Source organism: Peromyscus maniculatus, chromosome 4 (assembly GCF_049852395.1).
Source record: "Peromyscus maniculatus bairdii isolate BWxNUB_F1_BW_parent chromosome 4, HU_Pman_BW_mat_3.1, whole genome shotgun sequence".
Classification (NCBI taxonomy): Eukaryota; Metazoa; Chordata; class Mammalia; order Rodentia; family Cricetidae; genus Peromyscus; species Peromyscus maniculatus.
The window spans coordinates 70,922,448-70,980,205 of record NC_134855.1 but is presented as its reverse complement, the minus strand read 5'-3'; the positions used below and the strand labels follow the sequence as shown (position 1 = coordinate 70,980,205).

At 47.5% G+C, this 57,758-nt stretch overlaps 2 protein-coding genes across 9 annotated transcripts; both read left to right on the top strand.

Moving 5' to 3' along the window:
* Positions 1-8,648: 8,648 nt before the first annotated feature.
* On the top strand, positions 8,649-26,830 carry LOC102903521 (putative inactive 1-aminocyclopropane-1-carboxylate synthase-like protein 2). The gene is given in 14 exon segments (XM_076568412.1): positions 8,649-8,759; positions 8,863-9,039; positions 19,808-19,837; positions 19,840-19,878; positions 20,142-20,208; positions 21,158-21,261; positions 21,494-21,571; positions 21,922-22,022; positions 23,870-23,959; positions 25,106-25,151; positions 25,252-25,304; positions 25,306-25,376; positions 26,299-26,427; positions 26,760-26,830. Coding segments are annotated over 14 exon segments (1,167 nt in total).
* A 6,568-nt stretch (positions 26,831-33,398) lies between these two features.
* Accs (1-aminocyclopropane-1-carboxylate synthase homolog (inactive)) lies at positions 33,399-57,307 on the top strand. Of its 8 annotated transcripts, none has more exons than XM_042275767.2 (16): positions 33,399-33,580; positions 34,301-34,395; positions 35,148-35,438; positions 45,978-46,037; positions 47,588-47,658; positions 48,671-48,740; positions 49,059-49,125; positions 50,896-50,993; positions 51,496-51,573; positions 52,747-52,847; positions 53,632-53,721; positions 54,402-54,447; positions 54,536-54,677; positions 56,390-56,532; positions 56,642-56,795; positions 56,897-57,307. In XM_042275767.2, exons 3-16 carry the CDS (start codon positions 35,148-35,150, stop codon positions 56,992-56,994), a joined length of 1,509 nt encoding a protein of 502 aa, XP_042131701.1. In that variant the 5' UTR covers positions 33,399-33,580; positions 34,301-34,395; the 3' UTR covers positions 56,995-57,307. The 8 variants fall into 8 exon arrangements, with proteins under 8 accessions (XP_042131701.1, XP_042131703.1, XP_042131700.1 ...); XM_042275769.2 differs by having other exon boundaries at positions 33,399-33,584; XM_076570122.1 differs by lacking the exon at positions 33,399-33,580 and adding an exon at positions 33,593-33,991.
* The last annotated feature ends 451 nt before the right edge of the window (positions 57,308-57,758 follow it).

The window sequence follows — 57,758 nt, the reverse complement described above, 5'->3', positions numbered from 1 at the left end:
GTAAGCCACTCCAGTTAAATATTTTTCCTTCATAAGAGTTGTCTGATCATGGTGTCTCTTCACAGCAATAGAAACCCTAACTAAGACAATGTCTAAGCATATATTTCCATGAGTGGGAAGGAGTATGGAAAGTTCTTCATGTTGTAGGCTTCTGAACTGTTCTAACTGGTTCTTTAGAACCATCCTCACCACAAACCCAATTTAACAATAAAACAGAAACCTCACTGAGCATGCTGGTTCATACCTGCAATCCCAGCACCCAGGAGACAGCCCAGCCCAGCCCAGCCTATATAGTGGGATCCTGTTTCAAACAAATCAAAACAAATAAGCAAGTTTAAAAAAAAAGCAAACCAACCCAAGCCAGGGCTGCGTGGTTTACCCTGGCTGCCCCAGGACACAGAGGTAAGAATCAGTGTCTGCAGCCATGTGGATCAGTCTTCTTGGAAACAAACTGTGGGTTTTCGTGACTGCAAACATCCCTCCTGCCCCATAGCCCACAGCTGGCTCTGAATCATCCAGTGGCCTTGATGTTGGACCTGAGCAAGGCTCTCAGGCACCACTTTTTCTGCTGGACCAACTAAGGCTTGAGGAAACACAGTCCTTTCCTAAGGGAGACAGAACTGAAGGTTCTGAGGCCCTGGGTGCAGGAGTGGACGAGTGCTATTAGGTGAAGTGTCCCAAACCGAGTCTCTAGAACAGCTTAGATGGGGATCCAGCTCTGCTTTCTCAGTTCTATGTTCAGCCATGGCCAGGCCTGTGCTTGCAATGGCTGGTGTGGAGCAGGGTCCATTTCTGGGCCCACTCTAACTCATTGACGGGTCCGAATTGTTTCCCAGCCTTCAGCTAGCGACCCCAGTCCTTCAGCACATGAGCCACAGGTTGCCTGCATATCCTGAGGACATGGGGTGGCGTCCCTAGAGCCATGAGCTGAGAGAGAGAAGGAAGTGCTATAGCCTCTTATCTCAGATGAACGGTCTATTCAGTTCTTGGTAGGGGGCAGAGCCCAGACCCAAAGCCTCTTAAAAGCTGGACCCATGGTCCCCCACTTCTACCCCGAGGCCCAGTCAGAGAGCAGTTGTGCTAACACAGTCTGCCATAAGAAAAGGCTGGTTCATCTTCGGTGGACAATTGAAGACAAACCTTAGCAGGCTGGTACGCTGGGCAGAGTCTGGAGACTTGCATGGACCTGCATTCAAATGCCATTTCTGTGACCTTGAGCCAGTATTTGCTGTTTCTGAGCCTCAGTTTCCATCTATGTAAAGAAGGACGATGATGCCAATTTCTAATTAATTCTGAGGAATCAGTAAAAAGGCCTCCCAGGCAGTAAGCACTATGCCCCATGCGTTTCTCTGTTTCCTTCATCCTTTTAACTCCAGCTCTTCCTCTGTTAAAACTCATCTTCGTGGGCTGAGAAATGGATCCTCCCTCCAGCAGGTCAGGCTGCTCCCCATGTGGCCCTAACATTCCCCATACACTTCTTACAGTCCACGAAGACCATCCCAACACTCAGTGCCGCGTGCCTTGATAAGAGCAGATCTGAAGCTCCCGGGGAAACGAGACCCCCAAGCGACCCTCTTATTTTCTGCCCATTGCTGGTTTGATGAGCAGGGGCAGGGCACATCCTGCCAGTCATTTTCCAGAGTGGAAAAAACCCAGGTTTCTGGGTGGTGGCTGCTGCAGTACTGCTGTTCGGCTTAGTCACCGCGTGCAGGCCAGGGATGCCGCTGGCTTCGAACCAAGGGTCCCTTTGGGAGCTGCCGTTTCTGTGCTGGCAGGGCTGGGGCAGTGGGGTGGGGCACCAGAGCTGGAGAGGATCCCAAGTCCCCTCTGAGGTCTCTCATCTGAGTCATTTTGGGGGAGAAATCGGACCTGTGTAACCTGATCACTCAAAACAGTTGGTTTAAGAGACGCCAAGAAAGATCAGATCGATCTAGGTTGGAGGCCGGTTCAGACGAGCTCCCAGCAAAGGGTGGGTGGTCCTCACAAGAACATTGGGGTCAGTTGTGAAGCACCTTTCCAAACCCAAATTATAGCACCCTGTGACGGGGGACCTTCCCAGCAATCAAGTAGACATGACTGGGTGCTCTATCTATCTGGGGGGAAAGCAGGGCCGGAAGCCAAGGCCTAGGGTGGTTGATGGTAAGAGCTCTTACATTGTGATGTTGGGCAAGGCAGGCCCCTCCCCATGCCTCAGTTTACCTACTTACCAAATAGAGAGACACACTCTTTTCGAGACCCTTCTGGCTCTGGAAGTCTGATTTACTTCTGAGGTTCTGCCTCATCTCCTACCGCCTGGAGGTCGGCCAACGAACAAATATTTATAGAGCCCTTGGCATCTTGACAGGTGAAGCAGGAGAAAAAAAGTAATTTCCAGGCCAGCCCCTGCCCTCTTAGAGCTTGTCTAGAACATCCAGATGTACACAGGCAAACTGCACAGATGTGACCACCAGCATCACTGGGAGCCACTGAACTCTGGGGATCCGGAGAGCTAGGGCAGACCTTGAGCCAGACCTTGCAACCCATGTGGGACTCAGAGAGCAGGGTCCTCATGTGAGGCCTGGTGAGGAATCAGAGCTCACACATACAATGTGCAGGGTCTGCCCTGCACAACTCCGGGGGGCACCACTCACATGTGGGGATGGGTGGTGGCAATTGATATAGCACTCCATGCCTCAGTTTCCTCCTTGAATCATGCGAGTTCCTGTCCCATTGTGTGGGGAAAAGGATGGAAGCAGACATGTAGACCATTTAGCTCCTGGCTGGGTAAAGGACACATGTTGGGATGGCTGGCGTCAGGGGATGCATGGAGGAGGTGGATGGAGGACTTCCTGGGAGATTCTGGGTTCTAGGACAGTACAGCTCGTGGACGAGCTTGGGATTAGCCACCAGCAGATTGCAATGATTTTCCCATAAACTGTATGATGAGATGGTTCTGGCTCATCAGCAGGGTCTCCTGGGAGAACTGTTTTAGGAAAATGTTTTTGAAACACAGGAGCAAGGGCCCCAGGAGACCAGAGTTTTCTCCCTCACCCTGCAGGGATCTTGGACCATTCCCTATATTTGGTGTGTCTGACCTTCTGTACCCCCTGCCTCACCCCATGTCCCCACTGGAGAAGGAGCTTCATGGTGGCGGGTCCCTTGGCTTAAGCTTCTGTTCAGGAGGTTTGAAGATGCAGGTTCTTGGGAGAGGTTTGGCTTCTCAGAGACCAGTATGACCCCGAGCAGGAGGCTCAGTCAGGTTGGGATGGATTTGGGCCTGGGGGATCTACCCATCCTTAAGCCTGGCATGTCCACACTAGCTGTGCCAACATTGAGCTGAGTAGCAGAGGCCTCCACTCACTGCAGGGCTGACGCGTGACATCTTAGCCTGCCTGAGCCTCCGGACTGCAGCTGGCCTTCAAGACTTGAATGCAGCCAGCGTTCTACTCCTTCTTCCCTTGGCATGTGCAGCCAGAAGCTGAGAGTCCTTTTTTGCCTTGGGCCTGGACCCAGTAGCACCCTCGGGATTAATACTAGAGGGGTTTCTAGGCTCAGGACCAAGAAAAAATAATTTCTCATTAAAACTCTAAAAAACAAGCCGGCGGTGGTGGCGCACGCCTTTAATCCCAGCACTCGGGAGGCAGAGCCAGGCAGATCTCTGTGAGTTCGAGGCCAGCCTGGTCTACAGAGTGAGATCCAGGAAAGGCACAAAGCTACACAGAGAAACCCTGTCTCAAAAAAACAAACAAACAAACAAACAAACAAAAAACCAAAAAACAAAAACAAAAAAAACCCCATAAAATATAAAGTTCACCCTTCTGTCTCTGCCATGCTTGATGTAGGCTTTGCAGGGTACTAAAGCAACTTGGTTTTTTTTTTTCCTTAAAAAAAAAAAAAAAGGAAGTGTGTGTTCAATTGGTAGTGCACGCCTGTAAACCACGGCAGTTGAGGGGTAAGAGCAGGTGAGTCGGCATTTCAGGGCAGATCTGGGTGTGGGGCCCATTAAATGCATGCATATAAAATGGAGTCTTCTGTAAGTGGTGTCTGCATCTAGCATAACAACGTCCGTGTTTCCATGCTGTTCTCTGTGTCAGCGCTTTACTCTCTTTTTACTGTTGAGGAAGGTTCCATTGAACAGCAAGGGCACAGCTTACTGCTCACTACCCGACAGACTGGGTTGTTTCCGCTTGGTCTGTTACAAGCAGTGTTGTGAACACTTGGCGTGCCTGTTTTCGGTCTGCACATTTGTCTTACGTTCTCTCGGGTGGAGATCCAGGAGTGGAGTTCCTGGGTAATAATGTAAATCTCCGTTCAGCTTTTTGAAGTCTACCAAATTGTTTTCCAAAGTGGCCGCACCATTTTACAGTAGAGGCAGCAGCGTGTGATGGTTCCTGTTCTTGTCAATGCCTTGATATTGTGTGTGTGTGTGTGTGTGTGTGTGTGTGTGTGTGTGTGTGTGTGTTGGGGGGGCGGGTAGCTCCACAGCAAAGGGTGACCACATGGCCAGACCACATCTGCCTGGAGAGAGGGTGTGGGAGCAGCTGAGAAAGGCTGGCAAGAGGTGAGGGGAGAATGAATGGACCAGAAAGCACCATTGGCCCACATTATAGGCTCTTTCCTCTCTCCTTCCTTCCTTCCTTCCTTCCTTCCTTCCTTCCTTCCTTCCTTCCTTCCTTCCTTCCTTCCTTCCTCCCTCCCTCCCTCCCTCCCTCCCTTTCTTCCTTTTAACAAAGCATGGGAGGGAGTCTTGCGATGTAGCTCAGTTGGCCTCAAACTTGAAATCCTCCTGCCTCAGCCTCTGGAGTGGCTGGGATTACGAGCCCAGGCCCCCCAACCCAGCTTGTCTGTCACTTCCACTCTAGCTGTTCCGGTGAGTGAAATGGTGTCTCTGGTGGTCTTGTGAGCTTTGTTTTTTTAACTTTAAAAACATTTGTTTTGCGTCTGTGGGTAGGGTAGAGCACACATGCTATGGCTCCCCTGTGGAGGTCAGAAGACAACGTGACCCCGAGAGAGTCACTTTGTCCCTTCTACTTTGCGGGTCTCAAGGATCAAACTGAGGTCACCAGGCTCAGCAGCAAGCTGCTTCACCCACTGAGCCGTCTCACTCCCCCCGACTCCGGGGGTTTTGATGAGTGTGCGTTTCCCTAACTAACAGTGTTAAGCAGGTGCATGGCCATCACTGATGAGTGATAAGATCCCTGGCGAGACTCAACTGCAGCATCCCTGCATGAGGGTCCGGGACACTTGCTGGGAGACCCGGGCTCACTACTGTCCCTCCTTGGTCCTAGATCCTTCACTAGCACATAGGCCTTGGCTGGGGACAGGACACTCTAGAAGGTTCCTTTGCATTTCAGAGCCCACAGCCCCAAGTTCCTTAGAAGTCCTGGTTCTGCGTGTCTGATTGTCCGAGGGCTCACTCAGGTGCCCCCCCCCCCCCATGAGCAATTTAATCTTGAGACTGGCCAAGAGGTCACTTAGCAAAGAGAAAGGTGAAGTCTAAACTGGATCCCCTGGGGGGTGGGACAGTCTCCATAAAAGGAGGGCTTCCGGGAAATGACTGCTTTGGCTACGATTCTTTTCAGCAGTCAGACTGTATTGTCCCCTGGGCCTTGTAAAAGTTGTTTGTTGTTTTTTATTTTATTTTTTTTTAATTTTTTTTTTTTGCAGTCAATGTCTTCCTTCTCTTCTCTGGGATGCTCTCCACCCTCTGTCTCCTCAGACTCTTTGGGCTTGGCCCTCAGACCCTGGGTTATGGAGCCCTGCTCTTATTCCCGTTTCTCAGGGACAGAGCTCTGCAGAGCCGGCCCCCTCCCCTCACTCCTCCAGGCCCCAGAAGGGCCGCCTGCTGCCTGGCTATTTTTATCCCAGGAGCTTTCTCAAGGAGCAGGCACGTGAGTCCCCGCCAAGCCTGGTCCCTGTGGAAAACCTCCCCTCATGGGGAAAGAATCCGGGGGATTTTTTTGGGTCCTGGATTAGAGCCTTCGATTTTTGTGTTCCTCACTGATTTATGGGGGTTTTAGTTGTTGACATGTTGTTTTGTTGGAATAAAGGCAATATGGAGCTATGAATCGGGTCTGTTCATCACCTCTCGAGTAGCTGGTGGTCAGCCTGGGGTCTGAATACATCTAAAGTGGGAAGAAAACAACTCCACGTGGGAACGGAGGTCAGGGCTAATGTGGACTGAGCTGGGTAGACAGTGCCTGTTGTGTGCACAAGTATGAGAACTTGAGTTCAGATCCCAAGCACATGCATAAAAAGCCAGCGTGGCAATGTGTGCCTGCAACCTCAGTGCTGGGGAGGCAGAGGCAGGAGGATCCCAGGGTTGAGGTGGAGAAAGAGAGCTGTGGTGATGTATTGTGTCCCCCAATATATTGTGCACCCTAATAAAGCTTATCTGAGGATCAGAGGGAAAAGCCAGCCACTATATTAAACATAAAAGTCAGGCAATGGTAGCCCACACCTTTAATCCTAGCATTTGGGAGGCAGAGAGATCCTTCTGGATCTCTGTGAGTTCAAGTCCACACTGGGGAACAGAGCTAGGCATGGTGACACATGCCTTTAATCCCAGGAAGTGATGGCAGGAAGCAGAAAGGTATATAAGGCATGAGGACCAGGAACTAGAGGCTTTTAAGTTTTTAGGTTTTTGAGCAGCAGTTCAGCTGAGATCCCTTCCTGCTGAGGACTCAGAGGTTTTCAGTCTGAGGATTCATGGAAACAGGATCAGCTGAGGAGTTGGCAAGGTGGGGTAGGCTGTGGCTTGTTCTGTCTCTCTGATCTCTCAGCTATCACCCCAATGTCTGACTCCGTTTTTTGTTTTTTTTTGTTTTTTAATTAATAAGACTTTTTAAGATTCGTGTTACAGAGAACTATCAGAGATTCAACAGCCCTCACGAGACTCCTTACTCACACTTACAAGGCCCCTAGGAGGATGACATAGGGAGGGTCTCCCAGTTTTACATGTGACAAAATTGAGGCTGGGGGACCACCCTGGCAATGTCTCCAAGGTCTCCCAGGAGCAATGTGTTGCAAGAATTTTCTCCTTGTGTGCATGTGAGGGAAGGATAAGCAAAGTCTATACCCTTCTTATAAGGTCCCGGTGACAAACTAGAGTTTGATTCTACCAGAGTTCGCCCTGGGGACCAATGAGTTTGGCATGGGCAAAGGGGCAGGAGTGTGAGGAAAAGCAGCCATTCTAGAGGGTCTACACCCAGCATGGGTGATGGCATCCCCATGGCCGTGCAGACCGACCCTTCCACTCGTCTTCCTCAGCCCTCTACTTTAGCCCAGTGCCATGTGCTATCAGGGTAGAACTGCAAACGCATGGTGGGGTGGGAGCTCCATGACCCCCACCCCAACCTCCTTCTGCAAAGGACCATCAGCCAGGGTGATGGTCTCCTGCAAGCAGACACATGCGGTTTTATGGAGACGGCAGGTGCTTTGCTCAGGGGACAGTGCGGTGTAACACCATGAAGGGCTCTGCAGAGCACCCACGGGCCCATAAGTCTCAGCTCCGCCACATAGTAACCATGACAACCATGACACAGGACCAGCTGCTTCACCTTGTGAAGACTCGTGTCCTTAGCATGGGGTTGTAAACCTTGGTTCCAGGATAGGAGAGGATCCCATGGAATGGTGCGTGCACCGTCTGGTCACCGGCCGTTCCTTCCTCGGCTCTCTTGGATGGCACCAGTTCCTGAGAGCCAGCTGTCCTGTGAAGTCCCTGCACCCCATCGCCCCCACATGTCTGTTGGGGGGAACCTGGGACTTTTTTTTTTCTTCATCTGGGAGGTTTCCTTTACGTCTGCCTTAGGTTGGAGTCTGGATGGGATGATGTCTGAAGATGTCAGTTCTTTCTGAGAGGAGAAACATCTGAAGGGAAGCCCAGGCATGGCCCAGCCTGCCCGCCATGGGCTTAGAAATGCAATGTCTTTATTGGAGGAAACACCCATGGAGGAGGAAGGTGATGGAACAGACAGGGTGGCGAGAGTCCCTAGGCTGGGATCCCTGGAGAGAAGGGAGAAGCCTGAGCTAGCTGAGGAGGACCTTCCTACACAACCCCAGGTTCAGTCCAGCTGGCAGGGTCACACCTTGCTGTCCACCACCTGAGGCTGCTGGTGGTCGGGCAGCAATAGTGAACCCAAGTAACTGGGCTGTCGATCAATCATCCTCTCTCTAGCAGGACATCCACAGCCACCACATGGGCCCACCAGGCAACCCTGGCAAATGCGCTCCAGCTCCTTGAACCTCAGCCTTGGCATCTGGAAATGGCGGTGATAAAAATGACACTTGTGTCTGGGATGAGGAACTTGTTTCAGCTTCTACAGTTGTGTGGCGGAGCAGCCCTGAACTTGAGACCGCGTCAACTTACTATTCCGCACAGTTCTACGGGCTGAGGGGGCTCAGCTGGCTGCTGCTTCCACTTCCTCGGGTAGAGCCGGGATTACTCATGCTGAAGTGGCCAAAGGGGCTCCCCCAGGGCTAGTACTTGTAAGATGCCTCTACCCTCTCAGTAGAGAGCCACATGGGTCGTCACACCCCCTGGGCTCTCACGCCCTGTAGATTGCACCGAGGCTGAGCCTTCTTCCATCCAGTAAGGGCCAGCATTCAGGAGGGCATCCCTGTCCTGTGCAGCTCCTGCTTCTGTGGTGTTAACTAATGTTGCCTTGGCCATGGCAGGTCCCTTGGCCAAGTCCAAAGCCAGTGCCCAAGGGCACAAACCGAGCATTGCTCACTACAGGCCGTTGGTGTTTCAGGCTATGGGGGATGAAGCTGTAACACTGGTAAGTTCTCCAAGGCTGAACAGAAAGTGCATCATGTGCAGGCCTCTGGGAAGTGAAAGAGTGCGGCCATCTGTCCATCCGTCCTCCTTCTGGCTCTGAAAAGCTGGAGCAACGAGCAGGGGACACATGGGCCCAGGAAGAAGGGGGAAGTGGAGGCAGTTTCAGAGTCGGGTCTGGGGCAGATCCTGGTCAACAGAAGCGGATGGCCCGAGGAGGCGTCTCTGGACACCGAGAGGAGACATTTTGCCAGGAAAGCACTGGGAAGGCACTCACAGGCATGGTGGGAGAGAAAGTCCCACGGAAAGTCACAAGTCCTTCACGGAAAGAGGCCCCTTGGGGGAGAGGGGAGGTGGAGACTTCGCTGTGGAGACAGAGCTGGGGTGGGATGTGACAGCAGGAACAGTCAGCAAGGCTCCCTTTGGAATGCTCCCTGTGACAGCTGCGGTCTCCGGGGACAGGCAAGCCTACACTTAAGTAGGGCTCAAAGAGAAAAGACAGAAACAATGGAAGCGTGAGCTACGGGGTGGGGGAGGGGCATTTTACACTCCCAGCCCCTCCTCCTGACCTGCCTTTGTAATGGAGAAAAATACTGTCCAGAGACGCCTAGTGACTTACCCAGAGCCACACAGTATCTACAAGTCTGAGTTGAGAATCGAACACAAGTCTTGACAATAACCTGCCAGAGCTCAACATTCCATATCACACCCCACAGAGAGACCATCTCCAGGATCCCTGACCAGTGGGCCTAGACAATGACCCAGTTTCAGTGTCTGCCTAACCAGACATCCCCCCCACACCCCACCCCTCCCAGGGACCCAGGGCACAGTCTCCCACTGCTCCTGGCTCCTCACTCTAGTGTACCCCAAGGATTGGGGGTCACTTGACTTCCCTGGGAGGAGGCTTGGCTTTGACACATGGGTGCCCAGTAGATAGCATCTATTGAAAATAAAACACCTCTGTGCCCAAGCAGGGTGCCAGCCTCAGATGGGGGGGATGGGAATTTGCTAGCTAGGGTAGGAAGACCTTGGGGGAAGCAAATGGAGAGAGAGCCCAGGGAAGACGGCTCGAGGCCCGGCAGAACTGAGCTCTGGCCAGAACAGACTTATTCATATCTGAAGAGGGATTGGAGGCTGGGTCATGCTAAGAGCTGGGAGGGTGGCCGGAGCCACCCTCAGAATCTCTCAGTAGCCTAATGAGAAAAGACAGGGAGGTGGGCAGGGAGCAGAGGAGGGAGGAGGGCCAGGGAGCACTCAGAGGCTCCCCTGTACGTGTACAGGTGGAGGACCCACTGATTTTGCATTGGAATATGATTCTCAGCCTTCTGGCATGTCTGAGGAAAGTGTGGCTTCTCTAACACCACGTGCACATGAAGATAAAGGTTAGGGTGGGGCGAGAGGCCACTGAGACCCATCCACTATCCCTCTAGCACAGGGGTCCACCTCAGGGGTTGGGGCATTAAGCCTGGGTGAGGTGTGGCCTCCACAGTAACTCCAGCAGGGCCAGGGCTGAGAATACAGCCCTGGGGTTCGCAGAAGCCCGGGTGATAACCTCTTAGTAAAGGCATTCTCCAAGTGGCTCAAAACTGAGGTGTACCCCCGACCTGGCCCTAGGCTGCCTGCTCTCAACCCCACAGGGCAGTGAGTAACTCATGACAGACAGGTCCAGGAAACCTGGGCTGTTTTGAGCACATTCAGAATACAAGCAGAAAGTCCTAGCTTGGTTTGCTAATTAAGAAACCCATTTCTCAAGTAGCAGCCCCGGGGCCATTCCTACCCCAGGGCCTTTGAAGTTGTTGCTGCCCTACCTGGAAGACCACCCCACATGCAGGCTGCTCCTTAGGTTCCTGCTAAGGTCTTTGTCTAGCACCCTCTCTTGCTTTCGGTCGGTCCTGAGGTACATGTGGCCCATGGGCTGTTTGACAATTGCCGAATGAGTGGAAATCAATAACAAAACAAGGCTGATTTGCTCCTGCTGCTGTCCAGTAGTGCCAGATGTCATTGTTCCCTGGAAAGAGAGAGCAGCTTTGGGGGTCTGACTTCCCATGCCAATACTAGACAAGTAAACAAAAAGCATTGACTTGGCACCTACTGCATGTTTGGTCCCCATCGGCTAAGGGGATGAACATGTAAAGTAGAGGGTTAGTCCTTCTCTGGGTCTTCAACTGAAGTGGTGACATCTGAGTGCTGAGACCCAAGTCACTCGGAATCATGGGGGACAGTTGAAGCCTGGGGGATGGACAGGGGCTGCAGGCAGCGGGAACTTTCTGAAGATAAGGGACCACTCTGAAGGACAGGCCCCAGAGGGTGAGTGGTTTGAGGAAGCTGCTGTGTGGCACCCAACTGGGTGACTGGTAAGCCAAGGCCATTGTGGCCCCTCCTCTTCAGCCACACACTCCAGATCATCTCAAACAGCCCAAGGCCGCACTACAGGGGGACTCTTCAGGGACTGTTTCTGCAACCCAGGAATCTGGGAAGAGGCCCATGCTGGTCCTGGCTTCAGACTGGCCCACACACACCCTAATGCAAGTAGCGTGAACTTGGATGAGGTTAAAGAACCTTGCTGGGCCCCGTGTGGCTACTTGTAAATTGAACCCTTTCTTTATTAAACTTTTGGGGAGTCTCTTATGTGAGACTCTGGTGCTGTGACAGAAAAGAGAGCCCCATTACAGACTCCAGGTTGTAGCCACAGCTCCGGCAAGCCAAGTCCTTTCAGGGAGACCTTGCTGCTTCTCTCTGGGCCTCTGATCATCACGGCCTTTCTCTGAGGTGTGTCGTGGTTCTTGGCAGGCTTTGGCCCCTGCCTTAATCTCCAGGCCCACCAGGTTCCCCTCTGGAGGACGCTGAGAGTGGGGGCGACTGGGAGAAGAAATCTGCCCTCCTCAGCCACTGTGGCCTGCCTCTGCTGTCCTTACCTTCAAACCCAGGGCCTGAGCTGGCCCATCAGATGCTGGTCATGGATTCTTGGTGAGACGAGGGAACAGTGATTGATGGCCTGGTTTCTAATCGCACCAGAGGTGTTTTCTATGTATGAGACACCAGCCAAGGCACCCACCCTATCCCAACTCCCTTCTTCAAAATGCAGACTCTGAGTCACCAGGGGGTGCAGGGAGACAGCAGTTGGCATAGTGTGCCAGGCCTGGCATATGGCAGTAGGGCCTAAGCACCTCAAATTCCCAGCCCTTCTGCAGTCACCTACTATGCCCTGGGGACTGAAGGGTGGTGCCTATGGACGTCACCTGGCCTTTCCTTTATTCCTCCACGGCCTTTCTAGGCCTGCACAGTGACGGCCTTATTAAGTTCCACGTGCAGCAGGAAAATAAGGATTTAGCGCCCCCTGTTGGCAAAGTCAGGTTATGTCTGGGTGGTTAGAGGTCGTGCCCAAAAGAGGAGGCTCCCAGTCAGCAGTTTGTACACAAGGGATTTTTCTCTAAGAAACTCTTCTTTGTGCTGTGAACATTCATCAAGACCATACAATCGTTTGATTTTAAAGTTATCATCTTCACTCATTAGTCAATACAATACAATACAATATAATATGATATGATATGATATAATAATCAAGTGTTAGACAAACATAACCAAGATCCTCTTGTGCCTTGGAACCACAGAGCAGAGAAGCCTACAGCTCAGACCTCAGATGATTGCCATAGGGCATCCACTCGTCCACCTACCCTCTCACCCATCCATTTACTCCCAAGGTACTAGCTTCCATTACCAGAATGAACCTTGAGACAATCAACTTTGGAAAAAGACAAGGTTTATTTCCATGCCTAGTTTTGAAGGTTTCAGTCCATGGTGCTTGGCCCTGTTTAATATTGGGCCAGTGACCAAGCAGCATTTCACACGGGGGGGGGGGGAGGTGTGGAGAGCTGGTGGAGAGGAAAAACAGAGACAAAGTTCCCAGTGCATGCACGCACGTACGCACGCACACACGCACGGCCAACAGCACTGCTTTAGGAAGCAGCCATCAAGGCCAATCTTCTTCAGACTAAGAGCAATGACTGAAACAATCGAAGGTGTCTCTCCTTGTGCAGTTTTTATTCCAGATAGGGGGGCTGCAAAGAAATTACACACAGGGGTGTTTATAGTGTGGAAGAAAGTAATGCTACTTTGAAAAAAAAAAAAGGAAGTCAGAACAAGGCAGGAAAGCTATTGTGTAGTGGAAGGAAGTGGGGGGGGGCTGTAGCAGCCCAGAGTCCTGAGCCCCTCACTGTAGCCGACATATATGTTTTTGAGATGGGGGTCTCACTGTGTAAACCAGGCTGCACTTGAACTCAAGGGGACCCACCTGCCTCTGCTTCCCAAGTGCTGGGATTAAATGTGTGTGCCACCACACCTGGCTCGTTTTAATTTTAAAGTTTGAGAACAGGGCCCTGGGTGTTCTGGGAGGATAGGCTACTCTGGGTCCACATCTGTTCCTGGACTGTCAAGGCTAGCTCAGGCACAGCTGAGAAGCCTTTACACATCCCTATCTGCCCTGTGGTATCAGCACCGGTGTATCTCCTATTCCGTCTCCACACCACCTGGGAGGTAGATTTCCTGACCTCTCTCTTTAACAAGAAGAACAGGAGGCTTGCCAAAGCCACACAAGCAGGAGGGCCTAGGCCCTGGGGGGATGGTGCCTGAGGTTCCCGGACACCCTCCCCGGCTTCCTTATACAGTGGTCCTCCTGTCCTGGTTAACTCCACGTCAGCCTGCACCCACATTATGACCTCCATAGAAATGGGGAGGAACCACGGGCTCATTGCTGTTTTGAACAGGCCCCATTTGTTCTGGTGATTCTCAATTAATTGGTAAGTACTCCATTTGCCCAGGGTTTTGCCTGTGCACACAGGCCCTGGCTCTAGCCTCCTTCAGTGGTCCTCACGGCTTGCCAACACTTCAGGTGATGCCAATCCTCTTTAGATTTGCTTCAGCCTGACACTCCACGGAGCCAGTTCTCTGTAATGATGCCAAGGTCATTTTAAGTAATAGGAAGCTCCTGGGAAGAGTTTTCTAGAAGGGGAGAGATGGATCGTATTCCTCTTGAATGCTTAAAAGGGAGAGAGAAGGGGGCTGGAGCAGACTGTCCCCAAATAGCAAGGGCACTTCCAGAAGGCGTCAAGATTTCAGACTGCACCAAGATGAGTGAAAGGAGAGCCGGTGAGCTGGTGGGGTGAGGCAAGCTTTGGCATGTGGGGAGGGGAGGGACTTCAGGCCATAGACCCCTGGAGCTTAAAAGGCAATGGGGTTTATGGTCAGCCAGCTTCGACCTAACATTGTAACACAACGTTATCTATAAAGTTGGGGCTTGAGAACTGGGCAACCAAGTTACAGAAGAAAAGCAACAGCTATGGCGTCGTCTTTCAAGTTTTGGCCTTGTGTTGGGTTACATTCACAGCTGTGCTGGGGCAGGTTGACACAGCCGGTACCTTCCATGACAAATGCACCCTACTTGTGTGGTCTGGTAGCATCAGTTCACGCCTTTGCGTCTCTGGCTTCTAATCTATAAAGTGAGACTTATGGAACCAACTCAAAGGGGAGACCAGGAGAAGCCTAGGAGGCCCCTACACTAGCACTGAGCCGATTCCTGTCCAGCTTCCCACGGCCCCTTCTTTCCCTATTTCCTCTGCTCAGGACTGCTCTGCCCTGGAACTCACGGAGGAGGGCTGTCCTCTTGGCAGAGCTTGTCTGAGCCTGACATTGATTTTAGCCAACATGGGAGAGGAGTGTGGATTGGAAGGTAGGTGAGGGCAGGCTAGGGACATTGAAGCCAAAATATAGCTGAGGGGTGCTGTGGATGTCGCTCTGTATGCGGTGAATGTGTTGCTCCGATTGGTTAATAAAGTGCTGATGGGCCAGTAGCCAGGCAGGAAGTATAGGTGGGACAAGCAGAGGAGAGAATTCTGGGAAGTGGAAGGCTGAGTCAGGAGTTGCCAGCCAGACACAGAGGAAGCAAGATGTGAAGGCAGAACTGAGAAAAGGTACCAAGCCACGTGGCTAAACATAAATAAGAATTATGGGTTAATTTAAGTGTAAGAGCTAGTCAGTAGTTAGTCTGAGCTGATGGCCAACAGTTTTAATTAATATAAGCTTCTGAGTGATTGTTTTATAAGCAGCTGTGGGGTCCTTGGTGCCGGCAAGCACAGGAAACCTTCAGCTACGGAGGGGTGTGAAGGAGGAGACTCACAAACCCAATACTAACCGTTTAGGGCTAGGCTGTGGGGCGCTATGTCTTTGTCCTACGGCATCATTTACAATAAGCGTTTCTAATATAAAAAGTCTTGGCAGAGTCCCGCTGTCTATTCCCTAGTGACCTCAACCTGTATTTATTTTCTTCATAAAAGTCAGTTTTCCAGGAGAACGCACAGTGCTCCCACTGGCAAGGACAGCCCTTGTGACTCTCTGAACTAGGGTCTCTCGGTGCACAGGCGCCTCTCATCATCCACTGGAGATTATATACTCATGTGTATGTTCCTCCAATCTCTGTCTCCCCCATCTCTGTCTCCCCCATCTCTGTCTCCCCCATCTCTGTCTCCCCCATCTCTGTCTCCCCCATCTCTGTCTCCCCATCTCTGTCTCCCCATCTCTGTCTCCCCATCTCTGTCTCCCCATCTCTGTCTCCCCCATCTCTGTCTCCCCCATCTCTGTCTCCCCCATCTCTGTCTGTCTCCCCCCATCTCTGTCTGTCTCCCCCCATCTCTGTCTGTCTCCCCCATCTCTGTCTGTCTCCCCCCATCTCTGTCTGTCTCCCCCCATCATCATCATCTCTGTCTCCCCCCATCATCATCATCTCTGTCTCCCCCCACCACTCTCTGTCTCCCCCCACCTCTCCCTCCAGCCTCTCTGTCTCTCTGTCTCTCTGCCTCCAGCCTCTCTCTCTCTCTCCCTCCAGCCTCTCTGTCTCCCTCTCCAGTCTCTGTCTCCCTCTCCAGTCTCTGTCTCCCTCTCCAGTCTCTGTCTCTGTCTCCCTCTCCAGTCTCTGTCTCTGTCCCCCTCTCCTGTCTCTGTCTCTGTCCCCCTCTCCTGTCTCTGTCTCTGTCCCCCTCTCCTGTCTCTGTCTCCGTCTCCCTCTCCTGTCTCTGTCTCTGTCTCCCTCTCCTGTCTCTGTCTCTGTCTCCCTCTCCTGTCTCTGTCTCTGTCTCCCTCTCCAGTCTCTGTCTCCCTCTCCTGTCTCTGTCTCCCTTGTTGCTGGAGGGCTTCTCTCTAGGTTCCCCAAGCCCCGCAGTCCCACAATCCACGTATAAAATAATCACTCAGACGCTTATATCACTTATAAACTGTATGGCCATGGCAGGCTTCTTGCTAACTGTTCTTTTATCTTAAATTAACCCATTTTTATAAATCTATACCTTGCCACGTGGCTGGTGGCTTACCAGAGTCTCTACATGCTGCTCGTCCTGGCAGTGGCTGCAGTGTCTCCCTCCTCAGCCTTCTCCTTCCCAGAATTCTCCTCTCTCCTTGTCCCACCTACTTCCTGCCTGGCCACCTACTTCCTGCCTGGTCACTGGCCATCAGTGTTTTATTTATATAGAACGATATCCACAGCATTTCCCCTTTTCTTCTTTTTTTAAAAAGTAAGGTTTTAACTTTAACATGGTAAAATTACATATAACAAAACAATTACCGAGCAAGAATTATAGTTATAATATTAAAGAAGATGTCCTATCTATCTTATATTTGTGAGTTTAAGGTTTTATAGTTAACTTATCTTTTATCATAACTGAGGAAATTACGACTATCTAGTCTTCAACCACATCAAAGACCTGAGAAGGAACATAATGGTACCTGAGAAATGGTAGATGGATGTAAGCAACTTTTGGGAATCTTGCAAGAGTAGACCAAGACAGCTGGCAGCCTGGACAGTCACCTAATGTTTCTCAGCATTGTTGGTGCATTCAAATTGGCTACAGGCCTAGAGTATCTGACAGACCATTTTTAGAAGCAGGAATTTTAAGAGACCATCTTACCCTGTCTTGGCAGAGTACAGTGGTCACTTTCCTTGTGTCCCGCTTGTCCAGAAAGGACAGCATTGCATTTGTACTGTCAGCCATCAAGGCAAGGGCAGTTCTTTGCCCAGTAGGCCATTTTGTGCCAAGAAGACAAACTTCCAAATGGAAATGTCTTAGAAGCCCAACATTCTCTCGGGATCAAATTAGTGCAGCCAGGAGCAATTGTGTCTCATGTCAACAGAATTCTAAGTTATTTAAAGGCCATATTCTCTAGGTCTATGAAGTGTTTGAAGATTACCTATCTATCTGAAATATATCTATGTATACCTAGAAGACTTAACTAACATGGCTACAGATATGATTATCATAGATGAATAATTATTAATCTATTTTTTAATTATCCATTACAATTTTAAATGAGTTATATAGACATAATACCTCAAACAAGAATAGAAATATATATATACACAGTATAATAAAATTAACTTCAAGTTTGTATCAATGAGCTAAAATTTATACCAATGTAAAACATTTTAAACATAAACTAAAATCTATACCAATGTAAAACATTTTAACCAAGTTGTTTTTTAAAAGTAGGTTCATTAATCTACCCTTTTATCTTATCATCTACATATCCTCCTATATATCTATATGATATCCCCTTTTCTTTTTTAGAAAGAGATCACATTTATAATCAACCTGTTTTAAATAAAAATATTGGTTTTTCTCTGTCCCACACCAGAGGGCTCTTCTGATTTGGGACACAAGAATCTCTTAACCATTTTTTTTTTTTTAAAGCAATATGTCTGGGTTTAGAGGGGGAGTGAGCCAATTCCACCTCTAAAGCCAGCTTGGTATATTTGGGAATTTGGGCGTAGCATCTTTTACTACTTCCTGCTGGAGGGGGGCGCTGTATCTTATGGGGACGCAAAGAAAATTTTAGGCCTATGGGGTAGTCCGTGTGCTGTATTGTGTGAACTAGTTGCCTTGAAACCGCTCTGGATGTTGGATCATCTGGGCCATGGTGTCATCTGAGACCTTTCAGGGGGTCTTGGCTGGTGAAACCTGATGTATCTTAATCTGGAACAAATCCACAGTCTCTGGCTTTCTGTGGAAACAAAAGCAAAACCTCTTTTCCAAAGTAACATATCCTTAAATCTAAATTTTGAAGTCAAGTTACCTTTAAAATATACATATTGGTTTAATTCAACATCTTTTTTGATCAAATGTTTTTTTGCAGTTAAAAATCCCAAAGACAACACAATCCAGATTGTCTGTGTAATATTCATCTTTACGTGGCTTTTTACATTAATTTTTTTGTCTCTTTCAAGCCTACGTATATTTTACACACATTGTAAACGATGTTATCTGAATCAGTCTTTTTGTGAGCCTATTGCTTTAAACTGCATCCTTCTAAGCCTGAAACAGCGCTGTGGCTGCTGGCTCCACCCACTTCAGCTTCCCAACATGGCAGTGGTACGTTTTCCGCCAGCTCTGGGAGTCATCAAGTCTCAGAAATAGTGGGTCTAAGCTTTTATCAAAGCAGCGTGTAGCCCAGAAACCTTTTTTTTTTTTTTTAATACTAGTAAAGACTAAATCTACCACACAGCTTAATGTGCCGCTGGCAGACGCCTCATTCCCGCCATACTGGGTCAAACGCACACGCCAGGAACCCGCCAGTGTTCAAACCTGCGTTTTGCGCTGTCTAGCTGCCCGTATTGAGACAAGAAGCAGGAACCTGGTTTTGGCTCTGTTTAGAATTGGTTATTAAATATTCTCAGGTTTAAGGTGGAAACTCGAGCCATTGGGCGCCATTTGTTGCTGGAGGGCTTCTCTCTAGGTTCCCCAAGCCCCGCAGTCCCACAATCCACGTATAAAATAATCACTCAGACGCTTATATCACTTATAAACTGTATGGCCATGGCAGGCTTCTTGCTAACTGTTCTTTTATCTTAAATTAACCCATTTTTATAAATCTATACCTTGCCACGTGGCTGGTGGCTTACCAGAGTCTCTACATGCTGCTCGTCCTGGCAGTGGCTGCAGTGTCTCCCTCCTCAGCCTTCTCCTTCCCAGAATTCTCCTCTCTCCTTGTCCCACCTACTTCCTGCCTGGCCACCTACTTCCTGCCTGGTCACTGGCCATCAGTGTTTTATTTATATAGAACGATATCCACAGCACTCCCTCTCCTCCTGTCTCTGTCTCCCTCTCCTCCTGTCTCTGTCTCCCTCTCCTCCTGTCTCTGTCTCCCTCTCCTCCTGTCTCTGTCTCCTTCTCCTGTCTCTGTCTCCCTCTCCTGTCTGTCTCTGTCTCTGTCTCCCTCTCCAGTCTCCCTCTCTCTCCCTCTCCAGTCTCTCTCCCTCTCCAACATATTGGATATATATAAATTATTGAAGAATCTTGGTATAGCACAGGCTGGCCTCCAACTCTCTATACAGCTGAGGATGACCTTGAATCTGATCCTCCTACCTTCATGTCCTGGGTGTGGGGATTATAAGTGTATACCATCATGCCTGGTTTTATTATGGTGCTGAGGATGGAATCTAGGGTTCCATGCATGCATTCTAGGCAAGCATCTGAAGGCAAGCACCCTTGAGCCAAATCCCCTTCTCCAAAATGCACCATATTTAAGATGGACTACCTTCCTATATCTTTGGCTAGTAATTCCAGGAAATATCTAGCAAGCACATCCAACTTGAGGCACAATAGTTATGAATGCAGCCTTACACAACATCATTAAAACTTAAAACACTGAAAATTGTTGGCTGTTTTTTTTAAAACTTGATCCCATGGTTCTTGAATATGAACTGTATAGATGACAATATTGCATTTGACACCAAAATGTTGGATTTGCTTAAGAACAAAACCATCTGGAGGCAGCCTAATCTGGCAGAAATAGTATCCATCTATAATTCAAGCCTGGCTTCTCCTACCTCTCAGCATCTGTGTGACCCTGAAGAAGTGACATCTTAGTCTATAGCCCTATAAGATGAAGTTGGCCTGGATAACAAACATCTCTATAAGGCTGGATACTGTGTCCTTTAAAAAGAGTGTCCTCTAGATTCTGAATGAGGAAGGGCACCCGGAAACTATAGAGTCTCATTAGGTCTGTCTACAGCCTTCGGAAGAGCTGGCCAACTTCTTGACTACTACTACTGCAAGGCACCTACACCCCTTGATCCAGAAAATGTGAGTCGGTATAGTGGAAGGCTGTGCTCTTGGGTTTCCTCTGAATTATCTATAGAATATGAAGAGAGATCTCAGAGTGGCAGGACACAGTAAAAGTCAGCTAAAGGAAGTCCCTGAGGGAACAGTCCAGTTAAGAAGGACCCTGGAGAAGGTTCAAGGAGGGCCCCGGGACCTGCCCTTTGGGAGGAGAGGGAGATGGTGTGTAGACACCCTTCTTATACATGTACTGATTTTGGCTTCTGCCTCTTGGACCTTGTCCTGAGGTGGTGGTTCTAAATGACTGCAGCTCAGTCTTGTCTTTGCTGGCCATGGTTCTGTGTAACCCAGGTGGTAAGTCAGCAGGCTCTGCCTGCCCTTTCTGGTATGTAGGCAGGGGTACCTAGGCACTGGGCCTTGACAGAGAAGATGATGATCGTCTTGACTTGAGGTCTTTTCCACAAGTGCAGGCCATTCTGTCCTGCCAAAGATATCGTTGCATCATTTCTGGGCAATCAAGGGGGTTAGAGTCTTAATTTAATATTGAAGAAACGTGACAGTTCTCAAAGAGGTGATCTAGATGAAAAGATTCATGAGGCCAAGAAAATAGAAAGGAAATAAAACCCACCAGGTCCAGTGGTAGGAAGCTTTCCTGTACATGGCCTTTGGCCTGTCTGCCTGGTCCAGACAGACCTTTTTTTTTTTTTTTTTTTTAGTTTGCTGGTGAGGACAGCTGCTCAGTCAGGAAAGTCCTTGTCACTCATGCACAAGGACCTGAGTCTGAACCTGGAACCCACATAAAGCTGTGCGGGGTGGCACATGCTTATAATCCCAAGACTGTGGAGACTTGAGACAAGCAGGTCCCAAAAAACTGCTTGCCCACCAGCCTAGCTCTAGGTCAATGGAGAGACACTATCTTAATAAACAAGGTATATTGTTCCAGAGGAAGGACTCGGGGGTTGATCTCTGGTCCTCACATGTGCATACACACAAGTGCACATGTACCCACACAGACACTGGCCGCTCAGTGCAAAGACTTTTGTCATGGGAAGTACGGTGCTTGATTCACATCTTGGACTTTGAGCTGTTCACTACAATCATCCCTCTTAGCCTCCTTCAGTGTGCTTGCTTGCAAAAGGAAACTAAAGTTTGGTCCCCAAACAATGTGTATAAAAAAATGGGTCTTTTTTTTTTAATGAAGCTTGAGCACAGGGAAAGAAGGTATTGCTACCCTGGCCTCTTGTATTGGGAGCCTCACTGCTCATCTTGACCGCCAGACAGCCTTGTCTCCTTGTATTCCTAGATGCCTTTCTTTTTCTGGTCCCTACACTGTACTACAGTACCTTCACCTTTAGCTCCTACCTTTATTCAAAAGTTGAGCTTATTCCTGTCCACTTGGAAAGCCAGGTCAGAACGGGCCCCTTCCCTGTTCAGCCCATTTAGCAAAGGACTGTTCTAGGGGCCCTGAGAAGACAGAGGGGGGCCTTATTCTCTAAGTGATGGTGGGAGTGGGGTGATACCAGGGTGAAAGAGGCATGTGGACCAACACCCTGACTTGAAGGCCAAGGACTGTATGGGGCTTGTGGGCCGAGAAACTAGGCTCAGGAACGAGCCTCTCTAAACTGCATGTGTCTCCGAGGTCAATGAGGCCAACTCGTATTTTTTCAAACTCACGGTGGATAAGTTGGAACTTACCCTGACTCAGGCTAAGATGAAGGTAAGGTCAGGGGAGCCTGAATTTCAGGGTAGCAACTGTTGGCTCTAAACATTCTGAGTAGTAAGACTTAGATACAAGATGTGGAGGGGGGGGCTTTCTCTAGAGGGAAAGACAGCAAGTAATTCTAAGGACCTGACTTCACTGTAGCAGTAAGTCCCACCCATGGAAACTTCCAGAACACTTTCTTTCCTCCTTTGCCAGCAGCATAACATTACATCCATGAATGAGATCCTACCTAGGCTTTATCAGGTGTCTTATCTTAGATCTCCCAAGCCATAAAGGATGCTTGGTAGAATTTGGAGTAGATATAAAGGACTTGTATTCACTCTTGTGTTTGGGTTTCTTCTCAGTCAAAAGAAGTCAAAGGCCTTGTGCTACTCAACCCCCAGAATCCTCTGGGTGATTCCTACAACCAATTGATGATGAAAGATTACCTGGCCCTTGCCAAGAAGTGTGTGTTCCACCCTATCACTTGTAGGCAAGAAATGAGAAGCAGAAATAGCTTACCCAAGATTACTCATTCTATAATACGCGTTGCATGGTTCCAGAAAGACCATTAAATGAAGGAGACAGGAGCCCCGTGTTCACCATTTCCGTTTTACCATTTCCTTTCCAGCCTTGCCCCATACAGACGTTTACCTAGTCATTAGAATGTTGCTTTCCCACTCACACCACAGCAGAAGCACGTTACCGCAGTATCTGTTTCCAAACCACCTGGACTGCGGTACCAAAAAACGACAGATGCTGAAAGACAGGTTCCCTTAGAACTTTGACGGCTCACTGCTGAGAACATGATAGCAACAGTTGCCTCCGGAGTCCTGCAGTACTCCTGCTAGGACAGATAAACCTGGATGCAGGAGTCGAGAGCTGAGTGCAAATCCCAGCTGCCTTGGTTGTTTCCTGCTGCTGTCATAACATGTGAAAAGGAAGGAAGGATTATTTGGCCTCATGGTTCCATCATGGGTACAGCTCATCATGTCAAGGAAGACATGGTGGGAGGAGATTCTAGCAGCTGGTCATGTTGGGATCTGTGGGATATAGAGAGCAAGGGTGGTTCTGCTTGGCTAGTGACTCCACCTCCCACCCCAACCCGGTAGTTCAGGATTCAAGACCAGAAAATGGGACCACCTGCTTTAGGGTGAGTCTTCCTACCTCAATTAACCTAAATGGGGTAATCCCTCACAAGTGAGTCCAGAGGCTGGTGTCTTAGGTGATTCCTGTGAAGTTCACAATTGGTGTTAACCATCGTATCACCTGAGCCCTGGGACCCTACTAAGTTGAAGGAACTGACTTCCCATCTTAGAACCTTCACTTCCATCTGTGAATTGGGGGGTGATGGTGTTGTGTCAGAGGGTTTTTAAAACCTGAGGATGTGAGTGTGCTCAAAGCCCACTTGGTGCTGTGACTTAAGTTTGGACCCTGGGTAGCAGCTGCTGTCACTGATGTAAACATCTGGATAGCTTTTCCTCTCCTCCCATCCTCTGCTTGATATTTAAAGGGTTAGATGTGATCTCTCAGAGGTCCTGTTCCCTCTCTGTACCACCAGCCAGAGACACCTTGTGTGCCACCTCTTTGTACATTATAATGCCCCTTGGGAAGTAGAGTAAGCCACTGGAATAATAGGAGTATATGATCTGTATCCAAAACAGGAAGGAGAATGAGTTAAGATTACAGAGAGAGGTGGGCATGGCGGTAGTGCACGCCTTTAATCCCAGCACTCAGGAGGCAGAGGCAGGCAGATCTCTGAGTTTGAGGCCAGCCTGGTCTACAGAGTGAGGCCCAGAACAGCCAGAGCTGTTATAGTGAGACCTTGTCTTGAAAAAAAAAAAAAAAAAACCCAAACACAAAGCAAAACAGAGCTGACCAGACGGCTCAATGGGTAATGGTACTTGCTACCAAGCCTGATGAACTGAGTTTGATCCCTAGGATGTACATGATGGGGGTGGGGGGGGGGACGACGACGGGGACAAAACTGATTCCAACAAGTCCTTCTCTGTCCTCCACCCATGAAGCACATGTACACACATATACAAAATAAATATAATCTTAAAGATTTGCAGATAGAAGGGCTGGAGAGATGGCTCAGAGGTTAAGAGCACTGACTGTTCTTCCAGAGGTTCTGAGTTCAATTCCCAGCAACCGCATAGTGGCTCACAACCATCTGTAATGAGATCTGGTGCCCTCTTCTGGTCTGCAGTCATACATGCTGTATACATAATAAATAAATAAAAAATTAAAATTAAAAAAAAGATTTGCAGATAGAAACTAGATTCATTCTTTTCTCTCACGCAACTACAGTCACAGCCTACATGTGATCGTAGACGAGATTTACATGCTGTCCGTGTTTGATATAGCCGTCAGATTTTGCAGTGTTCTGAATATGAAACGGTAAATCTGTCCCCAGTTGTGTTGGGAGCAAGAATCATGAGGTTCCTGCTTTGTAAGGTGAATTCATGAAGTAGGAACTTGCCTGGCCATGTACTGGGGAATGAGGCAAGTGTGTGTATGGACAAAGTGTCCTCTGCCCTCCCGAGTACTGACTCCAGATGCCATTCTGGGTATGAGTGAATGCTAGAGCAAGGCAGCAAGTATATGGTTAAAGGTCGAGGGGCGGTGGGTCAGTCAGTAAAGTGCCTGGCGTGCAAGCATGAGGATCTGAGTTTGAATCCCCAGAACCTACGTAAAAGTCCAGCATGGCAACGTGCATCTGTGACCTTAGAGGTGGTGAGGGGCTAAGAGGCAGATCTGGAGCTCACTGGCCAGACAGCCTGGTTGACTTGAGGAGCTTCAGGCTCAGTGAGAGACCTCGTCTGCGGTGGGGGAGGTGGAGAGTGATCTAGGAAGACACCCAGTTTTAACCTGTGGTTTTCACACCTGTATGCATGCATGCACATGGGTGCATGTGAACGTGCGCACACACATGTGTACATATGTATGTATCAGGGAAAGGCCCGGGATGGTCAGAGCAGGTACTTCTTCTCCACACAGCATCTTGCTGCGTAACCCAACCAGGCCTCAAAGTCTTTAATTCTCCTGTCTCCACCCCGCCTCCCCCTGCCGAGTGCTGGGAATACATGTATGTCCCATTGTGCCCCACACAAATTTGGGGGAGAGGGTGGGACTTGACGCTAGGGATAGGATTTCATCAAAGCAAGACATAGGCATACTGGCTAGAAGGAACAGATTCACCAGAGGCAGGGCAGTGAGAGAAGTGAGGATGTGAGAGACAGTGGGCAGCTGATACCTGGAAGGGCGGCTGCCAGGGAGGTGGTTTCGGACCAGACGGAGCAGAGCCACAGTCAGGCTGAGGGTTCTGGACTTCAGTGGGTATTGAGCACTGCTCTGCGTGGGCTTTTCAGGGAGATCTTGTGTTGCCTTCCTAGCTTAGCTACCACCCATCTCTTGGAACTGGGCACCTTAGACCCTGTCTAGGAGGAACCTAAAGTCCACTTCCTTCTTTCTATCAGAGGTCATTTATGCATCCTTCAACCATTTCCCCCTAACCTTGATTTTTTTTTTAAATCCCTTTTCCAGCTTGCCTGACCCTAGCAAGACCCATATGATCTGGGGCACCAGTAAGGTAAGCCCCAGCCACCTGTCTTTGAGTCTGGAAGGAAGGGAAGCCAGGAACAGAAGGCAGGAAAAATTAGATGTTCCTTTTCCAACTTCTCTTCTTCCAGGATTTTGGCATGGTTGGCTTCTGCTTTGGTGTTCTCTATACACACAACAAGGAGAGCTTTTGGCTACCTCCACAGTATCTCTGGCATTACACAGTACAAGCTGTGCCAGCTGCTCCAGGACAAAGGTAATGAGCAGCACCTCTTGACCGGACTTCATGGCCACGGAGATGGCTGGGTTTTCTGGGGTCTCTACCATTAACTTGATACACTTGAGGATCTGTTCACTGTCTGAAGTTAAACTGAGGAGATGTGAGGTTTGGAGGAAGGCAGGATACAGCTCAGATAGTGAGCACATGGGCATGGCTGGAAGATGGAGAGCCTGTTCCAAACCAGGCTGGGATTTGATTCTTAAAGTCTATTAGTTTTTGTTCTGCTTAGAAAAGCACCACTTGTGAATGGCTCCCTAAGACCTGAAAATAAGAACTCAGGCATCAGTCAATCTTGCTTTTCCCCTTTGAGACGGGGTCTCAATATGTAGCCTTGGCCTGGAACTCACCATGTAGACAGGCTGGCCTTGAACTCAGTTTCGCCTGCCTCTGCCCCCCAAGTGCTGGGACTAAAGGCACACACCACCTGGCATAATGAAAACTTAAAAAAATAACAATGCAGACGTAAAGGTTTTCTACAACCTCTTCAGGTCACTTTTCTTCTGTCAGTTCTGAAAACACTAGGGCTAAAAGCATCCTCCCAGAGAATAGCTGGGCTCCTCCAAGTCCAGTACAATATGTGGGGTTCAAGAGCAGAAGCAGAAACCTTGTCACTCAGGTGACAGTGGCATCGGTCCCCCTTGTGGGATGCCTTGGTTACAGTCCTCTATTACCTACTCAAAGGGAACATTCCAGTGGACCATTAAGATGCTCATTGTTCCCCCCAGAGTCCTATATGTGGAATTGTGTGGATATTATCAGTTCAGGCACAACAGAGTCAGTCTTGCATAGAAATGGTTCCTGGCTCACATGAAGCCCAGCTAAGGTATATTTGGGAAGAACCCTCTACCCAGCAGATGTCTGCTGTAAGATCTGTGATGCTCTTTCTCTACCCATCTAGGATGGATAGACTGGATCTACCTGCCTATGAAACACAGTCCACTCCAGAAGGCTTATGTCTATGTCACTAAGAGGCTGGAGAGGCTGAAGATCCCCTTTATCACGGGTGGTTGTGGTCTCTATGTCTGAATCAACCCCTCCCCCCACTCCCCCCACTCCCCCCACTCCCCCCACTCCCCCCCATTCCCCCTCTCTCCCCCCACTCCCCCTCTCTCCCCCCCACTCCCCCTCTCTCCCCCCCCACTCTCCCTCTCTCCCCCCCACTCTCCCTCTCTCCCCACTCCCCCTCTCTCCCCCTCCTCCCCCTCTCTCCCCCCTCCCCCCTCCCCTCCCCACTCCCCCTCCCCCCGTCCTCCCCTGTCCCCCCTCACTCCTCCCCTCTCCTCCCCTCTCCCCTCCCCTCTCCTCCCCTCTCCCCCCTCTCTCCCCCCCTCTCCCCCCTCTCCCCCTCGGAACTTCTAGCCATGGATCAGTTCTCCCACGTGCTCAAGGAATACAAAAAAGACGTTGAAACAACGGGAGCAGACAACTGAGGTGTGGGCCGTGGGTCTCCAGCCGGTGGCTCCAGCCATCTTGCAGTCCATCCTCAGGGGCCCTGATATTCGCCCCTTGCCCAGAAGGCTGAGGACTAACTGGTGCTGCTGTATTGCCTGACCTCATTCATCAAGCCCCTAAGCTGGTATCTGCCATTTTAGAAGGCTTGTTTCTTTTAGTCTTTGCTAGCTATTTTATATGCAAAAATGTTTTTAAGGTGATGGGAGTGGGAGGGCCTAAAGAGCCCTGGAGGGGTAAAGGGAATTCCCTGGATCCCTTTTTAGATGGCTTTGTTTTATATTCAGCATTTAATAAATATCACTCTCTATTCTCTCCGATTCTTTATTTCTGGTTCACATTCCTTTTTGGAGATGATTCCCCCCCCCAAGTTCTTTGGTAAGCTTAAAAGTGAAGAATGCTGTCTGGGAGAGATCTGGGGTGGTAGCTGAGATAAGAGTACTTTGCTCTGTAAGCATGAGGACCTAAGTTCAAATCCCCAGCACCCCATGTAAAAACCTAGCCATGGCTTTTAGTACCCATATCCTTAGCACTGGGTGGCGAGGCACAGACAGGCAGACCATAATATCTCACTAGCAATTGAGTCTGGCTGAAATGGCAAGAATTCCATTTCAGTGCAAGGTTGAAACACTTACAGGAAGATTCTCGAAGTCCTGTTCTGACTTCGAGTTCTGTGCACATGTGGAAACACACACACAGAGACAGACACATGGACGATGGACACATGGACGATGGACACACGGATGACGGACACACGGACGACGGACACACGGACGACGGACACAGGGACGACGGACACAGGGACGACGGACACACGGACGACGGACACACGGACGACGGACACACAGATGGACGATGCACACACAGAGACGACACACAGACACAGGCACCCTTACTCTGGAACATATACACACCCCCCACACCTCCACACACATGAACACATATCTGTAGCCCTGTCTGGGGCAGGGCTGTAAAGGGAAGAAGTGACTCATAGCTGGATGCTGAAGAAGCACTAAGTGTTACTGTGTCATCTTTATAAGCTCACATTCTCCGTCCATATGAGTGGCTGAAGGACTGGATGGGTGTATTGTCGGTGTTCTCGCATCCAAATGCCAGAGACCTTTCCTAAAGGCGTTAGGATGAATCTTGGAATATTACTTTGTTCTGCTGGCTATAAAAAAATACCAGAAAAGTGAGTAACTTATAAAGAATGAAAATTTCTAGAAGCTGCAAAGTCCAAGATCAAGAACCTGAGAAGTGTCTGGTGAGGCTCATCTTATTTCTCCCTATGACATTACATGACTGGAGGGCTGGGGCTCCCTCTGCTTTCATGACCTGATCACTTCCCAAGGGCCCCACCTGCTACTGCCATCATTTTAGGGGGTGAGGATTTCACATATGCATTGCGGTGTTTGGGAGCACAAATCCCATTTGGCAGAACTGACACTTCCCACTGTTTAGATTGCACTCACTGGGGTTTCTGTGATGCCCTTGCTTATCAGGGACTGTGAAATGCACAGATCAGGGAGTCAAAAACCTTTTGTGAGTCAGGCAGTGGTGGCACACGCCTTTAATCCCAGCACTCGGGAGGCAGAGGCAGGTAGATCTCTGAGTTAGAGGCCAGCCTGGGCTACAAAGCGAGTTCCAGGATGGCCAGGACTGTTACACAGAGAAACCCTGTCTCAAAACCCTTTTGTGGAGGATGGAAAAACTTCTAGTACATGTTGACAGTTTTGATCAGTCCCTTGGATTTCTGACCCACCCACTCTCCCCTGGAGCTGACTTGTCCCACTTCTTTTCCTGGCTTTTAATACAACCCAGGCTGGCCTTGAACCCATCATCTTGCCTCAGCTTCCTCAGTGCTAGGATTACAAGTACGTGTCATCAGAGCAGTTAGGTCCTCCTCGTCCTTACCCTCCTCTCCCCCCGCCCCCAACAAAGGGAAATGTATTGCTCTTCTCAAGCAACTTAAGGGTGGGTTTTTCTGGTTGACAGTTTGAGGTTTCCATGCACCATGGTGGAGAAGGCAAAGGCATGGTGCCGAGTGTGGCCCTAGCTGTGGGAGCAGGAACATGAGGCAGTTGGGCAAGTTGCATCCACAGCCAGGAAGAAGAGGGAAATGCTGCTGCTCACCTCACTTTCTCTTTTCTTCTTCAGCCTGGGACCCCACACACATTAACCCAAGTTAATCCTCTCTGGAGGAATCCCCATAGACACACCCAGAGTTGTGTATTCTAGGTGATTCTAAATCCAGTCAAGTTGGTTATTGAAATTAACTACCACATGGAGCAGTTCAATCAGGACTGATCTTCAAGGCAATACTAGATAAGGCTCTTTGGAAACTGATTATGAAACAGACATGGTGGTATATACCTGTAATCCTAGTACTCAAGAGGCTAAGGCAGAATTGTGGGTTCAAGACCAGCCTGGGCTATATACTGAGATCTTAGGCAGAGAGAGAATTTGTTAGAAGAGCCCAGGAGACCAGAAACACTCTCAGGACCTCTGTAGAGGAAGACAGAAGTCTTGCTGGTACTGGATGGAAGGAATGAATTACGCCTTCCATGGAGGCGTCAGTCTGTTTCCAAGTCGGTCAACTCAATATTCAGATGGTGGCACTGGTGACATGTCTCAGTGAGTAAAGGCACCTGCTGCCTGAGTGTGGTGCCCAAGCCCCCCCCTCCCCGTGGTGGGAGGGAGAACTGAGTTCTGTAAGATGTGCTTGGACTTTCATATGCATACGGTGACACATGCACAAAGTAAACGTAATAAAAAATATTGATGTTCTGGACATTTCACTTTCTTGTTAACATTTGGTGTTTGTGTCGTTGCTTTTTTCATTGCTATGACAAAATACCTGAGAAAATCGACTTGAGAGCAGAAAGGCCAGGCATGGTGGTGTATAGTAGCATATGCCTGCAATCCCCAGAGGCAGAATGAACACTAGTTTGAGGCCAGCCTGAATTATCTAGGAAATGCTAGGCCAGCCATGGTTGCACAGTGATACAGCGAGACACTGTCTCCAAAGACTTAGAGGGGCGGTGCTAATTTTGGCTCATGGCTTTGATGGTTAATATTGATTGACCAAATCTGGATTCAGTCAGGAGGCAAGTGAGATTTTCCTGACTGGGTTAATTGAATTGGGAAGATCTACCCTCAATGTGGGTGGCACACTCTGGTGGCAGGCAGAGGGAAGAGTTTTGCTCTTTTGCCTGCTTGCCTTTGTGCCTCACTGGTGAGTTTATTTGATTTTTAAGCCATCTACTCTGCTGTTGCCTCTGCTACCATCGTCACGGCCACCCTTCACTACCATCAAAGCCAAACTTCTTCAGCCTTCCAATGTGGACTAAAGTCCAGTGGCTCTCCCAGAACTCTAGGCCTTCAGTATTAGGGTTCGGTAGAGGAACAGAACTAATAGAATATATATTATATATTCATATATATATTTCATTTTATATATATTCATATATATATATATTATGATTTATTTAGAGTGGCTTACAGGCTGTGGTTCAGCTAGTCCAACAATGGATGTCTCTTGATGGAAAGTCCAAGAATCCAATAGTTGTTCAGTCCACGAGGCTGAATGTCTCAGCTTCAGTACACCTCAGAATCCTCAAGAAGCAGGCTCTAATGTCAGTGAAGGAGGGCCTCAGCAGCAAGATCTCTGAGCTTGCCAGTGAGACGAGAATGGGGGTGAGCAGGCAAAAGCAAAAGCTTCCTTCTTCCACGTCCTCTATAGAGGCTGTCACAAGGTGTGGCCCAGACTTCAGGTGGGTCCTCCTACCTCAAATGGTCCAATTAACTAAAAATTCCTCACCGATGTGTCCAGCTGCTTACGTTTTTAGTTAATTCCAAATGTAGTCAGGTTGACAGACAAGAATAGCCATTACAAGTCAACTTGATACACCATCATATCTTATGTCATGCTTAATTTCCAAGTGAAAAGAAAATGAGGTCATGATTACACCTAACATAACTATCCCACATCCAACGGCAAACACATTATGTATTTTAGAATAGGTGGCAATATCCCTTGAGGGACATTATTTTTTTAGTATCTCATAACTTAAATATGAGAACCACCGATATTATCTTAACTGATGTTACATTACATGATAAAGAAGTTGACTAAAGAAAACCAATATCTGTACAAACCCATTCTTAACAAAGTGTAACAGGCACATTCATGTTAATTATAATCCTCATTGCAGCAAGTGGTTATATGGCCTTAGCTGGTATTTATAGTTACCTCTCTCTACTACCCCTTCTGTACTTCCTCTCCCCTTAGGGAGCACCTCAGCCGGTCTCGGTTCTTTTCCTGGAGGAGTGACCCACACCTTCATTCCTGATGGGTCTGTGCCTTTTGTCAGCCTGCGTGGATCAGGCTGCTGTAGTTTCCTATTGACTTTAATCAAGTCACGGTAGCACCACAAGACACCCTAAAGGATCGTCAGAGGGTTTTTATTGCTGTGAAGAGACACCATGATCGCGGCAACTCTTAGGAAAACATTTAATTGGGGCTGGCTTATAGTCTCAGAGGTTTAGCCCATTATCTTCATGGTGGTGTGCAGGCAGACATGGTGCTGGAGAAGGAGCTGAGAGTTCTACATTTTGATTCACAGCCAGTAGATGCAACTGTGTGCCACACTGGGGTAGTATCAGCATAGGAGATCTCAAAGCCTGCCCCCACAGTGACACACCTCCTCCAACAGAGCCACACCTATTCCAACAGAGCCACACCTCCTCCAACAAAGCCACACCTATTCCAACAAAGCCTCACCTCCTAATAGCGCCACTCTTTTATGGGGGCCATTTTTTCTTAAAAAACCATTACAAGGATCTCCTGCACTCCAGATATAATCTTTCTTACCTCTGCTGTGGAGAAGCAATCCAATTTCTCATGGTAATCTGGGTCAATCACCTCTAACACTTATTCCTTTCTTAGCCTGTTGGCTTAAGAAGCTCAAAGTGGCCAGGAGGAAGTCTGAGTTTCCAATTCAATGGAATGTTTATTGTGTCTCCAGGCAGGAGTACTCCCCCATCTGAAACTAAAACTTCTAGGCCAGTAGAGCTCAAGGTTTTGGAAACAGGAAGCAACAATTTTCCTAGTGGAAATTAGTCACTAGGGATGACAGTGAGTGGAACCATTCCCCTTCCCACTCCTTGATTCCTGTGAATCCAGGCTATGGGAGAAACCCTATACTGTGTATTGGATGGTGATTACTTCTGTCTTAGTTATTGTTCTATTGCTGTGAAGAGACACCATAACCAAGGCAACTTATAAAAAGAAGCATTTAATTGGGGGCTTGCTCACAGTTTCAGAATGTTAGTCTGCTCCCATTATGGTGGGGAGGGTGATGGCAGGCAGGCAGGCATGGTGCTGGAGCTAAGAGCTTATATCCTGATCCTCAGGCAGCAGGCAGAGGAGAAAGAGACTGGGCCCGACCTGGGCTTTTGAAACCACAAAGGCCACCCCCAGTGACACACCTTTGCCAACAAAGACACACTTCCTAGTCCTTAAATATTCTACCAACTAGGGAACAGATATTCAAATATATGAGCCTATGGGGGTCATTCTCATTCAAACCACCAACCTTCAGCGACAGAGTGTAACTACTTTGTTGGACTACCTAGGCCTGACTGTGTTCCTGTTCTAATTTGAGAAGTGTATAGATGATGGTATTATATTATAGTATTTGCATAAATACGTTATTTATCAGTCTAGGCCTCATGGTCTGTGATAGACAAGAGGTTGTTTCTTTGCATAAATAGGGGGTGGAGTCATTCGATTTGGTATTTACACTCAGCAAACCTCTGGGAGGCACATAAGGACATCTGCTCATTTTTGACTTCTTGTTGCCTTCTTGCTTGTACTGGGAACTGAACTTTTCCCTTTGTCGACCCGCATCTCTAAAAATCTATTTTGTATAAACTGGAATTCAAAGAAGCCCCCCTTTGAGAGCTTTTCATCCCCGCGTGTCCTCACCACGTGTCATGTAAAAATACATGTCGATAACTTTCTATTTTTCTTTTCTTTTTCTTTTCTTTTTTTTTCTTTTTCTTTTCTTTTTTTTTTTTTTTTTTTTTTTTTTTTTTTTTTTTTTTTTTTTTTTTTTTTTGAGACAGGGTTTCTCTGTGTAGTTTTTGGTGCCTGTCCTGGCTCTCGCTCTGTAGACCAGGCTGGCCTTGAACTCACAGAGATCCACCTGGCTCTGCCTACCGAGGGCTGGGATTAAAGGCGTGACCGCAGCCTTTTGTAAATCTTTATTCCTTCCAACTAAGAATTTTTGGGAGTTGAGGAAAGCCTATGCAAATGGATGGCGGGGAGATCACGTGCACAGGCGACACTCAGGAGGGCCGGTGTTTTAAGAGGATGCCTACTTTAACTGGGGAAGAACCTTCCATGCTCAAATGGCTCTGACCAAGGGTATTCAAATGCTAGAGAAATCTAAGCTCAGGCCAATGAGAGAAGAGATAGGGAGGGCGTGGTCTTGTCTCGGCCAAAATCTCCACCCCTCAGTCCGGACCTCTTCTTCCATTTCAGACTTTAGTTTCTGGCTGGCAGGGAAGTGTTGAAGCCCAGAGCTTCCACGTCTGCACTCTGGAGGGAGGGCGCAGGCTCCTTCCTCTTTATCCCCTCCTGGTCGCTAGGGGGCAGGCTGACCCAGCGTCCCGGAAGTCCGGCCCAGAGGATATCACGCGCGAAACCCCGAAACCAGACGCCCAAAGTAGGTGCGATTCCCCACGCTGTGCACCAAAGGGGCGGCTTGGTTGCCCTGTGCTCTTGAACTCTACTGCTCTTGGGTCTGGAGTCCTGAGTGCAGTCACACAGGCTCCGCGGGCCAGGAAAACCCCGGGCGGGCCCTGCAGACCACTCCGTCTTGGTTGCGAGCACTGGGCTGGCTAGATCGCTAGGCTGGATTGAGCCCGGCTTCCACCCATACTGTCTTGTGCTCCTGCTGGGTTCTGGCTGCGCCCATCCAAGCCCGGGCACTCGGCAGTGCTCTTCCTCCGACCTGGGCTTTCGTGGAGCAGAATGTGTGTTTCTCCGAAGTCCCGCCACCTTGGGGAGGCCCCTGAGATTTACAAAGCAAAACAAAACTTCGGGACAGTTTCTGGGTTCCCATCCCTTCTACCAAGTAAGACTTATACCTTAAGACAGGAAAATTAGAGAGCAATTGTGATAGGGTGACTCATATTTTAGACATTTGGCCACCAGCCACAATTTGGTATGAGTGCTTTATCGCCCTTAGATCCCCGTTTTATCACCCTTTGGGGTGGGTGTTGGTTCAACCACAGCACAGGTGAGACATGAATGAGAAATGCTTAGGAAGCTTCTATGTTGTTGGCAGCTAGGAGACCCTCCTCTGAGGCCCTTGCTTCCTTTGAGAGTGGAGCTGGGATCCTGAGTGCCTGCACTTGTGACCCCTAATCTCCCGTCCCCCTAGTTCCCACCACCAGCTCCAGATCACCTGTCACACAAGAGGTCCAGGACCGTGGCAGTGATCTGCTTGGGAAATAAGCCTGATGTTTTGAAATTGAGGTGAGCAAGATCCTTGAGGTGGAAAAGATAGTTGGTGACCCTGGAGGCTACAGAATGAGAAATAGACGCAGAAATAGAGCAAGCTAAAGCTGCAGTAGATTAAAGTTACTTGTACGTAGCAAGCACGGTACGATATTCATAGGTCCTCCACAGATTTGTTGACGTGTTTAACTTGATAGGGACAAGGGGGATGAGCACACAAACTTGCAAGAAGAGGGAGATATCTGTGCGGAGATAACCTTAGTTACAGCTACTAGGGAGGCTGAGAAAGGAGGATCACTTGAGCCCAAGAGTTCAAGGCCAGTGTTGGGCAACCTGTGGGGGCGGGAGGGGGGCGGGGGGAGGGGGGAGGAAGGCTGGGCAACCATCACTAGCTGTCAAGTGTCCAGTCATTAAAATGCTTTTCTTGCCTTGTATTCATGAGGGTCTGAATTTTATCTCCAGAACCCACATTAAAAATAACCAGATGTGCACCCTCATAATTTCAGAGCTGGGGAGATGGAGACAGGCAGGTCTCTGGGCCTTACTGGCTAGCCAGTTTAATCTAATATGTAAATACCAGGTCCTAGGAAGAGACTCTGTCTCAAAAAACACAGTGAACAGCTCCCAGAAAGATACCAGGGTTGTTCTTGAGCCTACATGTAGACAGACAGACAGACAGACACACACACACACACACACACACTCAAATACACACAAATGAAGGATGAGCAGAAGCCTTTCAGCGGGCTTATGCATTTGTGTCTTGGCAGATGTTCACTCTTCCTCAGGGGGAAGCCACAGCACCTACTGCATGTTCAGGCTCAACCTCTTCTCAGGACATGGAGAATGGCTATGGTGATGTTCTGCAAGGAGAATGCCTCAGAAAGCCAGACTGCAAGCAGCCCAAACTCTATGGAGTGGGTGACCCCGTGGCCATGTTCTCCTCTGACAGCTCCTGCCTGTCCTCTAGAGGAAGAGTCATCAAATGGTTCTGGGACTCAGCTGAGGAGGGCTACAGAACCTACCACATGGATGAGTATGATGAGGACAAGAACCCCAATGTGAGTGAAGACCCCTCCCAACTGGGACCCAAGAGCAAGCTAACTGCAGGGCAGCCAGCAGCCAGCTTGCTCTTGTCAGGTTGGAGTTATGATCCTCTGGCTCCAAGAGGGCTGGTAATGTCAGCTTCTGTAGACAGTTCATGTCTGAGATGGGCTAGTAATGTCTGCTCTGTAGATAGGTCATCTCTGAGATGGGCTAGTAATGTCTGCTCTGTAGAAGAGTCAACATGAAATGAAACCAGAAGTGTGAAATTGACAGTGCTTGTCATATTGATAAATACTTGATAAATTGATAAAAACTTGATAAATGCAGCTGCTATTATTATTATCATATGCCAAGATTATCATAACCTATTATACATAATAACCCTTATTAATAGTTTTGATCTGTTGGACATCCACCAGGTATCAGCAACCATTCTAGGTACTGGTGTCATAGCAGTGAGCAAAACTCAAATATTGCCCTATGTATTTATATTTTAGTTGAGACCGACAGATCAAAAATACATATAACATTTACTGGTAGGTACTGCAGAGAAAATGAAAACAGGGTGAGGCGGACAGAGGAGGATGGTCAGCTGGGAAATATTGCTGTTTGACATAGGATGTCATAGAAGGCTACTTTAATCAGGTGTCATTAGAACAGAGCCTTGAAAAAAAGTGAGAGAGGTTGTATTGCTGTAACAAATCACCCCAAATCTCAGCAGCTTACATAGCAAACATTTCCCAGTTGCTGCAGCTCAGACTCCTGGTGGGCATCTTTGGATCAGGGTTTCTGACACAGTACCCTGAAGTTGGTGCTGTGATCTCATCCGAAAGCTTGACTGGGTGGTGGGACTTGGACAGGTGAGAGGCTTCTTCTCCAGACTCACTCCCGTTCCTCCTTATGGATACCTATTCCTTTCACACGGACTTTCCCTCAGGACTGCCTCAGATATGGCAGCTGGCTCCCTCCAGGGAAGATGACTCAGGACAGAATGAGAGACTGTAAATACCCAAGATAGAAGCCACCCACTTTTATGACCTAACCTTACAAGTGACACCCCATCATTTTTGCATGTTCCTTTGAACGGGAGCACTTGGCAGATCAGTCTCTATGCAGGGTGCCCTGGTAGAGGCTACCCACCACCAGGAGCCATGCAGCTGAGAGAATAGGTAGTACAAAGGCCCCAGGCCGGAACTACGCTGGATCAGATCAAGGTTCAGCAAGGAAGCCAGTGGGTTATGGTAAAGCCAGACTGGTGGGTGATGGGGTCAGAAAGGCTATGGGTATTGTAGGGCCTCATGGGACATGGCGAACGTTCTTTCTGTATCCAGAGTTGAGTAGGAAATGTTCAGAAGACAGTATGCATGATGTAATTTCAGTTATTAAAGACACCTGGGACTTCCATATGAAGACCCGATGACAGGTGAGGGAGTGGACAGGAGAGGAGGTGGGGAGCTCTGGCAGTGATCTGGACAGGAACCACGGTGACTTACACTAGGACCTCAGCAGTGGGGCTTGGCAAGGCTGAATGTGCTGTAACTGGAGAGCTGTTGGGATTTGGAGATGGGTTGGCTGTGTCTGGGGGAAACAGCTTCCTCCCCAGGGGTGGTGAGCATTGCCTCTTATGTGTCTAACTCTCAGCTCATTCAAGTTTAATTGTTTTTTCTCTCCTGCCTCCTTCACTCCTGACATAAGGCAGGAGCAGGAGTTGGTGCCCCTTATTAGGATTAACACCTTATGGGGTGGCAATCAGACAATGTGTCCTGTTAGCTGGGTCTCCTAGGGAATAATTTATACTGACCTAGGGGGTCCACTGAACACACCACCTTTGTTTCTGGTCCTAGCAGAGTGTAATTTATGGTCTGCAGGTTTTTTTTTTTTTTTTCATTCTATAAATGTTTCTGGAGAGACATAGTGGTGTCTTGGGCACGAATTTGCCTTCAGGAGCTAGCTATCAGCAGAGAGCTATGCCCCAATCTCTGTGGTGTGGGACCGAAGTTGAGTGGTTTTCTCAGGGCAGGGGAGAGGTGGATAGAGATGTGGGACTCCAAGAAGCAAAGAGGGCTTCCAGGTGGGGCTTGTGGGGAGGCTTCTGGCCAGAGGTGGTGTTTAGACTGTGGTGATATTTTATTTGTACTGAAATGTTATTTTAATTTTATGTTAATAAATAAAGTTGCCCTGGGGTCAGAGCTATTAGAGCCATAGTAAGAGCGTGGTGGTTAGAAGAGCTAGGTAGATTTCTGTGTGTTCAGGGATACAGCCAGTATTGGAGACATACGCCTTTAAGACCTGGAGGGCGGTACTTACAGGCAGTGATGAGGCAGTCATGTGGTTGGGTTTACAACCAATGAGAAGGCAGAACAGAAAGATTATTTAAACAGGGACACAGGAAGTACCTCTCTCTCTCGGGGAAGCTAGGAGTACTGCAGGAGGTAAGATTTTATCTCTGAGCTCTGACCTCTCGGCTTTTCTCTTTTACCTTGGCTCTGTGTTTCTTATTTTAATAATACGATTGGTTACATCTACATCTGGCGCCCAACGTGACAAGAATCCATTAAAAACTGCTTGGGGCCGGCTCCCTAGCCCGAGCAGCCGGCTCCCTAGCCGGAGCAGCCAGCTCCCTAGCCCCTGCCCAAGGTCTGCTTGGCCTCAGGCCGGACTGTGAGCTGCTTGCTTAAAGCCAGTGCTACAAACAGCTCAGGCCTGCCCTGCTAAACAGGGCCCCTGCCTGTAAAGCCAAGCCTTGACTCAGCTCAAGAGGGAACAAGTGGCTGGCTTTAAGCTTTAGCCGGCTACCCCTTCGCTTTCACTTTCACTTTCACTTTTGCTTTCTCTCTGTCTCTCTGTTTCTCTCTCTCTCTCTCTCTCTCTCTCTCTCTCTCTCTCTCTGGATTTACACCTAGGACTCTAGGTGGCTGTTTTGAAATTCGCTCGGATTTCTACTGTTCTACGCAGATTTGGTAAGTCATAAAGGAAACTATTTAAAAGACAAATTTTTTCCACATTTAAAAAAATGGGTTTCCTCTGTACATTGGAAGAAAATTGGGTTTTGTTTGAAATTTTAGGCAGTCTGACAATGGAACAACTATATGAAAAGATGAGTATTATGGGAATTATGCAGTTTATCACCATGCTTATTCTCATTTTACTATTTAAAAAGATAGTCGATTTAAGTGCCAGGATAACAGCTTTAGAAAAACCTGTTAATTTTAACAGTGAAGTTGGTTCAAGTTTGGATCATAAGGTTACAGAAAGAAAGCCTGTTTTCACACAGTCATCCTTAATTTATCCTGTAACCGTACAGCAGATGCCTGATCAAATGGCTACACAAAATATCTGGGCTCCAATTGAACTGATGGATTTTAAAAGGTTTAAGGAGCCAATAGTATCTTATGGCATGCATTCCCCATATGTAAAGCAAATGTTAAACTCTTGGTCAACATATAATAGGATTATACCACAGGACTGGCGGGACCTTGCACAAGCTGTTCTGGAACCCAGCCAGAGAATTCAATTTCTAACGTGGTTTAAGGATGAAGCTAGAAACGTAGAAACACAATGGAGGGATAAAGGAATACAAGTTTGTCAGGATCAGCTTATTGGAGAAGGCCAATATGCTTCAATACAAACACAATGTTTATATGATGTTCAAACCGTAATTTTATGTCGAATGGCAGCCTTGAATGCATGGGACAGAGTTGATGAACCAGGAAAAAAACCTGAGTCATTCACAAAGGTTATGCAAGGCCCAAAAGAATCTTTCACAGATTTTTTAGAAAGACTGGCTTCAGCAGTAAACAGAATGGTCTCAGGATCAGAAGCTAGTAAGGCAATAATTGAAGCTTTGGCATTTGAGAATGCGAATGCAGCATGCAAAAGAATAATCAGGCCGTTAAGGGCAAGATCTGCACCTTTGGAAGATTGGATTAGAGAAACAATTAATGTTGAGGTTGATGAGCATGATACGTGGGTAGGAGAAGTAATTTCAAAAGGTTTGAGGAGTGTTAGATGTTTTGGGTGTGGAAAGCAAGGACATTTTAAAAGGGACTGTAAACAGGTCATTCCTAGAAGCAATGTTTCTTCAAGGAACAATGGCAACAGAATGCCCCTTCCTTCTGGAGTATGCAGAAGGTGTGGTAAGGGAAAACACTGGACCAATGAATGTAGATCAACAAAGGACAGACAGGGTAATCCTTTGCCTCAGTTTTCGGGAAACTCCCGGAGGGGCCTCATGCAGGCCCCCATAGCAAAACCAGTTCAAACCTTTCCTGCAGCTGTAGAGGAAATCCCTGCTCTGAGCGATTAAATAACCAAATGACTATTGGAATAAATCATGCTGGTCAGGATGATGAAAAAGAGAGAATAGAAAATTCAGGAGAAAACATAAAGAAAATTTTTTGGCAAACTTCTATTAATGAACAGAGACCAAAATTAACAATAAAAATAAATGGTGTTTTGTTGTCTGGTCTGGTAGACACAGGTGCGGACATTACCATAATTGCACCAGAATTTTGGCATCCAGCTTGGCCTCTTCAAGAGGTAAACGTTCAACTGTTAGGAATTGGGACATTATCTGGAGTGAAACAGAGTGCAAGATGGCTGGAATGTATAGGTCCAGAAGGACAGAGAGGAAAATTAAAACCATATGTCGCTAACATAGCTATGAACCTGTGGGGTCGAGACTTGTTGCAACAATGGAATACTCAGATTAAAATCCCTCCAATCTCAGAAACAAATCATAAACTAGCACATGTTTCTGAGAGAAATATTAGAAGGCATTATTTTGAGTGGTCACCGGCCATCCATATTATACAAGAACAGGGCACAACAACTGATAATCTTCCAAAAATACCAACAGCTCTACCTTTAAAATGGTTAACAGACAAGCCTGTATGGGTTCAGCAATGGCCTTTAACAACAGAGAAACTCCAGGTTTTAGAAGAGCTGGTAGAAGAACAGTTAAATGCTCAGCATATTGAACAGTCAACCAGCCCTTGGAATTCTCCTGTATTTGTTATTAAAAAGAAATCTGGTAAATGGAGAATGGTAACAGACCTTAGAGCAATTAACAAAATAATTCAGCCGATGGGCTCTCTACAATCTGGAATTCCTTTGCCTACTCTGTTACCAAAAGGATGGCCTCTCATAGTTATTGATTTAAAAGACTGTTTCTTTTCAATACCCTTACAAGAAAAAGACAAAGAAAGATTTGCTTTCACAGTGCCTACTTATAATAATTCTCAACTGGTTAAAAGATTTCAATGGAGGGTCCTCCCACAGGGAATGTTAAATAGCCCAACTCTGTGCCAATATTTTGTACAACAGCCATTGGAAGTGATACGTAAAAAATTTCCTAAATCTATAATTTATCATTATATGGATGATATTTTACTAGCTGACTCAAATGCAGATACTTTAGAAAGAATGTTTGAAGAAGTAAAGAAAATTTTGCCTTGCTGGGGATTACAAATTGCTCCTGAAAAAATACAAAGAGGAGATTCTATTAATTATTTAGGATATAAAATAGAGCTACAAAAAATTAGACCCCAAAAGGTGCAAATTAGGAGAGATAGACTACAGACTCTTAATGACTTTCAAAGATTATTTGGAGATATTTCTCATCTACGAACTATTGTTGGGGTAAAAAATGATGAACTGACTAATTTGTTCAAAACCTTAGAAGGTGACAAGGACTTAAATAGTCCAAGAGAATTATCACCTGAAGCTGAGAAAGAATTGGCCTTGGTAGAAAAGAAAGTACATGAAGGGCACGTGGATCGTATTGATCCAAAGCTGGATTGCATTTTGGTTATTTTACCTTCTAGGCATTCCCCTACTGGAATATTAATGCAGAGGGAAGATATTATATTGGAATGGATATTTTTACCAAATAAACCAAATAAAAAATTAAAAACTTATGGGGAAAAAATCTCTGACTTGATTTGGAAAGGAAAATTGAGACTTCGTCAATTAGCAGGAATAGACCCAGCAGAAATTGTCGTACCTTTAACTAAGGAGGACATTGAAAAATTATGGACAGAAAGTGAACCTTGGCAAAGAGCTTGCAGTAATTTTTTGGGAGAAATTAACAGCAAATATCCCAAAAGCAACAGAATTGATTTTATAAAGAGAGCTGATTGGATCTTGCCTCGAATTGTACGGCAAAAACCCATATCTGGAGTTTGTACATTTTATACAGATGCCAACAAACAAGGAAAGGCAGGTTACAAATCAGAAAATTTAAGTAAAGTGGTACAAAGTCCTTATAATTCAGTGCAAAAATCAGAATTGTATGCTATTCTGTTGGTATTAATGGATTTTTCAGAACCTCTCAACATAGTAACTGACTCTCAGTATGCTGAAAGAGTGGTGTTACATATTGAGACTGCAGAATTTATCCCTGATGCTTCAGAATTAACTTCACTATTTATTCAATTACAAGATACAATCAGGAAAAGGAGTCATCCTTTATATATAACTCACATCCGATCTCATACTGGTTTGCCAGGCCCTCTAGCACAAGGCAATGATGAGATTGATAAATTATTGATAGGAAATGTGCTGGAGGCCTCAGACTTTCATAAAAAACATCACGTCAATAGTAAAGGTTTAAAAAAGGATTTTTCCATAACCTGGCAACAAGCCAAAGAAATAGTAAAGAAATGTCCTACTTGTTCTTTCTATAATCAAACGCCATTACCAGCAGGATGTAACCCAAAGGGTACTCAGAGGAATGAAATCTGGCAGATGGACGTGTTTCACTTTGCAGAATTTGGAAAACTGAAATATGTACACCACACCATTGATACTTATTCAGGATTTTAATGGGCAACTGCTTTGAGTTCTGAAAAAGCTGATTCTGTAATCACTCATTTGCTAGAAGTTATGGCCATCATGGGTATACCTGCACAAATCAAAACTGACAATGCTCCATCATATGTCTCTGTTAAAATGAAACAGTTTTTTGCTTATTACAATATAAAGCATATTACAGGTATACCACATAATCCTACAGGTCAAGCAGTTATAGAAAGGTCAAACAGAACTCTAAAGGATATGCTAAATAAACAGAAAGGAGTAACAAAAACCCCCAGAAATAGACTGCATAATGCTCTATTAACTTTGAATTTTCTGAATGCCAATGAGAAAAGAACAACAGCTGCAGAGAGACATTGGGTAATAGAAAAAACTACAGAATTAAATCAGCCTATATACTTTAAGGATGTGCTGACCTCAGAATGGAAGCCAGGGTATGTATTACGTTGGGGACGAGGTTTTGCTTTTGTTTCTATAGGAGAAGATAAGCTGTGGGTACCATCAAAATTGATAAAGGTTCGATTTGAACAAGAGAAACCTCTTAATTAGAGGAGGTGATAGTTCATCAACCAGCATGAACATCCAATTTAAACTAACTTGTACCTATAACACATGTCTTTTCATTTAATCAGATAATAACTTGCCAAAAAGGAACATCCCCAAAAATTAGTCTTGGGGGAAGGTTTTTGTTTTTGTCTTTTAGGAGAATGAAGGTTAAGGAATCTGAAGGACACAAGACAAATGAGACAACTGAAGAAAAGGGACAAATCATCTATCCCAGGAAACAGAGTATATGGGAGTATATGGCATATGGGTATATATTATCTAAAAAATTTTATGTCTTCTTAAATGTTTGTTTCTGCTTTTCTCTAAAGATTTAACACTATTGGTTTTCTAATAGTCCCAGTTCAATTAAAATTTAAAGCTGACTTTGGAGTTGGAGAATGGCTCTCTCCTTCTTTAAACTCAAGCATGTTGTTAAAAGGAAAATGCAAACTCCCTGTATCATGCCAGAAAGAGCCATTTTCTGCTATGGGACAGAACAAAAGCCAAATTAATTAAGGGACTATTCTATTACTAATCTCAACTCTTTGATTCTATTCTGATTCTTTAAACTTTTCTTAAAGTATAAATTTTATATCAAAATTTACAAGATTGATATATATATATATTTTAAATTTTGTTAAGATATGAATGGTCATATAGAGTACTAACTAATTCTAGAAAAAAAAAGGCTTCAATTAGCTGCATATATATGTCTTTGTGTTCGAGTCTCTTATCAGTTTTCTGCAGGAAATCATGGCCAGGCCTAACATCAACTGAAATCTCCAGGAAGAAGATGGGGCCCCACAACAACAAACACAACAACAACAATTCCACGTGGACAATAATAATATCACTGAACTGACAAACATCATCTATAGATCAGCTTTGAACTACAAGGTGCTCAGAGCAATTTTGAGATGACTAGCTGAGATGATCCAGTCTCAAAGACTACTTGAATAAGGACTTGAGATAAACCCTGAACTTTGGCTTTATACATAGACTGGATAATAATAAAGGATATAGTTATCTTTCCTAGAATTTGACAATTAACCTAAAAAATTTTCTTTCAGGATAAAGATAACTTCGCCCATACCCAGCAGGAAGCAATTTTAAGAATATGACACCCACATTGCCAAAGAAGTGGTGTGGGGCGGGTGGTTTTTTGGTTCTTTTAATGGGTTTTGGGTCTGGGATAATTTTCATTATTTAAGGGGGTAGGTTACAAGTTGTCAAGGGTTAGGAAAAAGGCTAAGCAAAGGAGATTAGATTTAAGGTTCTTGTTTTTTTTTAAAAAAAAAAAAAAAGAAAGAAAGAAAAGAAAAGAAAAAGACAATTACTAGTTTTAAATACTTTACATTATTACCAACTATTAGGATATAAAGAAATGAAAGTTAGTAGTTAGACATTACAATAGAAATTGTAGTCATATTAGATATGTTTTAAAAATTGAGCAGATGTATTTTAGACAGGTCATCTTCAAACCCTTCAGAAATCTACCGAATATGGCATTTAAAATGTTTTAATAACTTAGAAATTTTTCTTTTTTGAGACATGTCGGCTCCTGGCAGTACCAATCTACTTCAGAGAAAATATGGGCATTGAAGAAACTGCATATGGAGTTAATTTTCATTGTGGCAAAAGTTAGCCACTGGACAACAAAGTATCCTCGTATCAACAGGACAAAATGGACAGACAGAACACGAAACAAAGGACTACCGATTCCTGCCAAAACAAGTGTGGTTATGGCTTTATCAGACGGCATCTTCTGAGGCCAGGACAATATGGCACCATCCCTGAAGTGGCCTTCACAATCTAGAAAAGGTACAGTGCCCTTTTCTTTGAAGGCAGCTGAACAGGCAGTGGGCCGATGGCTTCTGTTGTGCAATGGAACAGCAACTGAAAGCTCACGCCTCTCAATAGTAGACTGGCATTTAATAGAGGGATGTGGAGAAGGGCATGCTTAGATGAAGCCATATATACACCGTCAAGAAGAATGGACAGCTGAATTCAAAAACCATCAACAATTTCCAGAATTTAAAATCCTGAATCATGACATGACACTAGTGGAATTCAGGTGTTTCTGGTACATGGACTGCTCTCACCCAAATGGAGGTTGAACTGTTGACCTTGTGTACAACCTACTTCACAAATGAGTCTGTCAGATACCATAAGCCTATAGGCTGAAGATGATGCCCCAACACTGTGGAGAAACCTCAGGTGACTGTCCAGGCAGCTGGCTGTTTCTGTCAACTCACAAAATTTTTGGAAGTTGCTTTTGTGCACTTCCTGTTTTTATTTTTGTTAGCTAATATTATTTCCTTCTTGGGTCTCTGAGGGAGTTGAAGATTAGTTAGTTATAGTTGAAGATTAATTAGGATAGAAAGTGAATTAGATACATTTTGGACTTACTAAAATAGGATAGATAAGGGAATTATTTTCTCTGATTTGTCAAATACAAATGGACTAGACATCGTTTAGGTATTTGTTACTTGTATATATTGTATATAGTTATTGTACTTTTGTATATAGTTTTTCTTTTGTTAGTTATAACCTTTTGCCTTTTTTCTTTTTATTAAAATAGAAAAGGGGAAATGTGGTGATATTTTATTTGTACTGAAATGTTATTTTAATTTTATGTTAATAAATAAAGTTGCCCTGGGGTCAGAGCTATTAGAGCCATAGTAAGAGCGTGGTGGTTAGAAGAGCTAGGTAGATTTCTGTGTGTTCAGGGATACAGCCAGTATTGGAGACATACGCCTTTAAGACCTGGAGGGCGGTACTTACAGGCAGTGATGAGGCAGTCATGTGGTTGGGTTTACAACCAATGAGAAGGCAGAACAGAAAGATTATTTAAACAGGGACACAGGAAGTACCTCTCTCTCTCTCGGGGAAGCTAGGAGTACTGCAGGAGGTAAGATTTTATCTCTGAGCTCTGACCTCTCGGCTTTTCTCTTTTACCTTGGCTCTGTGTTTCTTATTTTAATAATACGATTGGAAATGTGTTTCTTATTTTAATAATACGATTGGAAATGGGGGATGGGGTTTTGGAGCCCTGTGAGGACCCAGTTTGAGCAAAGACAAGGAGGCTGGTGGAAGGGTGGGTGGTGCCCACTTTGCTGTCTGTGGGTTCCCCAGGCTCTTTGCGGACATTCCTTTCTCATACTCACCCTGCCTCTACACTTTGTGTGCAGGGCATCATCAACCTGGGCACCAGTGAGAACAAACTCTGCTTCGACCTTCTGTCCAGGCGGGTGAGTGCTGGGGCTGCCGGGCCAGGGGCTTCTGGAATCCTTTGCCACAGTAGCTTGCTGCACGCCTCGGTGGCCCTGATGTAAGAGTGGGGAGACATGGATTCCAGGTCTGCCTTGGGAACAACTCCACTCTCTTCTCCTCTTCTCCCCTTCCCTCCCCTCCCCTCTCCTCCCCTCCTTCTCCTCCCCTCCCCTGTCTGCCGACAGAACTATACCCATCTCTAGTCTTTTGCTCTTCACTGGAGATTGAACCTAGCACTTACCCAGTCCAGGCAAGTTAAACCACACCCTCTACCGTCTTAACATTTTATTTTAAGTCAAGGTCTAAGTTTCTGAAGCTGATCTTGAACTTACTCCGCCAGGCAGGCCTTGGATTTGCAGTCCCCCCACCTTAACCTCCGTGTAGCTGGGGTCACAGGCCCGTACCAACGGGTTTAGCTTCCATGGCTGTTTCTAATCCAGTTTGTAAAATTCCTTCAGATGCCATCAGATTTCTTTTTGAAATATATTTTATGTGTATGGGTGTTTTGCTTTCATATGTCTGTGCCCCAGGTACATCCCTGGCACCTGCTGAGGCCAGAAGAGGGAGTCTGATAACCTGGAACTGTAGTTACAGATGGTTGTGAGCCGTCATGTAGGTGCTGGGAATTGCACCCAGTACCCAAGAATCTGAGGCAGGAGGAGTGCTGTGAGTCTGAGTCCATCTTGGGCTGCATAGTAAGCATCAGGAGAGCCAGGGCTACACAGCAAGAGCATGTCTCAAGTCTCCAAAAGTAAAGATAACTAAAACTGGCTTCAGTAATATTTCATTTACCTACTATATCTAAAATATGACCATTTCAGCTGGTAATAAGTGTACAGTTATTGATATTTATTAATACTTGTTCTTACAAAGTCATTACAGTTCAGACTAGCAACCTAGTAAGTGCTAAGTAGCCACAGATACCCGTGGCTTCCATGTTGAACCTGCTCTAAGGGGCGGCAGGAGGGAGGGAAATGGCTGGGCCCTGGCATAGATGATTCCAATTGTTCTGGTCCCTCTGCCCGAGGACACTATGTTATTGGCTCTCTTTGACCTTATAGCCATGATGCTCTAGTGTCACTAATCCAGTACCTGCCGAGACAAGGGAGGGTCTAAAATTTGCCACCATACACAAAGGGTGAGATTGAGTGGAACCTGCAGAAGACAGTGTCCCGAGTCCCCTCTCTAAAGTTGGAGCCAAGGCCAAGCTGACATCACCCAGCTCTGGAGCCTCCTCTGACGTCTGGGGAAGCTGAGCAGTGTGCCTTCCCAGCTCTGCTCTGCACCCCCCCCACCCCACCCCCCACACCCGATTCTGTTGTATAGAGAGCTAGAGTCAAGAGTTCTGGGTATGGCTTTAGCTCTGCCATTTGCTAGCCTTGCCTTCACTTTGTGAGCCTTGGTTTGCTGATCTGTGAAATGGGCTGTCCTGCACTCCTGCCACATTCCCTGAGAAGGCCCTGGTGCCATGTGGACGCAGGTGGCAGTGCTGGCCCTTAGCCTTGCTCTGTTCCCTTCGTGCCCCCAGCTGACACAGAATGACATGCTTCATGTGGAGCCGTCTCTGCTGCAGTACCCCGACTGGAGGGGGCATCTGTTGTAAGTAGTTGCCACAGGCTGGTGGGTCTCAACATGTTGACCCCAGGGAGGTCTGGTAGTGGCTGGGCACATTTCTGGTTCGTGTAACTGGGAGAAGGGTCTACAGTCCAGGGATGTGCTGTTAACCCTACAAAGCACAGGGAGGCCTCTCAACAAAGAATTCTTCTGTCCACGTTATCAGTAGAGGCAGAGTGAGGGAGCTGGTGGTAAGCTGAGAAAATAGTTGTAGAGACCTGGTGACCAGGGGCTGTCCGGTCAGCCCCAAATCCATCACCGGAGTTCCCGGCTTGGTTCCCATGACCCTTAGTCTGAAGTGAGGGAGGAGACTGTCCTTGCTTTTCCAGCAGCTTTAGCGATGACAGGTGAGTGTCTAGGGAGCTGGCTGGGACTCCCTCCCAGTGGTAAGATGGGGCAGGGAATGAAAGGCTGCCATATACTGATGATTTGCAGGTCAGGCATTGTTCTTAGGGACAGGACCTGACCCAAGGTGTATTCCAAAGCTCATATTCTTAGAAAATGGTCATCAGTATGGTGAGCTTGGGGCAGGCCATGGAGCTTGGGCATAGACTCTGCCATTTACCAGCAAGTGTTTTAATTCCCTTAAACCTCAACTTCTTTGTAAAATGGAAACAATAGTAAGAGTAGTTACCATGGAACATTCTCCAAATAACATCTGAAGCTCAGTAAGAACTGTGGTAACAGTTCCTATTATGATAATGTTTTTTATTATCGTTTTCACCAGCTAGATCTATATAGCGTTAGTTTTTATCTGTTTCCTGACTGGGGGTGGGTGGGTAGGGCTGGGTGTCCTAGAACCACACAGGGTGAATGCTTTGCGGTCAGATGGGGGAGGGTGTGCCAGAGTGGAGACAAATGCCCGCCTATTCACCTCCTGGGAGGGGAGGATGGAGCAGTGGCAGCTAGCCACCTGTGGGTTCCCAGAGGGGCTCCAGAGTGGACTGGGCCGAGAATCCTCGGACAAGTGTCGCACATTGTTGGTCTGTTCTTCTAGCCTCCGGGAAGAAGTGGCAAGGTTCTTGTCTTTCTACTGTAAGAGCCCGGCACCCCTCAAACCAGAGAACGTGAGTCACCCCTTCCTTAGGGGTGAGGGTTGGGGGGACGCTTGGGGTCTGCCTTTCACTTAGTTTTGCCTCCCAACCCCACTGTCCTGTAGCCCTCTTGACCGCCTCACCTTTGAGAGAGGCCCTCAGAGTGACCAGTTCTGTCTCTTGTTCACTTGATCAAGAGCAGGGTCCCCAGAAATAAGTTTGGCTGGAAGCCAAGGGAGACCTTCGTCAGGATGGATTCCCCAGGACACTGGGGAGAGGCGTGGCCCTTCCCCTGGTCCTTGCTCTTCTCTGTCCCCTGACAGAGTCACCCTTGTCTCTTGTCACCCCTAGGTGGTAGTTCTGAATGGCTGTGCCTCTCTCTTTTCTGCTCTGGCCACAGTGCTGTGTGAGGCAGGAGGTAAGTGAACCCCAGGCCTACTCCGTCAGCTTTGAACCAAGGCTATGATTGGCTGTGACCTCAGTTGCCTAGCAGCAGAGCTGCATCAGGATGCCTTCAGCTATAGTAGAGCATAGGAGATTGCAGGAGCCTTCAGTGAGTGGCTTGACCAGACATCCGAGGCAGCAGTTCTCAGGGAGGTTTCTATGGGATCAGGGTCCTCCTGCTCTCTCTGAGTTTCTCAGTTTTTTCTTCTTGTTCACCAGGTCATTGTCACAGTCTTCTGTGACACTGTGTCTTATAGCAAGAAGACCAAGACAGTTACAACAAGCTGGCCTCTTCTCTCAGACAGGGCATCAAGGGTTCTCTTTTCCAAAAGGATCCCAGTGAGACCCTTTTTACCGGATAGAAATTACTTGTAAACCTAAAGGAGTCTCTGGCAAAGGTGCTTAAGGGATCCATTGTCAACTTAAACTAGACTGCTTCACGCCATGGCTGGGGAAGGCCTGACTTGGACATATTGCCGGTCCTCTTACAAACAAACAAACAAACAAACAAACAAACCAACAAACAAACCAAATAAACAAGTTTCTCTTAGCAAGGAAGGAGATTGAATGACTATTGAGGAGACAGCCTGCTCTAAGAGGCAATGTGTCAAGAGCTGGTTGTAGCCAGGGGTGAGTTGTTGTAAGGAACATGAGAGCTCATTTGAGCCTAACTAACAGGTTAATGCTGGTCACATGCAGTCACCACATACAGCTTTCCAGGCTAGGTCGTGTGGCTTTACACAACACCTCTATGGAATGGATTCTTTGACTAGACCCTTTCACAGGTGAGAAGACTGAGGCCTAGAGGTTAAGTAACTTTTCAAAGTCACAGGAACAGAAGCAGTCACCAGGACTTAAGCCCTAAAGGAAGATTTGCTGTGAGAATATGATAGACAATTTCTTATCCATTCTGGAACAGTCAAATACAGGGACCCTATAAGCTCCACTATCCTGGTCTATAAAGTATGGCTGACGATAGTGCTTACTTCAGAGCATGGTGGTGAACCTGTTTAGCACAGGCTGAGGGAGTCAGTAAGTATTAGCAGAGGCCCCAACTCACAGGGACTTTCAGCTTACAATGGTGTGAAAACTATGCAAACTCAATAGAAACTCTATTTCGGTTTCTCTCTCTTTATTTTCAAATAAATCTTTATACTAGTTTTTACTTTATTATTTTATGTGTATGGGTGTTTTTGCCTGGATGTGTCTTTGTGTGTGCCTGGTGCCTGTGGAGGTTAGATCCCCTGGAAATGGAGTTGCAGCCACTTGTGAGCCATCCTGTGGGTGCTGGGAATCGAACCCAGGTTCTCTGGAGTTTGAATTGTGACAGGTTCTCTAGCTAGTGCTGTGTGATGTGCTGTTTTCTTGCAATGCTGGGCAGTGGCAGTGAGCTCCCCCACTCCACCTGCAGGCGACCATGAGATCTTGAGTCAATGCCAGTACTCTGCCCTGTTCCAAATTCCTAAGCTAGAATATTTAGGAGGTTAGGTGGATCAAATGCATTTTTTATAGTTTTAACTTATAGTGGATTTATCTGTATGTAACTCCATTTTAAGTGAGCATCTATATTAGAAAGTCTGACCTTAGGGGGTTCAAGCTTTAAGGTATGGGGAGTTGAGAGGAGCAAGAATATGCTCCAGATATTCCCCAGGGATGATAGAAGCTTAGAAAGGCAGTGGGGCTCATATTGGGTGTCTGGGGTATCCAAGCCAGAGGCCAATGGATTGCCTACTCCTTCCCCTAGAGGCTCTCTTGATCCCCACCCCTTATTATGGAGCCATTACCCAGCATGTCTATCTCTATGGCAACGTCCGACTGGCCTATGTCTACCTGGACAGCAAGGTAAGAGTGCCTGCATTCCAGTTCTTGCATTGGGTATCCCTGTAGGCAAGGGTTTACTGGGTCTGAATTTGTGGGTGGACCTGAAGGAAGCCTATGTAAGGGCTTCTGTGAAATGGAAGTGGAGCCTTCTGTTGTCACATGGATTCCTCTGCCTGGGTTCCCTGGAAGCTCCAAGCTCAGGCTCTAAGATTCCTGGGTCCATAGAGAAGCCAAGAACTAGTCCCAGAAATGAGAGGGCTGCAAGGGGGAAGCTTAGGCCTTGGAAGTCGTGAGAGCCAATCAGAGAAGCCTTGCTGCCTCTGCCAGAAATCTGAGTGATGAGGGATGTCCCTGAGGTAAAGTGGGGGGGCAGATGGCAGGAAGGGGAAGTGGCCCCTCTCATTTTCCAAAGGCTGTACCCAGGAGACTGGAGATGATAGATGAGGAAAGACCCAAGAGTTCAAGTTTGGGGTGGGGATGGGGCACTGAATTTGGTTCCTGCCTTTGATGGGTCTCTTCCCAGGTAACTGGACTGAACACACGTCCCTTCCAGCTCACAGTGGAGAAGCTGGAGATGGCCTTGCAAGGAGTTAATTCTGAGGTCTGGGGATTCAGTTAAATCCAGGGCTGGGAGTGGGTGGATCTCAACAGGGGCTGGACCCTTCATCTCTTGGGAGTTGGGCTTGTAACTTTGATAGGGATATATGGGGAGGGGTTATAGAACCACCCTTGCGGGGGCAGTCAGGCAAAATCCAGTGTCTATGGAGGATCTTCCCATTAGAAAATGACCCTGAAACCACAGTGTACAGGGAACCAGGAAGTTTCATTAACAACTTTCCCCTCACAAGAAAGGGTAATAGGTGGCAGGATATGATCAAAGCACTATACATATATGTGCCTGAAAATGTCAAGAATGAAACCCATTATTGTTTTCAATGAATGTAGTTACTGTTCTATTGCTGTGAAAAGACACCATGACCAAGGTAAAAGAAAGCATTTAATTGGGGGTTTGCTTGCAATTTTAGAGAGTTAGTCCATGATCATCATGGCAGCAAGCAGACAGGCAGGGCACTGTAGCAGTAGCTCAGAGCTTTACGGCCTGATCTGTAGGCAGCAGGCAGAGAGACACTGGGCTTTTGAAGCCTCAAAGCCTGCCCCAAGTGATATGCCTCTTCCAACAAGGCCACACCTCTCCTATCCTTCCCAAACAGTTCCACTAAAGACCAAGCATTCAAACATATGAGCCTATGGGGGCTATTCTAATTCAAACCACCACATTATGCTAATTAAAAAGAGCACTCCCCCATCCCAGTCCCTTTGTTTCTGCTTCAGGGTCAAATGTGGATCATGAGAGTCTATAGTACGGTGAGGGGTGATCCTGCTCTTTTTGAGGGACTCCCTAATAAAGGCAGAGACCCAAGTTCCTGTGCCCGCTTTCCACCCATTTTCAGCAGCTGTGCACTTCACACAGATGTTTACCTTTGTCATTCAAGCTGTCAATTGCTCACTGTGGGAACTGTGAAAGTTCTGGACTTTCCCACCTAGAGTTCTTTTGACACAAGCAGCCTCTCTGCCAGCAGCTGGGCACGTTTCCCTGTTTCGTTGGCACGATACAGCAGACATAACTCTAGTCCCAGTCATTTGCTTCTTGCTGGGTCATGAGCGTGTCCCTGCCATGCTTCCCTGTGAGCCAGCCAGCTTTCAGTCTCATCCAGTGGGACTGTGAGGCTCTGGGGTCAGGAGGACACTGTAACACCCCCATGGATGGTTTCAGGGTGTCAAGGTCAAAGGCCTCATCCTCATCAACCCCCAGAACCCTCTGGGTGACATCTACTCCCCTGAAGAGCTACAGGAGTTCCTGGGATTCGCCATGAGGTGAGCTATGCCTACCCCCACAAAGTGGGCAGACAGGGCTCTGATGTGAGCCTTGGGGCACGTCAGCCTTCTTAGCCCACTGTGGGCTACTACCTGCTTTGGTGTTTCTCTGTCTTCTTAAAACACCAGCTATAATACTCTAGGGCCAGGCACCATGCTGAACATTATATGTTTACCTGTGTTCATGTGCGTGTGTGAATATGGAGGACAGAGGTCATTCCTTAGATGCCTTCTAATTGTTTCTGAGGGTTTCACTGGTCAAATATGCTAGGCTGTCTGGTCAGTGAACCCCCGGGATCCACTCCTCTTCACTCCCCCAGCACCTGGATTGCAAGTACATGTCACCGGACCTGCCTTTTTGGTGGGTTCTGGGCGTCAGACTTGGGTCTTGTTTGCAAGGCAGCCCTTTACTGACTGAGGCATCTTCCCAGGTGAGCACTTCCTGTGCTGCGTCTGTGGTCCTCATCACAACATCCCCATGAACATGGACACTGTCATCATCCCTGCTTAACAGAGCCTCAGAGTGGTCCAATCAGGAGTGGGAACAGATATGAATCTGGGTCCATTTGTCTCCAGCCCACCATGGAGGACCCCAAAGAGTCCTCTACTTTATGGGTGCAGCTTCCTGTTTGTAAAAATATAGTCCAAAGCGGGGTGTTCTTGGGACAAGCTGGTTTCCTAGTGCCCTGGGCTAGTCTGAGGCCCTCTGTGTTTCTGACATACTGATACTCAACACTGGGTAACATATTTTGGCTCCCTCTTTCCCACCACCTACCCACTGCAGGCACCAGCTGCATGTGATCATGGATGAAGTTTACATGCTGTCCGTGTTTGAAGAATCTCTTGGGTACCGCAGTGTCCTGAGCCTGGAAAGGTGAGGCTCCCAGTGTACCAGATTCTACCAGCCCCTTGGGCTGTCCCACATTTTCCTAGCCTCTTTCTGGGTCAGCTGACAGGGCATGGCCTGCTTCAGGGCAGTTCCACTGATATTTATTTGATCTCACTGGTCCTCAGGCCAGGAAGGACTAGGTAGATCAGGGGTCTTCAAATTATTCTATGGCATTCCCAAGAGCTCCAAGGAGGGCCTTGGCATTATGTGAAGAAGCATTGGGTCTATGGGAAATTGGACTCTTGATATTTTCCTTCATCCTCAGAGTAGCTCCAGTTTCAACCATCCGTCAGTCCTTCTGTCTGTGCATCCATCTATCCATCCATCCCTCTACCCATCCATTCATCTATCCCCTGACCCACTCATCCCTCCATCCCTCCATCCACCCATTCATCTGTTTATCTATCCACCCACCTATCCAGCCATGTATCTATATTTCTACATAGGAAAAGGTCTCAGCAGCTAGAGACACAGCCAGTAATTTCCATGATAGTGGCAAGAAGCACTAAGATGGAGGTGGCCGAGGAGCTACGAGGGGTTCTGTTTTGCCCTGATTTCCTGGCTGGTCAGAAAAGCCTTTTGAGGAAGTGGTGCCAATATCCATTCCCAAGTCTGTGATCCCCTGCCTCTGGGTTGCTTATGTCTCCACATTCTCCTCTCTGTAGGCTGCCTGACCCCCAGAGGACACATGTGATGTGGGCCACTAGCAAGGTGAGTTCCTGGCTAGCCTGGGTGGGAGGGCGTGGAGTCAATTTCTTCTGTGTGGGCTGGCTATGGCCTATCATGTGGCTTCTTGTAGGACTTCGGGATGTCTGGACTCCGCTTTGGCATACTGTACACAGAAAACCAGCATGTGGCTACTGCCGTGGCCTCCCTCTGTCGCTACCATGGCCTCAGTGGCCTGGTCCAACACCAGATGGCACAGCTGCTCCGGGACCATGGTGACTGTCTGGGGCTAGGGACTTGAAAGAGGAGTGGGGTTGTAATGTGCGTGGGACGTGTTGGGGCTCACGGGTGCCTCTCCTTTGGAGGAACTTAGGTGACATCTGACAGTGTCATCTCTGGGTTCAGACTGTAACCAGTCCCTTGTGTGCTTCATATGTAGCACATTTCTTCACCTCCTCATCTGTAGAATGGGGTGATCATGGTGCTGGTTTTGCAGGCTGAGTATGACCTATAATTTGATTAGAACAATACATGGCATAAAGTAGGCTCTTGGCTAATGTGAGCTCACCAGCCAGGGGCAGTGTTATGCATCTGTCCTTCTAGCGACTTGAGAGGCCGAAGCAGGAGGATCCTTCTAGGTCAGGAGTTCCAGGCTGGCCTGGACAACATAACAAGATCCCACCTTCAAAAATGAACTTTTATTAGCTTTGAGCACAAAGATCAGAAGTTACGGAGGAAATGTCGATATCATGGAGAGCTCTCTGCCTCCAGGAATCGCATCTGTTCCTGCCTCAGATAGCAGAAGTTCAGATAGCAAAGCTGTTTTGTATTTGTTGCTGTTCGTTGAGCCTTTCAGATAGATTCTCTTTGGGTCCATCTCATTTCCCTCCCTAGGGTCCTAGGAAGAATTCCTATGCAGTTCCCCTTTGTTTTACAGGTGAGGAAAAGGAGGACCAGATACTAAACATCCAGTCTACTAGCCTAAAAAGTTTTAGAACCAGCAATGTCAGATGATGCTAAGGGAGGTGGGACAGCGGGATACTTGCTCTTACATCACTGGTGGGGACAGAAGATGACTCAGCCACAGTGAAAAGCCATTCTGCTGTTTCCTCTAAACATACCTATCAAATGACTCAGCGACCACAGGCCCCAGTGTGGAACCCTGATGGTCACACACAAGCCTCTGTGTGAATGCTGATAGCTGGGTTGTTTTTTTTTGTTTTTTTAACAATCACCCACATCTGCAAACAGTACACCTCTACAGATGAGTTGACACAAATATGTCCCATCCACACTGTGGAATACTGATATAATAAAAACCCATGGCGATGTGGATTTCTCCCAAAGACACTGTGCTATTAAGAGAAGCTAGGGTCAAGAGATTTCATGCCCTATGAGGCTGGTTTTGGTGACATTTGGGAATGAACCAAGCCGTCATGATGTATAACATATCAGTCACGAGGAAGAGGGTGTATAAATCTAAATAGCATGAGGATAGTCTTTGGGGTCACTCAGAACCCTGATTTTGGTGGTGCTTTCATAAGTGTATGGACCTGTGATAATCCAGAGAGCTGTGCACCCCTCAGAAGAGGTCAGTGAATCTATGAGGTCCAGAGAGGTGAAGTTGCTGAGGTCTGCCTTTTCCTGTCTTGCCAGATGCCCCCCACTGGGATCAGGACCTTGGTCTGTGTGGTTCTAGGTATCACTTTATAACTGCAGACACCTTTGGCTTGGCTCACATCCTGAGGGACTTTGTACTCTGGGCTCCTGAATGTGGTCCAGGACCTGGCGTCCTCAGGGCTGTGTACCTGGATCAAGGGCTCTTTGTGTGGAGCACAGAGCTCCCAGCCCCGCTGAACCTGTGATCAGTAAGCCAGTTATAGGAAGGGCTCCCAAGATGTTGACTGCCATGCCCTTTTGTCTTCTAGCATTTAGATTAGTGCCATGGCCCGTGGGAGTTTTATATTCTTGCTTCCCTTCCATTTAGACTGGATCAGCCAGGTATACCTGCCAGAAAACCACGCCCGACTCAAGGCTGCCCATACCTATGTCTCAGAGGAGCTCAGAACCCTGGGGATCCCCTTCGTGAGTCGTGGGGCAGGCTTCTTCATCTGGGTTGACTTGAGAAAGGTAAATAGGGTGGAGGTATGGGAACAGGGCAATGTCAAGCCCCTACCTGGCAGGTGAAGGCGCTGGAGGGTCTCCTGCATTCTGAGCTACTTCCCCCCACCCACTCCAGTACCTTCGCAAAGGCACATTTGAGGAGGAGGTGTTGCTCTGGCGCCAGTTTTTGGATAACAAGGTGCTGCTGTCCTCTGGGAAGGCCTTTGAGTGCAAAGAACCCGGCTGGTTCCGGCTGGTCTTCTCAGACAAGGAGAACCGGCTCCGCCTGGGTAAGCAGTCTCCTCCCCTCCCCTCCCCACAGCATCCTTTCGGGGACCCCTGCTTCTGACCTCAACAGCCCCGGTGCTGACCACTCCTCACTTCTTCTCAGGGATGCAAAGGATGCGGCAGGTGCTTGAAAGGCAATCTCAAGTGGTAGAAGATACCTCTCCCTGTCACACTCAAGAGCCAAGCACCCAGCCCCTATGAGCAGGCCATTGCCTCATGAGTAGCCACTGTCCTCATGACCTGGACATGGAGGGCCGCGGAGCACTGAGTGTGGATGTGCCATTTGTCTGTAGGATTTTGTCACTTGGCTTTGGCCTTGAAGAACTGTTTCCTGCCCTCCCTGCTGGCGGTTTAAACTGATGTTGATTCTGGGCTGTTGCTGTCCCCTATTCAGTGGGATTGGGACCAGCGAGATACCCGTGCTGTGAATAGTGTACAGGATGGGAAGTCGTGACTGCTTCTCACCACAGCTCCTCCCTAGGACACAAGAGTAAACAAGCAACTGTTCATTCTTTGTGATGGTGCCTTCCTGCCTTTCTTGTTGCCAGGGAAACAAGCCAGAGGAAAAGCACACACACACACACACACACACACACACACACACACACAAAGTGATAACATTCCAAGGTGCATGGAATGAATTCTGTTTGTTCAGGTCTTAGGAGCTCAGGACAGGCCTCAGCTTGGCCTGTGAGCAGAACCCCATGGTGGGAGTTAGGAGGGTCTCCTCAATGGAGCTGAAATGCCCCCTCAAGTTCTGGGACCCACCTCCTCTTGCCTAGGAAGGAGGTGCCTTCACTGTTGTTCCCAAAGCTGTTGCCTAGCAATGGCTGGGGAGTGGGGAAGGATTAGAGGCTGGATTTCAGAACCAAGGCTGTCTGCGGACCAGGCAGAAATTGGTCTTTCTGGGCTAAGAAAGGCTATGAAGGGGCCCGGCTGCTCCAGCTTGAGAGGTGCTTTGGTAA

What these genes read in the sequence shown, in the direction of transcription:
- Accs (XM_042275766.2), top strand. Translation starts at nt 35,148, where the DNA reads ATGTTCACTCTTCCTCAGGGGGAAGCCACAGCACCTACTGCATGTTCA. An exon ending in TCTGGGTTGACTTGAGAAAG is followed by an intron (nt 56,533 to 56,641) that starts GTAAATAGGGTG and finishes CACCCACTCCAG; the next exon opens with TACCTTCGCAAAGGCACATT. An exon ending in GGAGAACCGGCTCCGCCTGG is followed by an intron (nt 56,796 to 56,896) that starts GTAAGCAGTCTC and finishes ACTTCTTCTCAG; the next exon opens with GGATGCAAAGGATGCGGCAG.